Below are 72,089 nucleotides of genomic sequence, written 5' to 3'. Positions count from 1 at the left end.
AGTCGGTCACCTCTTTCATGAGAACACGCAGCATCTGGTCGGTAGTCATTCGCTTTCCCACCTTCTTAGGCATTCTCACGATAGAGTATCTGAAAAACAAACAAGAAAGATTACAACGCTCAAAATTGGCTCTTCGTTCCGTCTCGAGCTCACGTGCAGCGAGGTGGTGCAGCTTCAGAGCACAGGAACAAGAGGATGCTTCCTTGGTGTGTTGCTCCTTTTATCATTCTTCAGGGCGGGCGTAAACCCGCCCTGGCCTGCCCGAGGGCGTGGCCCGGCTGCGTCAGTGTCTAGGCCCGCCCACTCCAGGGCGGGAAAAAGGCGCGCCCCGGCTACGCCGCTTCGGGCATACCAGCCGAGACTCGCCCCCCGCCCAAGATGGCTTCCCGGGGGGATCGTGGTACTCGGCCATACGTTCGGGGGGACCGAATGGTCGCCCCTTTCCAGGAGTTATGGAGGTTAATTTTAAAGGTTTTTTTCATATGCAACTATTAAAGTCCGACAATATAAATTCCCAGAAACAATAAGGAAAGAAAAAGGCCCATGCAGGTGAGGTCTAACCTCATTGACAGTGTGTCTAAAGATCCAAGTACCCAAGAAGCTAGGACCCCCAGGCGGGATGGCGACGTAATCACCCCGAATAGGTAGCAGAACCAGGAAAGTACACAGAATTCACCGCCACCTGGAGTTCTGGACTTTTTGGTTCCGTCCAGAGGTGTCAGGGAACAACACCCAAAGACCCCGGAGTTCCACCTGTCTTGGTGCACAAATGAACAGAAACACGGGCTTCTCGATGGTGGCGTCAAAGACCAAAGGTTTATTACTGCAGGGACACAGAAGTCACAGATACTACACACGGGCAGTAACCAGGAGCCTGTTCGATTTGTACAAAGAGGGCTGCTCCTTATATACTGTTTTTTATGCTAGGGGCAAATTCTTTACATGTAATACATTCCCAAAACCTTTGTGTCTAAAACAATAAATATTTGGCGTTACACAGGAACCGTCGATGATATCTGAGGCCAAACATTGCGAAATGAGGGGTTCCCACTAGTTTGTCACAATCCCTGTCAATATTGCATTCAGGACTCGGACCGCCTCATCGTAAAGTTCGTTACCTCCCCCTAATAAAGATTCAGAAAGAAAGAAACAGAGCCAGGTGTGGAAGATAGAAAAGTGGGATAAGGGATGTTTGTGGGTTGTAAATGGGCAAGGCTACCGGCTTCGGCCGCCTAATCATGATCAGGTACAATGGACACGAAAACCAGTTTGGCAGGGCTGGCCTCGGGCAGAGGAGGCAGCCTTTGTCGAGTCATGCAGCTACAGCGTGATCTGGTTTAAGGTGTACGTGTCATGTAAGAGGTGAATCTCCGGCTAAGGCTACGTGTCCTTAATCAAAGTGGAGTGATCAGAGGTTATTGCGTATGTGAGGGCAAGAATCACAAAATGGCGGCCATGATCTAAGATGGATGTCGTGGGTAGATCAGAAATATGTCAATAGAAGGAGTGCTCTTGCTTGTGGCGTAGCGAAAACACCAGGATATACTAAATGGATCATTTGCGGTTCGCTGATACCAATATTATGTATTTCCGACAAATTTGAAAACACGGGTTCAAATTGTCACGGAACCGTCACGGAACCTCAGACCCTCCTTTTGCCCTTACATAGGCAATTACTCAGTCTATGTCTGAATCTAGTTCTATGCTCATCAGGTCAGTGACATGCTGTTGTATCATCATCCTTTCTCGTACCTTTTCTCCAAACACAGGTGGTTTTCTGAGGCAAGTTGCAGCACAAAGACTACACAGAGCAGGACCACACTGGATAATCAGGCAGCATGAGAATAGGAATACTAAGATGACACCAATGACCATTAGAATTTTCCATCCCCACGCTGATATCAGAGTCCAAAACCACTCCATGAAGGACCAGTTTCCCTTGTCTACATGTATGGAGTCTGAAATCTTGTGCAACTTAGAGATCGCCTCATAGACTGTTGGAGCATTATTAGGAATAAAGACACAGCAGCTCGATTGGATCATTCTGCATACCCCACCTCGATCTGCAAGTATAACGTCTAGAACCATACGATTCTGCAACGTCATGAGCCTATCCGCCTGAAGCTCAGCTGTCAGATTGCTAAGGGCACCAGCAGTTTCGGTAATAGTAGATTCAACTACCCGTGTTAGCTGACGTATGTTTCTACTATTGGCCATAGGCCCCCAGAACGGAAGGAAGCCTTTGAAGAAGTCTCCAGCTTCCTGACCAGCGGTATCTTCCTTGCTGAAGACACCTCTCGCTACTCTGGTTCTGTGGTAATCAGGTGAAGCAGTGTATGTCGGAGGCAGTAATCGAGCAATATAACATGATCCTGAAAAGTCGGCAGGCAACCATGTATAAGCTCTGTCTCGACAAATGAAGTAGGTACCCCTAGCAGTGAGAAAGGCAGGGGAAGAGTTAGCCGGAAACACGTAAGTCTCTACGCACTCACTCCTTCCTAGCTGAGCTCTCGGATTTCTCCCGTTACCTTGCAAACAGACCTGACCTCGGTGAGGTACGACCCAGATTGGAGTTGAGCTTTTACGCTTGCTTTCTCCTAAACTAAGGCGATACTCTGAAGTATTCCAACTTAAATATACTCGCAATTCGTCTCTAGGGTAAGATGGAGTATTATTGACGTCCTTGACCATGTCAATAATTCCCTGGACTAAAGCTTTGTTGGCAGAGTTATATTTAGCGGAACGCGGTGGACGTGGAGGATAAGTTTCAAGGGCATAAGCAAAGATGGTTTGGAAGGCCTGAAATGATCCATTATAGCTGTAAGGCAAAACCAGATAGGGAATACCTTTATCCATAGTGTGAGGTATCAAGCCACACACCCAGCCGTTTGTAGTGTTAACTACCAGTTGGTGTTGGTGCAAGAGCTGTACAAAAGTGTTGTTGGTGAATTCTGAGCGTCGGGCTTGCTCATGTTCTGGAAACGAGTGAAAAGAGTGTATAGAAGAAACAGTAGAAATAGCAGGATCAAGGGGAGGTACTGTAGTAACTGGCACAAAAATCAAATTTATACTAAAGACGATTCCACCCACCAATGTTGCTAAAACAATCAAAAATGTAATGGCACATTGCATCAGAAAGCATTTGCTATGAAGAATTCTATTAAGTCTGTTTCTGCGAACATAAATCACATTTTCTCGTTGCAGCGCAGGAAGCTCCATCTTCTACAATCCGCTCGCGACCACTGATGATGTGTACGTAGATGAAAATGCCTCTATCAGCCCTGGGAGTTCCCAGAACCAACAGAAAGATCGACCTTGTGTCAGACCCCTGCAAATTCAAACTAGGCACACAGCCACGACCCTACGGCTACCCAGACGGCAAGGCAATTTTAAAAACAATAAACAATAGCAAACTTCCTGGCTGAAGGCAAAAGTTCAATATATATATCAAAATCACAATATGCAGTTGCCTGCTTTATTTGTCCATTTTACGGCTTCTTAGGTTGTATCTCTGCTTCGCTGGTACTGTCTGATCGGAAAATAGCGTATCACTAGCAGCTGTTGCAGAGTTCAAGTTCGCAGATAGCAAAGTTTCTTCTGATGCTGGAGACAAATGTTCAGTGTTCAAAGGAGTCTTTTCAGGAGGAGAGTCAGGTTTTGAAGTGTCAGTAATCAATTCGGCATCGCTGAAAGAGATGAACTTAGGTGTGCTTTCAGATTCGGAGGCACCAATTCCCTTTTTCACCCAGTCGTCGTAAGGGAGCGGCAAAGGAACACGCTTAACATGAGAGGCGTGTATCCAGTGCTTACGGCCAGCTACACGAACTGCTGTCCTCGTTGCCAGTAAGATCTGAAAAGGCCCCACAAATCTCGGCTGAAGGTTCTTCGTCCTCGCGAAGTTCTTGATGACAACCAGATCTCCTGGTTTCAGCTGATGCCCTGGACTCTCCGGAGGTTTTGGCAAAGCATCGAAAACCTGTTGATGAATAAGACTCAATTTAGCAGTCAAGTCGTAAAGGTAGTCTATCAACATAGGGTATTCTATGGAGCAAAATTCTTTAGGCCTTGGTACACCCCAGACATTTGCCGGGCGACCAAAGACTATCTCGTAAGGACTAAGCCCTATTCTAGAATGTACTGTTGCTCTCGTTGATAACAAGGCCAAAGGAAGTGCGTCTGGCCAGGCTAAACCTGTGGATGCTTGTATTTTGGCTATTTTCAGCTTGAGGGTGCCATTGTAACCCTCGACTAAACCAGCAGACTGGGGATGGTTTGCACTGTGAAATTTCTGTTTCAATCCTAGGCCGGCACACACACTCTGCATAACTTTCCCTATAAACTCACTTCCGTTATCTGACCATACAATCCGTGGCATTCCATATCTAGGGAAAAATTCTTTGAGAAGAATTTTGGCAGTAGATAGGGCAGTGTTGTCCTTTAGTGGGTATGCTTCTATCCACCTGGAAAAAGCACAAACTACCACCAGGACATACTTCAAATTATTGCAGCGTTCCATGTGAATGAAGTCTAACTGAATTACTTCAAAGGGGCAGGAAGGAGGAGCGAAATGACCAGCTGGAGTTGGAGTTCCCTTGCCAGGATTATGCATCAAGCACACCATACAATTTTTCACCACTCTCTCTGCACACTTACTGATTCCCTCATTCTTCCAGACCGGAGCCAACATCTTACATATCCCTTTAGAACTTATATGCGCTACTCCATGCGCCATCGTCACTACTGCAAGCACATACGCATCGGGCAACATCCAACGCTGCTGTTCTGTCAAATCAATCCAACATCCATTCGAGTCCAACTTGCCCGTACTTTCTCTCCATACACGTTTCTCTTCCTCAGTTGCTTCTTTCTGAATCTCTTTCACACTTTCCATAGTGTCTTCACACATTCCGGACTCAGCAATCCATCTTGCAGACGTAGCAACATACATTCTGCTCATCGTGTCTCTAGCTGTCTGTTTAGCAATTTCATCAGCAAAAGCATTCCCACGACCAACATCATCCGTGATTGCTTTATGAGCACTGCACTTCACAATCGCAACTTCAGTCGGCAAGGTTAGAGATTCCAACAAGTCGTTAACTAGCTGACCATGTTGGATCTTAGTCCCATGGGACGTAATGAAACCTCTTTCTCTCCACAACCGGCCAAAACTATGGGCCACGCCAAATGCGTACTGACTATCTGTAAACACATTCACTCTCTTTCCCTTGGCTAAAACACACGCTCTCGTTAGAGCTATCAATTCTGCAGCTTGGGCAGAATTCTGACTCACTCTTGCAGTCTCCACAATCGTCTTCAAAGTCGTTACCGCGTAAGCAGCAGTCACATCACCATTCTCCAATTTAAAACATGACCCGTCCACATACAGCGTGCCATCCGGATCTGATAGCGGAGTATCTTTTAAATCAATGCGTCCTTTTGTCTCTTCCTCCGTTTTGAAATAGCAATCATGTGGCTCGGAATCACTCGACTCTTGATCAGTCGGCAACAATGTTGCTGGATTCAATACATTGCATCTTTTGATCTGAATGTGACTCGCTAGTAATGTCAACTCGTAACCAGATAATCTCGCACTAGTAAGGTGTTGAGTCTTTGTTCGGTTCATGAGTGTATCCACTGCATGAGGAACCATGACCACTAGCATATTGTTCATCACCAAACCAGCAGATTGTCGAATGGAAGCTGCAGCTGCCGCTGTAGCTCTCAAACAACTAGGCAACGCTCTGGCTACCGGATCTAATGTTGATGAGAAATACGCACAAGGGCGTTATTGGGGAATTCTTGGAAATTTTACATTCGCTTTCAAAGTTACCACATACGGTGGAATTTCTAGGAGACCTACATCATTAGGACCAGTCGCCCAAAGAGAATCAGGGAGTGAACGTAGCTCCGGCGGGAGTGCGTCCATTGACAAGTACATCGGAGAGGTGATATTTTTACCCAATGTAAGCTGTACTCCTTCCGGAGAACAGTACAATGTCGCATATAGTCGTTTTAACAAATCTAAACCAAGCAGGTTTTCATTACAACCTGTCGTCAAAATCAGGGGTGCTTTCAATTGGCACGGTCCAACAGAAATAGACAAAGGACCAGATATCGGGTTGTAAACAGGGGCGCCTGAAAAACCTACGGAAACATTTGTTGAGCCGGACAAAGGTGCGCCAGGGAGTTTCGCATGAATGATAGAACTTTTTGCGGCACCAGTATCCAACAGAAACGGTTCGACTACACCTGATGTTGCTACTGCGACATAAGGCCCACTCTGATCCACTGGAACTGATACTACTCCCTCTCTCTGTCCATGGCTGTCCTAGTACCCATTTTGTTGATAACCCTCATCTACTTCATTATAGTCCTCGACAAGATATTGTTGAGATCTATTTTGCTGAGTAGATTGTCCATTTCGTTGATCAAAGTGATTGGAGGGACGATCATTCGTTTGTGGAGGCATAGCACCTCGTCCTCGACCTCTAGAATTCTGCACAAAACCACCACGACCTCTCTGAGCTGCTGCTGCATTATTTTGCGCTAAGATCGGACATTCATTTTTATAGTGACCCTCTTTCTTACAGTACGCACACTGATTCCACTGATATTGAGGTCTTGATGAACCATAATCTGTCCTTTGGTACGAACCTTGCTGCGTATTAGTCTGATTCGTGCGGGCGGATACGCCTGTTGCAAAAGAACTTTAGTTTTTAAATCTTTTGTTTTCTTTTCTGATTTTTCCTTTTCCTCTTTATCCCTATTTTCGTAGTACTGTGCAGTCGCAAGTATTTGTGCTGTCGTAGATACAGCCCACGCACTTTCTGAGTCTTTTAATTTATTGCATAATTCTGGTAACAAATTATGCACAAATTTGTCTACAAACAGTCTTTGCCCTCCTTCTGTGCTCATGTCCTGACCACTATGATCTACAAAAGTCTCTTCAAACCTCGTGAAGAAGTCGGAGACACTTTCGTCTTTCTTCTGCCTGCATGCTGACAGCTTGTCCCAATTTACACGCAATGCTGGCATCAGAGTCTTCATTAGATCAATTATTCTACCTGGCAGATTAGCAATTAGAGGTTCGGGTTTTGCACCACCTATTTGCTGACCATCTGCTGCAGTGATAGCTGCCCAATCACCACCTAAAGCAGCTTGATGATCCTCTCTACGAATTTTAGCCCACACTGGTTGCGGAACTACGTTACCAAACAACATATCGATGTCGGCTAAGTTCATTATACAAGCCTCAACTGTCTGTGTTAATTCCTTGTAATATCCAGCTGGATTTTTACGTGGGTCTGGCAAGGCCTGTTTCACCGCTAGCACTTCTGCTCGCTTCCATGGAATGTGTATCCACACTCGTTGGAACTGTGCTGGAGCAGCTGCAATACCTGCATTATCATCACGTTGTATTGCTTCGCGCCAAATTGGAGGAACCTCCCTCATAGGATATTGGCGACTTAGCTTCACTTTACCTTTTTCTAAATCTCTCGGTGAACGAAGAGATGGATCATTCCTAAAACTTAAAATAAGTTCCATCGCTTCCTTTATATTCTCACCCACTATCATTCCAGCAGCAAACTCGTTTTGAACTCTAATTAAATCTTCCAAATCTGATTCGACATCGTCTTCTTCTATTTCTTCACGTAACAACGAGCACATCTCATCAAAGACGTACCGTTGCGTTGGTTCCCCCCACTGCATAAATGTGTCTAGTACATCTCTCGTACTATATCTTCTACTCTTCGAAATCCATCTGAGAGCCGTGGAATCTAAAATTCCCCGTTCCTCAGAACTTGGAAGCTGACTACGTCTCTGAACAGAGTCAGGAGTAGGAGTCTTAATCAAAGTTTTATATATAGGAGACAGCATATTAGTAACAGAATCAGTGATTCTTCGACGAACAGAAAGTGGAGTTAGCACACTCGCAGACGTAGAGAACGCAGTAGAGGTAGGAATAGATAACGGAACAGTAGGAGTATCGAGGAAAATAGTTTGAGGAACAGTAGGTATGGATGTAGGTATAGAGGCTGGCAGTGTAGGAAGAGGAGGAGCTGTAGGAACATTCACATTCATCACAGGAGGTACGGGAACTTGATTCTGAGGGACAGGAGCAGGAACACCAGGTTGTCCAGCAACCGGTAATTGAACATTCGGGACGAGTGGAGCCGCAGCACCTTGTGCATACGGTGGAGGTGACCGTAACAGATAAGATAACAGAGGATCGTTTTCGGAATCCTCCAGTATCTTAGCCATTTTCGATGGCAAGGCAGGATAGCACTTGTCGATCGCTAAGTTATGCTCTCTAATTGCTACATCTATGGCCTTCTCACACTTGTTAGCCTGCAACTGTTTAGCCGCTTGCTCTAGAGTTAACTCTTCTTGTTCTTTCTGTTCTTTCTTCAACCTTTTCATTTCTCTCTGTTTGGATTCTTTTCGCCAATAACGGAAAGAATCAAACATTGCCGGCCGGGCTTTCTTCTTGAACAATTTCGCTTCTAAGTTGTCGAGAATCTCTGGTTCAAAACTACCATGCAGTGGCCAACTAAGGACACCATCCTTCTTACAATAACGGACCCATACCTCATTGTAAGATATAGGACCCACGCCATGCTTACAATATAAATCATATAGGGGAGTCCCAATCGGAGGAACCAGACAAGAGTCCTCCAATCGTGAGTCACTGTTGCAACTAAAACAAGACAACATTTTCCGACTTACCATTTTCAGTCCGGAACACAAAACAAACAAACACGAAACAAATAAGTGCACTCGAACCAAGAACTTAGGCCTACCAAAAACGAACTGATGTATCGATACCCAAACTAAACCAAAAAGATTATCGTAACTAGAACAACCAGTGATAATCTTATAAGACTAAACCAAACCAAGAACCGATCAAGGATTTTAACAATCCTCACAAAAGTAACCAGCTAGCTATCACTAAATACTTAACTGAGTCACTGAAGACGTCACCAAGGAGAAACCCGTCACGTTTCGCCGTACTAAGGACTGCACCACGGGTCCAAGACAGGGCGACGGTCAAGGCAACGGCCCACTGCAGCCGTCCTGAACGGGAAACCCTCGTGGAAGAGAACTTCGGGCCACTTTTGCGATATGCCGGGATCGATGAAGTGGGGCGCCTCCCTCAGGAATCTTCACACGAAGCTTCTCGAACTCTTCAGGCTTTTGGACCGGTACCGAATGACGTCGCCCCACGTTGGGCGCCAATTGGAGTTCTGGACTTTTTGGTTCCGTCCAGAGGTGTCAGGGAACAACACCCAAAGACCCCGGAGTTCCACCTGTCTTGGTGCACAAATGAACAGAAACACGGGCTTCTCGATGGTGGCGTCAAAGACCAAAGGTTTATTACTGCAGGGACACAGAAGTCACAGATACTACACACGGGCAGTAACCAGGAGCCTGTTCGATTTGTACAAAGAGGGCTGCTCCTTATATACTGTTTTTTATGCTAGGGGCAAATTCTTTACATGTAATACATTCCTAAAACCTTTGTGTCTAAAACAATAAATATTTGGCGTTACACAGGAACCGTCGATGATATCTGAGGCCAAACATTGCGAAATGAGGGGTTCCCACTAGTTTGTCACAATCCCTGTCAATATTGCATTCAGGACTCGGACCGCCTCATCGTAAAGTTCGTTACCTCCCCCTAATAAAGATTCAGAAAGAAAGAAACAGAGCCAGGTGTGGAAGATAGAAAAGTGGGATAAGGGATGTTTGTGGGTTGTAAATGGGCAAGGCTACCGGCTTCGGCCGCCTAATCATGATCAGGTACAATGGACACGAAGACCAGTTTGGAAGGGCTGGCCTCGGGCAGAGGAGGCAGCCTTTGTCGAGTCATGCAGCTACAGCGTGATCTGGTTTAAGGTGTACGTGTCATGTAAGAGGTGAATCTCCGGCTAAGGCTACGTGTCCTTAATCAAAGTGGAGTGATCAGAGGTTATTGCGTATGTGAGGGCAAGAATCACAAAATGGCGGCCATGATCTAAGATGGATGCCGTGGGTAGATCAGAAATATGTCAATAGAAGGAGTGCTCTTGCTTGTGGCGTAGCGAAAACACCAGGATATACTAAATGGATCATTTGCGGTTCGCTGATACCAATATTATGTATTTCCGACAAATTTGAAAACACGGGTTCAAATTGTCACGGAACCGTCACGGAACCTCACACCCCCCCATCCTAACCTGACATGGACCCAAGAAACATAGAGAAAGAGGACGAACATCGAATAAATAAGGCACCATAGAAACCAAAACAGAAAATAAAAATCCCCCATACCCCCACCCTACACGCATGCAGAGGCTACGGCCTACCCCCCCCCAGCAGTGTGTCTGTCGCCCAATAAACCCGAAATTTAGAAGAGAAGCAGAAGAAAAGAAAAGTGTTACCCTTGAGATATAGGGAGTAAGAAGAGTATGTAGACTAATCTATAACTCCCAAAAAATGAAGAAGGTGGGGAGGAGCCCACAATTATCAAGCTTCCCGCACTCACAAGCACTTCAATGGTTTCTACGCCAGACATAGCACCGAAATTGGGAGACATCGCATCAAATAAGAACAAAGTGGTCTACCCCCGCACCCCCCATTCCGCCCAGAACCGACATCTTGGCTACGGTGACAGACAATAGGATTTTATAACTGCGACCTTGAAATAAGAAGAGCTTCTCCCCCAGCGCACTAAACATAGCAAAAAACGTTCCAGGCCAGGTCATCACCAGTCAATCCGGCAAGTCAACGTGTGTAACATCCTCAGCCCTGGCCAGAGCGCTGAAATACCTCCAGACATGTCCACCGCTGTACACTCCCCTCCGGCCGGACAAAGAAGCAAAATGGCCTCCTCCAACAAGGAAGGCGAAGAGGAGGTGGAAATGAGCGCCCCCAGTCGACAACACTATCAGTGCCCAGGTGGCGGGGCGCCCTCCACATCGCAAAATGACACACACTCCGCAAACACAGAGAAAGAGTCATGGTGGCAAAGGCAGGGAGGGGGACCAGCGCCCGGAAAGTCTCTGGGGAATGCCATAGTGTCGAGTCAGTAGCAACAGTATCAGGCAGCAAAACGGAGGGTGACTTCGCAACAGTATCCTCGTCAAAAGTGAAACAGTCAGCTTTACATCCAAGGTCTGTCCGTAGCTCCACATTCTCGCGGTGTAACACTGCCTCCTGGACAGGGGTAGTCATCGGCAGCAGGGGGCCAATCGAACGCAGTTGTGTCAGACACAAGGCAGCTCCCACTATCTTTTGTTCCAGTATACAGGCTTGTCGCCGCCATGTCGCCCGCAAATCGAACAGGGCAGCCAGGATGTCGCGGCAGGTCGGTTCTCTCTGTATTGCCGGCCGACTCATACTCCACGGGCGCTCCCCCAAGTTAATCACCAGTTCACATGTAGGCAGGACCCTGCTCGTTGAGGACAAAGAGACCGCCATCTTCCTTCTACATGGGAGGGGGCGTCATGGCTACCCCAGCAGCAAGCTAGCAGTGAAGAGAGGGGGGCGACTACGCAGGCGAGAGAAAGAAGAGAGGGAGCCACCAACAAACTGGCGGCACGCAGGTCCAGAGCGGGGCAGAACAAGAGCTTTCTCTCCAACCAGCGGTGCGGACGAGCAGCGGTAGAGCAGGCACCCCAAGATGGACCCCGTTCAGTCCTCAGGCAGCTCATCGGGGGGAAATCGCTGTGGGTCAGGTTCCCGTTTCTCTCGTAGGCAGGACAACCCAGCAAAGAGCCTTACCGCTTCGGAAGGGGCGATGCAACCCGTCTCCGCGATCAGCAGCGCTCCTGCCCCAGCCAGTGTCTTGCCAGCGTGTCCGGCTGACGGCGCCCAGCCGTGTCCAATGGCGGCGATCGGCTCCAGGTCCCGGGTCGGTGTCGAGGGTCGGCAAACAGTGCGAGTTCACCGTATAAACAGTCGGCAGAGGTCCAAAAAGAACACCGGTGACCTCATCGCTCGCGTGTCTCCATTTAGACGAGGTACGGTCAGGATTAGTGACAGGATTTCGGTGCAGGATCGATCATACCCAGTTTTAAGAACTTCTTGCATTCTCAAATGCACAAAGGCAAGCATGACATTGGGAACCATGCTTACTTCGTCAATGATAAGAAGTTTCATTTTCCTCAAGACTCTTGAAACTTCACAACAAGCATCCCCAGATAACTTGTGGTATTGTAATTTGTTGTCATGCTCCACTGGCAGCATCAGTAGACGATGCAAAGTAATACCTTTAATGTTATGTGCTGCCAGTCCAGTAGGAGCGGTAACAACACAAGACAACGATGTCTCAGTCCTTTCCTGCAAATAACAAGAAATTGCTTTAATAAGGAAACTTTTTCCAGTTCCCGCTTCTCCACTCACGTACAGTCGGGCAGGCTTCAACGATGTACATGAGCACTCTTTCTTCTCATGACTTAATCCATGCTCAATTTGCTTGGTAACTTCATCATATATTTTCCTCTGCTCAACGTTGAGTTGTTTTTCCAAGTCTTCTAAGTTAACTGCATCCTCCTGAGCATGTGCCATGGCTCTTTCCACTTCATTCATAGCAGTGGCAGCTTCATTTTCGATAATAGGTCCTCCTAGTGGATCCGGACTCAATGAAACAGAACTCTCACTGTCCTGAGAACTGTCTCTGGCAATCTCGGCTGCAATCGTTGCTTCCTGCTCAATTTCCAAAGTCAACATTTCTTGATATTTGGGAAAAGCAGGACATTCTATGGTCTCCTTAGCAGCAGTGAATGAGTCTTCGTAACAGAGGAAATCTCCAAGCAGTTCCTCTTCTGCACGCCAAGGCTTGAAAAGTTGCAAAAGTACTAAATAGAAAAACTCCTTTTTTTCTGGAGATTCGCCACTCAATTTTCGATGGTTTACTAATTGGCATTTTCTTTGCTTGACCAGACATCCCTCACTTCCAATTACAGCATACACTCCTTTCTCAATATCTTCTTTGATGTTCCTCTTGAATATATAATTTTGTAGAACCTCATATAGACAAACATTCTGAAGGTGACTGCTTCGATTTGGATAATATGTATCCAACATGTTGGTCTTCAAAATGTCGTTACTGTTTGGTTCCTTTTCTGCCAAATACTCAATTTCCTGGACAGGTTTTAGAACTCGATTTTGCGTTGCAGCAAGACCAAGACTCGCCCAAACGATACTCCTGGATTTGGCATAGAGACTTGCTGAAGACAACCGGTCAGAACATTCGTAAGCTCCGATTTCTCGATGCGACAACATCTTCAGACTGAAACTGTACAACTTCTTGCTGAGGCTCTTTTCATGGGAAATGTCCTCCCACATATCCTTCAATTCTGTCTTTTCTTTTTTGGTGATGTAAGATGTCACATACCGAGCCACAGCCATACAGTTGTCAGCCACAAACTGTATATCCATGTTAGCATTCCACATGGACAAAATCACTGGGTTGTAGTCGTTGATGTACTTGGACTCTTCGTTCCTTTTCAAATTGTATGTATTTTTGGATGATTTCCTCGTCACATTATGTCGCAGCGAAGACATCAAACTGTTCACTCTTCCTTTAGAAATCACCGGTCGTGGAAAGTTGAAACGACATTTGGTGTAGAACTTGTCCTTGTTTCTGAATTTACGACGACAGTACTTTCCACAACGATGGCTTTGGAAACGTAGAACTTGTTCTCTTAGGCTTTTCTTCTCCGTTGCGTTTGAAACAGCACACGTAGAATACTGTTCTATGAAATTCATCACTAAGTCATCCGGATCTGTTCCAAATTTAGGTGCATCCTTGATCCACAACAACATATGTATATGAGGAGCACCTCTTGCTTGGTACTCCTTTCTCCAGAAGAAATCCAACACCTCTCCAAGAGGTGGATTCTTCTTATTTGTGATGAAAGACATCATAGCTTCAAATCTATGATTGAAGTACCTGCATACATTCACTGGATCCAAAGAACACAGTTCTCCAGGTGTCTTGAATTCAATGTTTTCAATATTTCCATTTGCCTCTCGTAGAAATTCAAGTAAGTCTTCCCAGCCATACTCGGCACAGCTCAGAGTAAGGAACCATGTTGGAGTTCCTAAGTTCCTCAGCATACATTTTAAATCACCATGACGACGGTACCAGTACTCATTAGTACCACGCTGACACGCCATGAGATTAATTAGGTGAGAATCCAAAATACTGTCTTGGACATTGACTTTATGCATAAAGTCACTTGCCGAGATGTTTCGCATCTGTATACCACTTTTTAAGATGTGGTTCACTGCATATGACAGTCCAGACAGATCGCTTTCAAACAGGAGATGAAACAAATAGGGAATGCATTGACGAAACCTAGGATCTTCTGCATACAATCGTAAAGTCCGGTATTCAGACGCAGGAATTTGATGAGGTCGCTCATCATATCTTCCTCCTTGACCTGTTGGAAATAGCTGTGGGAAACACCGAGCTTCCAAACTTTCCTCCCAAACACTAATGGGACTCCCTTTGGCTTGTTTCATTTGAAACAACTCAATTGCATTCCCCATGACTTCCTTGGAATGCAAAGGATGAACACTATAATGTTCATATATTTCTTCACTTTTAGAGGCCTCTACTTTCTCAATTTGGCCAGCACACAAATCGCTATCCTCTTCATCACTTACTTCCTCTTCTGCAACATATACATTTATATAGTACTTATTATTTTTCTTCAAATACAATGTTGCCTTTTTGACTTTCCTAACATCCACTAAATCTTGCCATATTTTCTTATTCTTTGTCGGAACCCCATTAACCAAGATAACCAGAGGTTCCTCTTCCACTTTTTCTACTCCAATTGTGTTAATGTTTTTGTTCAAATCTAGAGGCAAATAAAAAACTCTTCCCTTTAATCCTCTCTGTAAATCTGATGGAGGCCACTTCCCTGTCTTTGGCTCCATTCTTACAATAGCCTGAAAGGGATGGATACTTTGAATCAAAATAGATTCATAAGTATTTAAATCCTTCAATTCAGAAGGAACCTCAACCAATTCCAGATTATTATGAACCGCCCTAGCAGGCATCTGGTTTTGGTTTAATTTGTTACAACAATAAGTACATACACGTTGATCCGATCCCAAATCAAAATAATTTTCTACCATCAAGTATGTGGCAAAATCCTTCCATTCACTATGATTTTCCCTTTCACTTTTTGCATATAAATCCACTAACTTAGTCTGATTCTTATAATAAGTGCGTCGACAACACACACAAGTGAAATTAGGCCTCTCACTTGATTTCATCTGAAACGTGGCAATTTCCTTCTGAAATTTATCTATACTAGAAACCTGTACATTATCTTCAACATTACCCTCTACTTCTGGGTCAATTTGAACATTCTCATTTTTACTACCAAAGTAACAAAACTCAATTTCTTCACAAATATTCTTGACATCTAATTCAGAACCATGCAAAAGAGCAGCACATAATTGTTTAAGCATAATTGCTGGACTCTTAGCATAATACAACATTCTCACTAATTTTTTCACTTTATTATGATGCACTGCTAGCATCCTGAAATGATGAAAAACACTCTGGCATACTCTCCTGGAAAGACAAGCCAGTGAATGACCACGCAAACCTGTCATTTGTCTCACTCTGCAAGGATCTAAATCTTGCAACAACTTCATTTTCTGCTTCAAACTTTTCTTATTAAATGTCCGTATAAAATCACAAAGCAAATTGATAGAATCCTGTCGCACACTGCAAATAGAACTACACTTCCAAATGTACACAGGACCCTTAGGACGTCTTCCTAAAACCTCATTACCTAACACCTCGTCTGTCACTGTTGTCACAAGTTTCTCTTTTTCAACTGGACAACCATCCTTCACTTCATAAGCTCGACCACTGGTGTCAACTGCAAACACCAAATCATTATCCTGAAAATAACTCTCCTCATTAAAAAATGCCTCAAAACTTGAACTATGCATCCATTCTCCGGAAAAAACTTCACAAAAGTTACTACGATTTACTACTCTCTTCCATCTACTATTTGATTTGAAATCAGAAATTACCTTGTTTAGTTTCCTAATTCTATTGATTACCAAAATAAACAACTTTCGCTTAATTTCAAAAGCATGATCAATAATTTTCTCTACATTTTTCTTCTTCTTATAAAATGCCACTTTCTGTTGGCCTTTCTTAATATTTTTTAATAAATTAACTATTATCCTGTTGCTGAACATTCGTTTTCTAATGTCCCTAAACTGTTGTTTCCTTCTACTATCATGCACAGAGTTATCTCTTGCTCTACCAGTAACATTTTTGATTGGTCTTTCCTTTCCATTTAAATTGCTTTTATTTTTCTGGACTGAAACATTTTTTGGAGAAATACTTTTTTTAGTACAAATATTTCTTAAGAATGATTTCGTGCTCTTACCCGGAGCTTTCTTGTTGATTTCACAAGTATTTTGGGGAGAGGACTGCTGCAATAATAGATGATCTCGCTGTCTTTGACATTTTCTAGCCTTTCTAATTCGATTCTTAAGTGGCATTTTTCAAATTTTGTAATGATCTGCAGTTGAATCTGTGGAAAAATATAATAAAAAATGTTATTAACCACTATTGCCAAACAGTAAATGAATAACAGTCATCAAAAACTTAACACCCTACTTATTATTTAACATAGCAAATCTTTTGCACCAGCACTGCGTCACAAAAATGACACACAGTGGTACAAAACAGGCATACACCTATCATAAATCTCTCCCTAACATTTTAAATGATTGATTCAGGTTGACGATAAGGTGTGGCCTATCTAGAGGTTTGTTTGGGCCCAGATCTTTGGACTGGGGTGAATGTGTGTCATTGATCCACATTCGGTCCATCACCTGTTTTGTTTGTTTGAGGTGAGGCCAACACATGGTTGCAGATGAGATTTTCACTTGTTGAAGAAAACAAAGGAGATAATACATATGAAGGCCTAGCAATGAAGTAAGTCATGTCCACTTCACTCTTGAACAAAGGGCAGACCTCTTTTGAATCTGTGGTCACACCTAAACTTCATCTGCACAATGTCATTCAGAAACTTAGAAAACACTAGTGATGTAATTGAAAAATGTGAAGTTTCTTTTCCTCATTTCAGAATTACATCACCTGTGTTTCCTCATTGACTTAAAATGTCCTTAATGCACATGAAAGCGTTTTTTAGATTGCCCTTGCACCATTTTTGGGTCATTTTGAACATGGCTATGTTACTCCCATAATCAAAATCTAAATTTGCCAAGCACAGGTGGGAGCGTATTTACAAGAAACTTGCCCCATGAAGAACGCTTTCCATTTAAAAAGGGAAAAATAACATCATAGACACTCAAATGCCTTATAAATATGGCCCAAACAACCTATGAAGCTCTAGCAGTACATATCCAGAAATCTAATTGATTTCAAAAATCGTTTTTAAACACAACATATACATCAATTGTATACCTACATTCAGTTGAAAATGACTGTAAATGTCCTTGAGACATATGAAAGCGTTTTTTTGAATGCCCTTGCACCATTTTTGGGACATTTTTAACATGACTATGTAACTCCCATAATCAAAATCTAAATTTGCCAAGCACAGGTGGGAGCGTATTTACAAGAAACTTGCCCCATGAAGAACGCTTTCCATTTAAAAAGGGAAAAATAACATCATAGACACTCAAATGCCTTATAAATATGACCCAAAACAACCTATGAAGCTCTAGCAGTACATATCCAGAAATATAATTGATTTCAAAAAATCGTTTTTAAACACAGCTTATAAATCAATTGTATACCTACATTCAATAGGAAATGACTAAAAATAACCTTGAAACACATGAAAGCGTTTTTTTGAATGCCCATGCACCATTTTTGGGACATTATTAACATGGCTATTTAACTCCCATAATCAAAATCTAAATTTGCCAACCACAGGTGGGAGCGTATTTACAAGAAACTTGCCCCATGAGGAACGCTTTCCATTTAAAAAGGGAAAAATAACATCATAGACACTCAAATGCCTTATAAATATGACCCAAAACAACCTATGAAGCTCTAGCAGTACATATCAACAAATGTAATTGATTTCAAAAAATCGTTTTTAAACACAGCATATAAATCAATTGTATACCTACATTCAAGAGGAAATGACTGAAAATGTCCTTGAGACACATGAAAGCGTTTTTTTGAATGCCCTTGCACCATTTTTGGGACATTATTAACATGGCTATGTAACTCCCATAATCAAAATCTAAATTTGCCAAGCACAGGTGGGAGCGTATGTACAAGAAACTTGCCCCATGAAGAACGCTTTCCATTTAAAAAGGGAAAAATAACATCATAGACACTCAAATGCCTTATAAATATGACCCAAACAACCAATGAAGCTCTAGCAGTACATATCCAGAAATGTAATTGTTTTCAAAAATCGTTTTTAAAAACAACATATCTGTTTCAGCTTACATGAGAGACCATGGAATGGGCTCCATGTACAACAATAACTTGTGTTACTGCATGCCAGAATGCTACACCGAATATGCAATTACAATTTCTCCAAAAAAACAAAATCTATTTGTATATCACTTGAGACAAAGCCACATTTTAAAAACACAGCTTTCTTCATAATTTTCTCCTTAAATCATACTATTCTCTATCTAAATTAAATAAATCTTTTCTCACCTTAGCAAATACTTTTTGAGTTTCAAAACAGTCTCAGAAATACTCCAAATTGTCTTCATCAGAACAAAGAGGATGCACTCCAGAGGCTGCAGCTATAGAAAGCACAGAAATGCTGATATTCATTACACATATCTCTCATATTAGCCAATCATAACTCTTCCCTCACTTTTTTCAAATCAAAACCCTTCCCCCCTCTGCCCTCTCTGCCTTTTTTGCTTAGCAACCACCTCCTGAGAGACCTCTCATGTTTGCAAATTCACACAACAATGTTTCAATTGAACTCTGAACTCTCAGTGCACCTGCGTATCCAGTGCAATCTTTCATTAAATGTTTCTTCCTTGACCATTCAAATTACATCTTTCAAAGAACACATCCATGCACCCTAACTTTCTGTTTTCAGAAATGAAAATACACCAATCACTGCTAATGAATTATTAGGACTGGAAATCCACAGTTTTTTTTCTTTACAAACTCCTACTGTTTCAACTGCCCTTTCTTTTTTTTTTCTTCTTTTTTTTTATTTATTGCAAGAAAGAAGATGAATACAGCAAATAAAATCATCTCGATCGTATACATATACATAATTCTCGATAGATGTTATTGTCATTGGAAAGAGAACTAAAGGGAGAGAAAAAAAGAATAAAGAAAAGAAAAGAAAAACACAGATGTTAACAAGGCAATTTTACGGAAAAGTCGTGTCAAAAGGATGTGGCATGTCGGTCTCACGATATATTTATCCATTTAGCTAGTGAATGTGCCCCATATTTTCTCCCTTCTTTTTAGCGCTTTAGGGCCTCTTAATTTAGCCAAAGAGAGTTCCATAGTGTGTATTTCATGGATGTGGTACCACCATTCATTGACGCTAGGTGGTTCTTTCGAAATCCATGTACGCGCGATAACCAGTCTGGCACATGCAAAGACGATTGTTAACAGATCTTTATAGTTACTATTCGTATCTTGTATGTCCAGCAAGACCAAATGGGAAGAGAGTACAGGCATAGTTATACGCTTCCTGTTGAGGACGTCCATTATTCCCAACCAAAAAGTTGTAAGTTTAGGACACTCATAGAGCATATGCTCTATGCCAGCTGCTTCTAGATTGCATTTTGGGCATTGGGTGCGTTCAGTAGAGATATTGCCTGATGTCCAGCCGGAGATTCTTTGAGGCGTGTAATAAATTTGGGTTACTGTCCTATAATATTGTAGCCTCAAATTTGATGACTGGACAACTCGGTTTATTTGTTTTAGTGAACTCTCAATCTGGTTAGGGTAGATGTTGATTCCTAGCCTAGTAGTCCATTTATCTGCCAGTTTCTCGCAATCTCCAACTTGACCTTTATTAAGAATAATATAGCTCTTACTAATGATCGCTTTGGTCTGGTTAGAAAAAAATAAATTGTAAGATATCTGAGTGTTCAACATTCTCAATTTTCTTGTGATTAATTAAGAAATCTTGTATCTGAATGTATTTAAAATATGTTGTCTCATTGATGTTATATAGTGTTTTTAGAGCATTAAAGCTTAGGAGGCCATCAGGGCCATAAAGATCCCCTAGCTTGTTAATGTTCTGATCTATCCATAAGGTGCAAGCACCATCTGCGAAGATGGTTGGCAGCCCAGGGTTCCCCCATATTGGGAGTTCAGCATTGTAAAAGGAAATTTTTTCAATGTCCATAATTTGGTCCCAAACTCTTTTAATGGCTCTCGCGGTCTTGAATTTGACTCTCTTATAGTAATTTGGATCGTGTACCCTGAATAGAAACTTATTGCTATGTGAGCCTAACATAAATTGGTGATAGAATGTGGAGACCTCACTAGCCAAAAGGCTACGTATACGTTGTATAAAAGTGGCAAGAAAGTACATTTTTAAATCCGGGAAGTTTAGTCCCCCTTTTTCCCTTTTTCGACAGGTAATTTCAATATCGTCATTGACCGACGGGCTTTTTTGTATCCCCAGATGTACCTACTGCAAATACTTTCTATTTTCTTAATGTATGATTTATTAAGTTGCAGTGGGATAGATCTAAATAAATATAGTATTTTCGGAACTTTTATGCATTTGCCAAAACCTGACCTGTTAATAGTGCACTGTAGAGGTAATGATTTGGGCACTTTGACTGGGGTAGGTCTGGAAATGTTTTTAAAGGACACCTTTGAGCAATTTATTTATTTTATTTATTTATTTAGAAAGTTTTATATAGCGCGGACAAGATCCTTGCGGATATCAGAGCGCTTTACAAGAGAAGTACCTGGGGGAGCATAGACAGACAGGTGGAAAAATAGGTCACATAGTATGAGACAGCATTCGATGTCCAGTGCCCTCCTCCGCCGTGTAGCGGGGGACCTCTTCCAGCCCTCCGAAGTCGTCGAGCTGTCGGGACTAGGCTCCTGGAATTTCAGCTGCCCCTGTGATGTGCAATTAATAACAGTACTGAAAGGTTGAGTGAGAGAGTTCGGGCGGGGAGGTGTAGTGGAACAATAGGTCACATAGTATGAGACAGCATTCGATGTCCAGTGCCCCCCTCCGCCGTGTAGCGGGGGACCTCTTCCAGCCCTCCGAAGTCGTCGAGCTGTCGGGACTCGGCTCCTGGAATTTCAGCTGCCCTGAGCCAAGTGCTCAGCAGTTGTGATTATTCTAGAAAGTAAAATTCTTATCGAGTGTTCAGGTAAGGCAGAGAGTGACTAATCCAGGAAGTCCGCCCCTGAGAGAGACTAGTCAAACATGTCCGCTAAGTAGGTAGGATAGAGACATCAGTCCTTTGTTTGTTGCAGTTTCCCTTTTCCTTCATGCCTGTAGGGGAGGTGGAAATATTAGTCCTCTGTCTGTTGTTATTGCTTTCAGCATCGGGGGAGGAATTTCACTTTCCCTCAGAGCCCGCAATGCTCCTGCTATCTGGGAGGAATGCTGTGTGGGGGAGTTAACGTGAGGAGCCTCGTGGACAGAGGTACGGGGGGAGGGTGGGGGGATTTACTGCTACATGTTTATGGCTCCAGCCATTTTGAACAAAGGAAGGTAGATTAGAAGTGAGCAGGCGGGAGGGAAACAAACAAGTACCTCAAGTCTCTGTGTGTCCCCTGAATCCGTCCGTAGAGTCTTTCAGCAGCCCTGCATTAGTCCACAATGTGCCTCAGTCCCTTACGATCTGTTAAAATTTGTGAGATGCGTGTGGTTGAACTCCTTAGCTTCATCTCCAAACCCGTGACACCGTGAGACACAGCGTAGGTAAATGGTGGGAAGACTTATTTATTTGCTCATTGTAGATCTCAGGCAGTTGGCATATGATGGCAAGACTCTGGAGCAGGGAGATAGAGAGATGAGATTCCTCGGCGCGTTGGGGTGCTCGGAGTCAGGGGTAGGCATCCTTGGATCAGGGCTACAGTGTCGAGATAAGGCGACATGGGTCATCCTTCCGAGATCAGCCCCGGGGGGCGGCCATCATAAGGTCAGGCATCTGTGATTCCTGAGCGAGTATTGTAAATTGTGCACAATTCAAAGCCAGTGGTAAATGGCCAAGACTTGGGTTCTGAGAAATCCAGGGTCGTGCCCCCCCAGATCCGGGCTGCATGCTAAAAAGGGGCGCTATAGATATTCTGGGCTGGGAGCGGCCATCTTGAAGACAGGCACTACGAAGCTCTTCCTTGGCTCTCACCTCCCTCCCTGCAGTCGTCTGTGCCCGTTTCAGTCTCCGTTCCTGGCTTGCATGTTGGAGGGGCCCTCGCAGGACAAATGGAGCACGTCACGAGGTCGCCATCAGAATCGCTGGTCTCCGTTCCCTCCGAGGCATCTTAATGGCACTTTTTCCTCAAACTGCCTTGGTATATTCCAATATATGCCAAAGACAGAAATGGAGGTGGTCCAACCAATTTTGTCCACAAATTGAGAAAGCGAGGAAGCATGTAAACAAATCTGTTTCAGCTTACATGAGAGACCATGGAATGGGCTCCTTGTACAACAATAACTTGCGTTACTACATGCAAGATATCTACAGAGGAGATGGAGTTCACTTCTCAGATGAGGGCAACAGAATTTTCATTTTGAATTTAAGACTGTGCATTGGTACCTACTTATAAGTACCAAAATATACCATAAACCCAAAAGCTCTTCTCAGAGCTACCCTACATCTGATCACTCACAATTATTATTTTTCTCTAACTCTTTTCTGTAATTTTCAACAAACTACGCTCAAAGAGCGCTACCCGGTACGCAAACTGGAAGCTAACCGCGCAAATTTAAAAAAAAAAATGTTTTTTCCCCGCACATATGGTCCTCCTCAGCCACCCTCAGAAAACCTAGGGGGTCAAAATACTTGTACCGTGCCCCCTTCTACCCATTCTGAACATTATTTGCCCTCCATTTTATATCTTAATTCGACCGAAACACAAAATGGTGGACTCCCGTTACGCCAGTAGGTATATATAGTTAGGATTTTTTCCCTATGGGATTTTTGAAAATTCTATGTTTTAATAACTTTGGCGTTTGTGGACGGAATCGGCTGAAATTTTCAGGAAAATGGCACATTTTGTTTCTGAGCAACCCCTGAAAATTTGGGGGGGGTTCGTCAAGAGGGGGCCGAGAAAAAAGGGGGTCCCAAAACGCGTTTTTCCCATGTTAATTTCCATAGGGCGGTTGGCCTCACTTTTAGCCTGAACGGCTGAATGGATTTGCACGAAACTTGGCAAAATTGTAGGGACTGTTAGCCCGATGTGCCTTTGCTAGGTCTCAATATATGTGCTTCAGTGGATTTTGAGAAATTAACGTTCAAAAAAAGATATATATCTGTAACAGCGCTCCGGGCTGCGCTCCGGTTCGCGTACTTTTCGCGTAACGGAACTTTGCGATGCGAATCTGATTGGCTCTCCTGTGTCTGTCAACATTTTAAACAGTCTGGAGCGGCCGCCATCTTGTCTCTCGGTAGGATCGAGAGACAAGAGGAGGCCAAAACAAAGGGGGAAATTACCATAAGGAGGCATAGTAGATCCTCGTTGACCCCCTAGGTTTTATGTGGAGGTTTTAAAAGGGCCCAGCAGGGCAAAAAAAATTTTTTTTATTTTTTTTTTGCATGGTGAGCGCCTAGCCTGCGAACCGTAAAGCGTTCTGGGCAGCGTACTATAAGGAAAAAAGAATGATAGACTTTTCAAATACTGTATGTTAATTGTTTGTTGTTTTTGTTGATTATTATTTTTTTTTTTTTAAGCATTTTTTTTTTATTTTGATTGTGTTTCATAATTTATTAAACTTTCAAATATTTCATTGTCAGAAATTTCATATTTGTCATTGAATATATTTTGTAGTCTATGAGGGTGTAAAATGTCCTCATTTTTAAGCAGGTTATCCACTGCTTCCACACATTGAAGTAGTTCCTGGTCCCTACTTTCATCCATAAATTCATTTTGATTTTCATCAATGTTTCCTTGGCTGCTCTCTTCCAGTACAATTTTAAATTGAACTTGCTGCTCGTCTTCCATTTTGCCTGAAATATATATATATTACCTACTGGCGGTCGCCAGTAGGTATATATAGTTAGGATTTTTTCCCTATGGGATTTTTGAAAATTCTATGTCTAATAACTTTGGCGTTTGTGGACGGAATCGGCTGAAAGTTTCAGGAAAATGGCACATTTTGTTTCTGAGCAACCCCTGAAAATTTGGGGGGGGTTCGTCAAGGGGGGCCGAGAAAAAAGGGGGTCCCAAAACGCGTTTTTCCCATGTTAATTTCCATAGGGCGGTTGGCCTCACTTTTAGCCTGAACGGCTGAATGGATTTGCACGAAACTTGGCAAAATTGTAGGGACTGTTAGCCCGATGTGCCTTTGCTAGGTCTCAATATATGTGCTTCAGTGGATTTTGAGAAATTAACGTTCAAAAAAAGATATATATCTGTAACAGCGCTCCGGGCTGCGCTCCGGTTTGCGTACTTTTCGCGTAACGGAACTTTGCGATGCGAATCTGATTGGCTCTCCTGTGTCTGTCAACATTCTAAACAGTCCGGAGCGGCCGCCATCTTGTCTCTCGGTAGGATCGAGAGACAAGAGGAGGCCAAAACAAAGGGGGAAATTACCATAAGGGGGCATAGTAGATCCTCGTTGACCCCCTAGGTTTTATGTGGAGGTTTTAAAAGGGCCCAGCAGGGCAAAAAAAAAAATTTTTTTTTTTTTGCGTGGTGAGCGCCTAGTCCGCGAACTGGAAAGCGTTCTGGGCAGCGTACTATAAGGAAAAAAGAATGATAGACTATTCAAATACTGTATGTTAATTGTTTGTTGTTTTTGTTGATTATTTATTTTGTATTTTTTTTAAAGCATTTTTTTTTACTTTGATTGTGTTTCATAATTTATTAAACTTTCAAATATTTCATTGTCAGAAATTTCATATTCGTCATTGAATATATTTTGTAGTCTATGAGGGTATAAAATGTCCTCATTTTTAAGCAGGTTATCCACTGCTTCCACACATTGAAGTAGTTCCTGGTCCCTACTTTCATCCATAAATTCATTTTGATTTTCATCAATGTTTCCTTGGCTGCTCTCTTCCAGTACAATTTTAAATTGAACTTGCTGCTCGTCTTCCATTTTGCCTGAAATATACATATATTACCTACTGGCGGTCGCCAGTAGGTATATATAGTTAGGATTTTTTCCCTATGGGATTTTTGAAAATTCTATGTCTAATAACTTTGGCGTTTGTGGACGGAATCGGCTGAAAGTTTCAGGAAAATGGCACATTTTGTTTCTGAGCAACCCCTGAAAATTTGGGGGGGGTTCGTCAAGGGGGGCCGAGAAAAAAGGGGGTCCCAAAACGCGTTTTTCCCATGTTAATTTCCATAGGGCGGTTGGCCTCACTTTTAGCCTGAACGGCTGAATGGATTTGCACAAAACTTGGCAAAATTGTAGGGACTGTTAGCCCGATGTGCCTTTGCTAGGTCTCAATATATGTGCTTCAATGGATTTTGAGAAATTAACGTTCAAAAAAAGATATATATCTGTAACAGCGCTCCGGGCTGCGCTCCGGTTCGCGTACTTTTCGCGTAACGGAACTTTGCGATGTGAATCTGATTGGCTCTCCTGTGTCTGTCAACATTCTAAACAGTCCGGAGCGGCCGCCATCTTGTCTCTTGGTAGGATCGAGAGACAAGAGGAGGCCAAAACAAAGGGGGAAATTACCATAAGGGGGCATAGTAGATCCTCGTTGACCCCCTAGGTTTTATGTGGAGGTTTTAAAAGGGCCCAGCAGGGCAAAAAAAAAATTTTTTACTTTTTTTTTGCGTGGTGAGCGCCTAGTCCACGAACCGGAAAGCGTTCTGGGCAGCGTACTATAAGGAAAAAAGAATGATAGACTTTTCAAATACTGTATGTTAATTGTTTGTTGTTTTTGTTGATTATTTTATTTTTTTTTTTTAAGCATTTTTTTTTATTTTGATTGTGTTTCATGATTTATTAAACTTTCAAATATTTCATTGTCAGAAATTTCATATTTGTCATTGAATATATTTTGTAGTCTATGAGGGTGTAAAATGTCCTCATTTTTAAGCAGGTTATCCACTGCTTCCACACATTGAAGTAGTTCCTGGTCCCTACTTTCATCCATAAATTCATTTTGATTTTCATCAATGTTTCCTTGGCTGCTCTTTTCCAGTACAATTTTAAATTGAACTTGCTGCTCGTCTTCCATTTTGCCTGAAATTTGGATTAAAAAAATATATATTACTAGAGATAGGGCACTGTTGAGATTAATTTTAGATAGGCAGTTTTTATCAGTGAATTTATCTTTTGGCAGTGTATAGTATCAGAGTGGAAGTAGGACTATAAAAAAGTGTATGTGATTTAACCAAGAGAAGCCTAACTCCATCCATAACTATAACAGAGAAGTCTATCTAAATCTATAACTACTACAGAGAGATAGTATATAACTATCAGAAAAAGTTTAGCATATTAAGTTATAGTGCACAATATACTTCAGTTTTAAAAATAACAACTTACCTTCACAAACAAATTGAAGTGTTTACTAACAATTCAAATGTAATGTACAACAAGAAGTAGCAGTCAAAATGGCTGTGTTTTCTTCTCTTCCTTTATATATATTCAGGTATTTAACCAATCAAATGTCAGGTAATAAAAGTAGAAAATGAAAGTAACATTTTCATTGGTTGTCAATTCCAACACTTCAGATGTGTTTTGTGAAGTAATGTACCTCACGGTATTTAGAGAGGTCTACAGGCTTAATGGCTAAATGGAATTTCAATCAAATTTGTGAAAATGAAAGGGATTGTTATGTAGTATGAGCTAATGTATATTTGGTGAGAGTGTCTCCAGTCGTTTTTCTGTGAATTACTTTCCCACCTTTTTTATTGGACCGCTTCCCGGTATGCGTCCCGGTCCGCGAACCAGCAGCGTAACTGGAGTCCACCATTTTGTGTTTCGTTTGAATTAAGATACAAGATGGAGGGCAAATAATATTCAGAATGGGTAGAAGGGGGCACGGTAGATGTATCTTGACCCCCTAGGTTTTCTGAGGGTGGCTGAGGAGGACCATATGTGCGGGGAAAAAACATTTTTTTTTTAAATTTTGCGCGGTTAGCTTGCAGTTCGCGTACCGGGTAGCGCTCTTGGAGCGTAGTTTGATGAAAATTAGAGAAAAAAGCTAGAGAAAAATAATAATTGTGAGTGATCAGATGTAGGGTAGCTCTGAGAAGAGCTTTTGGGTTTATGGTACATTTTGGTACTTATAAGTAGGTACCAATGCACAGTCTTAAATTCAAAATGAAAATTCTGTTGCCCTCATCTGAGAAGTGAACTCCATCTCCTCTGTAGATATCTTGCATGTAGTAACGCAAGTTATTGTTGTACATGGAGCCCATTCCATGGTCTCTCATGTAAGCTGAAACAGATTTGTTTACATGCTTCCTCGACTTCTCAATTTGTGGACAAAATTGGTTGGACCACCTCCATTTCTGTCTTTGGCATATATTGGAATATACCAAGGCAGTTTGAGGAAAAAGTGCCATTAATTGCTCAAAGGTGTCCTTTAAAAGCATTTCCAGACCTACCCCAGTCAAAGTGCCCAAATCATTACCTCCACAGTGCACAATTAACAGGTCAGGTTTTGGCAAATGCATAAAGGTTTTCACCAATGGTATCAATTGGTGACATTTTAATCCTCTTTGGCCCAACCACTTAATTTCCACATCTTGTAAATTGAGGTTAGGTAAATTTCTGTTCTCAGCATACCTTTGAGCCCAGTAGATGTAACTATGTTCAACAATCCAGACATTAAACATGGTGAGAGAAGGTTGGGCTGCAGTCAGATGAAGTGTGGTAATGAAAGGGCAGTTGAAACAGTAGGAGTTTGTAAAGAAAAAAAACTGTGGATTTCCAGTGCTAATGATTCATTAGCAGTGATTGGTGCATTTCCATTTCTGAAAACAGAAAGTTAGGGTGCATGGATGTGTTCTTTGAAAGATGTAATTTGAATGGTCAAGGAAAAAACATTTAATGAAAGATTGCACTGGATACGCAGGTGCACTGAGAGTTCAGAGTTCAATTGAAACATTGTTGTGTGAACTTGCAAACATGAGAGGTCTTTCAGGAGGTGGTTGCTAAGCAAAAAAGGCAGAGAGGGCAGAGGGGGGAAGGGTTTTGATTTAAAAAAAGTGAGGGAAGAGTTATGATTGGCTAATATGAGAGATATGTGTAATAAATATCAGCATTTCTGTGCTTTCTATAGCTGCAGCCTCTGGAGTGCATCCTCTTTGTTCTGCTGAAGACAATTTGGAGTATTTCTGAGACTGTTTTGAAACTCAAAAAGTATTTGCTAAGGTGAGAAAACATTTATTTAATTTAGATAGAGAATAGTATGATTTAAGGAGAAAATGATGAAGAAAGCTGTGTTTTTAAAATGTGCCTTTGTCTCAAGTGATATACAAATAGATTTTGTTTCTCTGTGAAAAGTGAGCGAAAACTTGAAAAGTGAAAAACTTTTTCACCATGGATTTTCTCCAAAACACTATTATCCGGTATTAGACCTTCCCAGCAATGCCCCCAGACCCATCAACCCAGGCGAAAACAAGTCTAACACCCCCAAACAGCCAAAAAGCAAAACCGGAAAAAGTGAGACAATAATTAAGGCCTCATTCCCAAATCACTCAGTGCCCGCTCTGCAGCTGGGCCCTAACTCCCCTTTGCCACCTTGGATTTTCTTCAAACCACTTGCAATCAAAACTATCCATACCCAGCATTGCTCCAAGACCCCCCAACCCCCTCAAACACCAGGAACCCCCCCAAGCAGGCCTCTGAAAACATGAAAGTGAGCGAAAACTCTGAAAAGTGAAAAACATTTTCAGAATGGATTTTCTCCAAAACACTTTTATCCGGTATTAGACCTACCCAGCAATGCCCCCAGACCCGTCAACCCAGGCGAAAACAAGTTTAACACCCCCAAACAGCAAAAAAGCAAAACCGGAAAAAGTGAGACAGAATAATTTAGGCCTCATTCCCAAATCACTCAGTGCGTGCTCTGCAGCTAGGCCCTAACTCCCCTTTGCCACCATGAATTTTCTTCAAACCATTTGCAATCAAAACTATCCATACCCAGTGTTGCTCCTCCTAGAACCCCCAACCCCCCCAAACACCAGGAACCCCCCCAAACAGGCCCCCCAAAACACAAAAGTGAGCGAAAACTCTGAAAAGTGAAAAACTTTTTCACCATGGGTTTTCTCCAAAAAACTTTTATCCAGTATTAGACCTTCCCAGCAATGCCCCCAGACCTGTCAACCCAGTCAAAAACAATTTTAACACCCCCAAACAGCCAAAAAGCAAAACCGGAAAAAGTGAGACAATAATTAAGGCCTCATTCCCAAATCACTCAGTGCGCGCTCTGCAGCTGGGCCCTAACTCCCCTTTCCCACCTTGGATTTTCTTCAAACCACTTGCAATCAAAACTATCCATACCCAGCTTTGCTCCAAGCCCCCTCAGCCCCCCCAAACACCAGGAACCCCCCAAGCAGGCCCCCGAAAACACGAAAGTGAGCGAAAACTCTGAAACGTGAAAAACTTTTTCACCATGGATTTTCTCCAAAACACTTTTATCCGATATTAGACCTTCCCAGCCATGCCCCCAGACCCGTCAACAAAGGCGAAAACAAGTTTAACACCTCCAAACAGCCAAAAAGCAAAACCGGAAACAGTGAGACAGAATAATTTAGGCCTCATTCCCAAATCACTCCGTGCACGCTCTGCAGCTAGGCCCAAGCTCCCCTTTGCCACCATGGATTTTCTTGAAACCACTTGCAATCAAAACTATCCATACCCAGTGTTGCTCCAAGACTCCCCAACCCCCCCAAACACCAGGAACCCCGGAAGCAGGCCCCCGAAAACACAAAAGTGAGTGAAAACTCTGAAAAGTGAAACACTTTTTCACCATGGATTTTCTCCAAAGCACTTTTATCCGATATTAGACCTTCCCAGCAATGCCCCCAGACCCATCAACAAAGGTGAGAACAAGTTTAACACCCCCAAACAGCCAAAAAGCAAAACCGGAAAAAGTGAGACAATAATTAAGGCCTCATTCCCAAATCACTCAGTGCCCGCTCTGCAGCTAGGCCCTAACTCCCCTTTGCCACCATGGATTTTCTTCAAACCACTTGCAATCAAAACTATCCATACCCAGCGTTGCTCCTAGACCCCCCAACCCCCCCAAACACCAGGAACCCCCCCAAGCAGGCCCCCAAAAACACGAAAGTGAGCGAAAACTCTGAAAAGTGAAAAACTTTTTCACCATGGATTTTCTCCAAAACACTTTTATCCGGTATTAGACCTTCCCAGAAATGCCCCCAGACCTGTCAACCCAGGCGAAAATAAGTTTAACACCTCCAAACAGCCAAAAAGCAAAACTGGAAAAAGTGAGACAATAATTTAGGCCTCATTCCCAAATCACTCAGTGCGCACTCTGCAGCTAGGCCCTAACTCCCCTTTGCCACCATGAATTTTCTTCAAACCACTTGCAATCATAACTATCCATAGCCAGCGTTGCTCCAAGAACACCCAACCCCCCAAACACATGGAACACCCCGAGCAGGCCCCCAAAAACACGAAAGTGAGTGAAAACTCTGAAACGTGAAAAACTTTTTCACCATGGATTTTCTCCAAAACACTTTTATCCGATATAAGACCTTCCCAGCCATGCCTCAGACCCGCCAACAAAGGTGAAAACAAGTTTAACACCCCCAAACAGCCAAAAAGCAAAATCGGAAAAAGTGAGACAATAATTTAGGCCTCATTCCCAAATCATTCAGTGTGCGCTGTGCAGCTAGGCCCTAACTCCCCTTTGCCGCCATGGATTTTCTTCAAACCACTTGCAATCAAAACTATCCATACCCAGCGTTGCTCCAAGACCCCCCTCCCACCCCCCCCAATCGCCAGGAACCCCCCAAGCAGGCCCGCAAAAACACGAAAGTGAGCGAAAACTCTGAAACGTGAAAACTGTTTCACCATGGATTTTCTCCAAAACCCTTTTATCCGATATTAGACCTTCCCAGCAATGCCCCGAGACCTGTCAACAAAGGCGAAAACAAGTTTAACACCTCCAAACAGCCAAAAAGCAAAACTGGAAAAAGTGAGACAATAATTTAGGCCTCATTCCCAAATCACTCAGTGCGCGCTCTGCAGCTAGGCCCTAACTCCCCATTGCCACCATGAATTTTCTTCAAACCACTTGCAATCAAAACTATCCATACCCAGCGTTGCTCTAGGACCCCCCAACCCCCCAAAACACCAGGAACCCCCCCAAGCAGGCCCCAGAAAACACGAAATTGAGCAAAAACTCTGAAAAGTGCAAAACATTTCCACTGTGGATTTTCTCAAAAAAACTTTTATCCGGTATTAGACCTTCCCAGCAATGCCCCCAGACCCGTCAACCCAGGTGAAAACAAGTTTAACACCCCCAAACAGCCAAAAAGCAAAACCGGAAAAAGTGGGACTAGAATAATTTAGGCCTCATTCCCAAATCACTCCATGCTCTCTCTGCAGCTAGGCCCTAACTCCCCTTTGCCACCATTGATTTTCTTCAAACCAGATGTAATCAAAACTATCCATACCCAGCGTTGGTCCAAGAACCCCCAACCCCCCAAACACCAGTAACCCCCAAGCAGGCCCCCGAAAACACAAAAGTGAGCGAAAACTCTGAAATGTGAAAAACTTTTTCACCATGGATTTTCTCCAAAACACTTTTATCCAATATTAGACCTTCCCAGCAATGCCCCCAGACCCGTCAACAAAGGCGAAAACAAGTTTAACACCTCCAAACAGCCAAAAAGCAAAACCGGAAAAAGTGAGACAATAATTTAGGCCTCATTCCCAAATCACTCAGTGCGCGCTCTGCAGCTAGGCCCTAACTCCCCTTTGCCACCATGAATTTTCTTCAAACCACTTGCAATCAAAACTATCCATTCCCAGTGTTGCTTCTGGAACCCCCAACCCCCCAAACACCAGGAACCCCCCCAAGCAGGCCCCCCAAAACACGAAAGTGAGCAAAAACTCTGAAAAGTGCAAAACATTTCCACCGTGGATTTTTTCCCAAAAACTTTTATCCGGTATTAGACTTTCCCAGTGTTGCCCACAGACCCGTCAACCCAGGTGAAAACAAGTTTAACACCGCCAAACAGCCAAAAAGCAAAACCAGAAAAAGTGGGACTGGAAAAATTAAGGCCTCATTCCCAAATCACTCCGATCTCTCTCTGCAGCTAGGCCCTAACTCCCCTTTGCCACCATGGATTTTCTTCAAACCACTTGCAATCAAAACTATCCATACCCAGCGTTGCTCCAAGACCCCCCCAAACAACAGGAACCCCGCAAGCAGGTCCCCGAAAACACAAAAGTGAGTGAAAACTCTGAAACGTGAAAAACTTTTTCACCATGGATTTTCACCAAAACACTTTTATCCGATATCAGACCTTCCCAGCCATGCCCCCAGACCCATCAACAAAGGCTAAAACAAGTTTAACACCCCCAAACAGCCAAAAAGCAAAACCGGAAAAAGTGGGACAATAATTTAGGCCTCATTCCCAAATCACTCAGTGCGCTCTCTGCAGCTAGGGCCTAAATCCCCTTTGCCACCATGGATTTTCTTCAAACCACTTGCAATCAAAACTATCCATACCCAGCGTTGCTCCAAGACCCCCCAACCCCCCAAACACCAGGAACCCCCCCAAGCAGGCCTCCGAAAACACGAAAGTGAGCGAAAACTCTGAAAAGTGAAAAACATTTTCACCATGGATTTTCTCCAAAACACTTTTATCCGGTATTAGACCTTCCCAGCAATGCCCCCAGACCCGTCAACCCAGGGGAAAACAAGTTTAACACCCCCAAACAGCAAAAAAGCAAAACCGGAAAAAGTGAGACAGAATAATTTAGGCCTCATTCCCAAATCACTCAGTGCGCGCTCTGCAGCTAGGCCCTAACTCCCCATTGCCACCATGAATTTTCTTCAAACCACTTGCAATCAAAACTATCCATACCCAGCTTGGCTCCAAGCCCCCTCAGCCCCCCAAACACCAGGAACCCCCAAGGAGGCCCCCGAAAACATGAAAGTGAGCGAAAACTCTGAAACGTGAAAAACTTTTTTACCATGGATTTTCTCCAAAACACTTTTATCCGATATTAGACCTTCCCAGCCATGCCCCCAGACCCGTCAACAAAGGCGAAAACAAGTTTAACACCCCCAAACAGCCAAAAAGCAAAATTGGAAAAAGTGAGACAATAATTTAGGACTCATTCCCAAATCACTCAGTGTGCGCTCTGCAGCTAGGCCCTAACTCCCCATTGCTACCATTAATTTTCTTCAAACCACTTGCAATCAAAACTATCCATACCCAGCGTTGCTCCAAGACCCGCCAACCCCCCCAAACACCAGGAACCCCCCAAGCAGGCCCCCCAAAACACGAAAGTGAGCGAAAACAATGAAAAGGGAAAAACTTTTTCACCATGGATTTTCTCCAAAACACTTTTATCCAGTATTAGACCTTCCCAGCAATGCCCCCAGACCCGCCAACCCAGGCGAAAAGAAGTTTAACCCCCCCAAACAACCAAAAAGCAAAACCGGAAAAAGTGAGACAATAATTTAGGCCTCATTCCCAAATCACTCATTGCGCGCTCTGCAGCTAGGCCCTAACTCCCCTTTGCCACCATGAATTTTCCTCAAACCAGTTGCAATCAAAACTATCCATATCCAGCGTTGCTCCAAGAACCCCCAACACCCTCAAACACCAGGAACCCCCCAAGCAGGCCCCCAAAACATGAAAGTGAGCGAAAACAATAAAAAGGGAAAAACTTTTTCACCATGGATTTTCTCCAAAACACTTTTATCCAGTATTAGACCTTCCCAGCAATGCCCCCAGACCTGCCAACCCAGGCGAAAAGAAGTTTAACACCCCCAAACAACCAAAAAGCAAAACCGGAAAAAGTGAGACAATAATTTAGGACTCATTCCCAAATCACTCAGTGCTCGCTCTGCAGCTAGGCCCTAACTCCCCATTGCCACTATGGATTTTCTTCAAACCACTTCCAATCAAAATTAATCATACCCAGCGTTGCTCCAAGACCCCCCAACCCCCCAAACACCAGGAAGCCCCCGAGCAGGCCCCTGAAAACATGAAAGTGAGAGAAAACTCTGAAAAGTGAAAAACTTTTTCACAATGGATTTTCTCCAAAACACTTTTATCCAGTATTAGACCTTCCCAGCAATGCCCCCAGACTCGCCAACCCAGGCGAAAACAAGTCTAACACCTCCAAACAGCCAAAAAGCAAAACTAGAAAAAGTGAGACAATAATTTAAGCCTCATTCCCAAATCACTCAGTGCGCGCTCTGCAGCTAGGCCCTAACTCCCCTTTGCCACCATGAATTTTCCTCAAACCAGTTGCAATCAAAACTATTCATATCCAGCGTTGCTCCAAGAACCCCCAACCCCCCAAAACACCAGGAACCCCCCCAAGCAGGCCCCCGAAAACACAAAAGTGAGCGAAAACTATGAAACGTGAAAAACTTTTTCTCCATGGATTTTCTCCAAAACACTTTTATCCGATATTAGACCTTCCCAGCCATGCCCCCAGACCCGTCAACAAAGGCGAAAACAAGTTAAACACCTCCAAACAGCCAAAAAGCAAAACTGGAAAAAGTGAGACAATAATTTAGGCCTCATTCCCAAATCACTCAGTGCGCGCTCTGCAGCTAGGCCCTAACTCCCTTTTGCCACCATGAATTTTCCTCAAACCAGTTGCAATCAAAACTATTCATATCCAGCGTTGCTCCAAGACCCCCCAACCCCGCCAAACACTAGGAACCCCCCCCCAAGCAGGCCCCCAAAAACACAAAAGTGAGTGAAAACTCTGAAAAGTGAAAAACTTTTTCACCATGGATTTTCTCCAAAGCACTTTTATCCGATATTAGACCTTCCCAGCAATGCCCCCAGACCCATCAACAAAGGTGAAAACAAGTTTTACACCCCCAAACAGCCAAAAAGCAAAACCGGAAAAAGAGAGACAATAATTAAGGCCTCATTCCCAAATCTCTCAGTGCCCGCTCTGCAGCTAGGCCCTACCTCCCCTTTGCCACCATTAATTTTCTTCAAACCACTTGCAATCATAACTATCCATACCCAGCGTTGCTCCAAGAACCCCCAACCCCCCAAACACCAGGAACACCCCGAGCAGGCCCCCGAAAATACGAAAGTGAGTGAAAACTCTGAAACGTGAAAAACTTTTTCACCATGAATTTTCTCCAAAACACTTTTATCCGATATTAGACCATCCAGCCATGACCCTAGACCCGTCAACAAAGGCGAAAACACGTTTAACACCCCAAAACAGCCAAAAAGCAAAATCGGAAAAAGTGAGAAAATAATTTAGGCCTCATTCCCAAATCACTCAGTGAGCGCTCAGCAGCTAGGCCCTAACTCCCCTTTGCCACCATGGATTTTCTTCAAACCACTTGCAATCAAAACTATCCATACCCAGCGTTGCTCCAAGACCCGCCAACCCCCCCAAACACCAGGAACCCCCCAAGCAGGCCCCCCAAAACACGAAAGTGAGCGAAAACAATGAAAAGGGAAAAACTTTTTCACCATGGATTTTCTCCAAAACACTTTTATCCAGTATTAGACCTTCCCAGCAATGCCCCCAGACCCGCCAACCCAGGCGAAAAGAAGTTTAACCCCCCCAAACAACCAAAAAGCAAAAACGGAAAAAGTGAGACAATAATTTAGGCCTCATTCCCAAATCACTCATTGCGCGCTCTGCGGCTAGGCCCTAACTCCCCTTTGCCACCATGAATTTTCCTCAAACCAGTTGCAATCAAAACTATCCATATCCAGCGTTGCTCCAAGAACCCCCAACACCCTCAAACACCAGGAACCCCCCAAGCAGGCCCACCAAAACATGAAAGTGAGCGAAAACAATGAAAAGCGATAAACTTTTTCACCATGGATTTTCTCCAAAACACTTTTATCCAGTATTAGACCTTCCCAGCAATGCCCCCAGACCCGCAAACCCAGGCGAAAAGAAGTTTAACACCCCCAAACAACCAAAAAGCAAAACCGGAAAAAGTGAGACAATAATTTAGGACTCATTCCCAAATCACTCAGTGCTCGCTCTGCTCTAGGCCCTAACTCCCCATTGCCACTATGGATTTTCTTCAAACCACTTGCAATCAAAATTAATCATACCCAGCGTTGCTCCAAGACCCCCCAACCCCCCAAACACCAGGAACCCCCCGAGCAGGCCCCTGAAAACACGAAAGTGAGAGAAAACTCTGAAAAGTGAAAAACTTTTTCACAATGGATTTTCTCCAAAACACTTTTATCCAGTATTAGACCTTCCCAGCAATGCCCCCAGACCCGCCAACCCAGGCGAAAACAAGTCTAACACCTCCAAACAGCCAAAAAGCAAAACTAGAAAAAGTGAGACAATAATTTAGGCCTCATTCCCAAATCACTCAGTGCGCGCTCTGCAGCTAGGCCCTAACTCCCCTTTGCCACCATGAATTTTCCTCAAACCAGTTGCAATCAAAACTATTCATATCCAGCGTTGCTCCAAGAACCCCCAACCCCCCAAAACACCAGGAACCCCCCCAAGCAGGCCCCCGAAAACACAAAAGTGAGCGAAAACTATGAAACGTGAAAAACTTTTTCACCATGGATTTTCTCCAAAACACTTTTATCCGATATTAGACCTTCCCAGCCATGCCCCCAGACCCGTCAACAAAGGCGAAAACAAGTTAAACACCTCCAAACAGCCAAAATGCAAAACTGGAAAAAGTGAGACAATAATTTAGGCCTCATTCCCAAATCACTCAGTGCGCGCTCTGCAGCTAGGCCCTAACTCCCCTTTGCCACCATGAATTTTCCTCAAACCAGTTGCAATCAAAACTATTCATATCCAGCGTTGCTCCAAGACCCCCCAACCCCGCCAAACACTAGGAACCCCCCCAAGCAGGCCCCCCAAAACACAAAAGTGAGTGAAAACTCTGAAAAGTGAAAAACTTTTTCACCATGGATTTTCTCCAAAGAACTTTTATCCGATATTAGACCTTCCCAGCAATGCCCCCAGACCCATCAACAAAGGTGAAAACAAGTTTTACACCCCCAAACAGCCAAAAAGCAAAACCGGAAAAAGTGAGACAATAATTAAGGCCTCATTCCCAAATCTCTCAGTGCCCGCTCTGCAGCTAGGCCCTAACTCCCCTTTGCCACCATTAATTTTCTTCAAACCACTTGCAATCATAACTATCCATACCCAGCGTTGCTCCAAGAACCCCCAACCCCCCAAACACCAGGAACACCCCGAGCAGGCCCCCGAAAACACGAAAGTGAGTGAAAACTCTGAAACGTGAAAAACTTTTTCACCATGGATTTTATCCAAAACACTTTTATCCGATATTAGACCATCCAGCCATGACCCTAGACCCGTCAACAAAGGCGAAAACAAGTTTAACACCCCAAAACAGCCAAAAAGCAAAATCGGAAAAAGTGAGAAAATAATTTAGGCCTCATTCCCAAATCACTCAGTGAGCGCTCAGCAGCTAGGCCCTAACTCCCCTTTGCCGCCATGGATTTTCTTCAAACCACTTGCAATCAAAACTATCCATACCCAGCGTTGCTCCAAGACCCCCCCACCCCCCCAAACTCCAGGAACCCCCCCAAGCAGGCCCGCGAAAACACAAAAGTGAGCGAAAACTCTGAAACGTGAAAACTGTTTCACCATGGATTTTCTCCAAAACACTTTTATCCGATATTAGACCTTCCCAGCAATGCCCCGAGACCTGTCAACAAAGGAAAAACAAGTTTAACACCTCCAAACAGCCAAAAAGCAAAACTGGAAAAAGTGAGACAATAATTTAGGCCTCATTCGCAAATCACTCAGTGCGCGCTCTGCAGCTAGGCCCTAACTCCCCATTGGCACCATGAATTTTCTTCAAACCACTTGCAATCAAAACTATCCATACCCAGAATTGCTCCAAGACCCGCCAACCCCCCAAACACCAGGAACCCCCCAAGCAGGCCCCCCAAAACACGAAAGTGAGCGAAAACAATGAAAAGGGAAAAACTTTTTCACCATGGATTTTCTCCAAAACACTTTTATCCAGTATTAGACCTTCCCAGCAATGCCCCCAGACCCGCCAACCCAGGCGAAAAGAAGTTTAACACCCCCAAACAACCAAAAAGCAAAACTGGAAAAAGTGAGACAATAATTTAGGCCTCATTCCCAAATCACTCATTGCGCGCTCTGCAGCTAGGCCCTAACTCCCCTTTGCCACCATGAATTTTTCTCAAACCAGTTGCAATCAAAACTATCCATATCCAGCGTTGCTCCAAGAACCCCCAACACCCTCAAACACCAGGTACCCCCTCAAGCAGGCCCCGGAAAACACAAAAGTGAGCGAACACTCTGAAACGTGAAAAACTTTTTTACCATGGATTTACTCCAAAACACTTTTATCCGATATTAGACCTTCCCAGCCATGCCCCCAGACCCGTCAACAAAGGCGAAAACAAGTTTAACACCCCCAAACAGCCAAAAAGCTAAATTGGAAAAAGTGAGACAATAATTTAGGACTCATTCCCAAATCACTCAGTGCGCGCTCTGCAGCTAGGCCCTAACTCCCCATTGCTACCATGAATTTTCTTCAAACCACTTGCAATCAAAACTATCCATACCCAGCGTTGCTCCAAGACCCGCCAACCCCCCCAAACACCAGGAACCCCCCAAGCAGGCCCCCCAAAACACGAAAGTGAGCGAAAACAATGAAAAGGGAAAAACGTTTTCACCATTGATTTTCTCCAAAACACTTTTATCCAGTATTAGACCTTCCCAGCAATGCCCCCAGACCCGCCAACCCAGGCGAAAAGAAGTTTAACCCCCCCAAACAACCAAAAAGCAAAACCGGAAAAAGTGAGACAATAATTTAGGCCTCATTCCCAAATCACTCATTGCGCGCTCTGCAGCTAGGCCCTAACTCCCCTTTGCCACCATGAATTTTCCTCAAACCAGTTGCAATCAAAACTATCCATATCCAGCGTTGCTCCAAGAACCCCCAACACCCTCAAACACCAGGAACCCCCCAAGCAGGCCCCCCAAAACACGAAAGTGAGCGAAAACAATGAAAAGGGAAAAACTTTTTCACAATGGATTTTCTCCAAAACACTTTTATCCAGTATTAGACCTTCCCAGCAATGCCCCCAGACCCACCAACCCAGGCGAAAACAAGTCTAACACCTCCAAACAGCCAAAAAGCAAAACTAGAAAAAGTGAGACAATAATTTAGGCCTCATTCCCAAATCACTCAGTGCGCGCTCTGCAGCTAGGCCCTAACTCCCCTTTGCCACCATGAATTTTCCTCAAACCAGTTGCAATCAAAACTATTCATATCCAGCGTTGCTCCAAGAACCCCCAACCCCCCAAAACACCAGGAACCCCCCCAAGCAGGCCCCCGAAAACACAAAAGTGAGCGAAAACTATGAAACGTGAAAAACTTTTTCACCATGGATTTTCTCCAAAACACTTTTATCCGATATTAGACCTTCCCAGCCATGCCCCCAGACCCGTCAACAAAGGCGAAAACAAGTTAAACACCTCCAAACAGCCAAAAAGCAAAACTGGAAAAAGTGAGACAATAATTTAGGCCTCATTCCCAAATCACTCAGTGCGCGCTCTGCAGCTAGGCCCTAACTCCCTTTTGCCACCATGAATTTTCCTCAAACCAGTTGCAATCAAAACTATTCATATCCAGCGTTGCTCCAAGAACCTCCAACCCCCCAAAACACCAGGACACCCCCCAAGCAGGCCCCCAAAAACATGAAAGTGAGCGAAAACTCTGAAAAGTGAAAAACTTTTTCACCATGGATTTTCTCCAAAACACTTTTATCCAGTATTAGACCTTCCCAGCAATGCCCCCAGACCTGTCAACCCAGTCTAAAACAATTTTAACACCCCCAAACAGCCAAAAAGCAAAACCGGAAAAAGTGAGACTTGGAATAATTTAGCCTCATTCCCAAAACCATCCGTGCACGATCTGCAGCTAGGCCCTAACTCCCCTTTGCCGCCATGGATTTTCTTCAAACAACTTGGAATCAAAACTATCCATACCCAGCTTGGCTCCAAGCCCCCTCAGCCCCCCAAACACCAGGAACCCCCCAAGGAGGCCCCCGAAAACATGAAAGTGAGCGAAAACTCTGAAACGTGAAAAACTTTTTCAAGATGGATTTTCTCCGAAACACTTTTATCCGATATTAGACCTTCCCAGCCATGCCCCCAGACCCGCCAACAAAGGCGAAAACAAGTTTAACACCTCCAAAGAGCCAAAAAGCAAAACCGGAAAAAGTGAGACAATAATTTAGGCCTCATACCCAAATCACTCAGTGCGCGCTCTGCAGCTAGGCCCTAACTCCCCTTTGCCACCATGAATTTTCTTCAAACCACTTGCAATCAAAACTATCCATACCCAGTCTTGCTTCTAGAACCCCCAACCCCCCAAACACCAGGAACCCCCCCAAGCAGGCCCCCAAAAACACGAAAGTGAGCAAAAACTCTGAAAAGTGCAAAACATTTCCACCGTGGATTTTCTCCCAAAAACTTTTATCCGGTATTAGACCTTCCCAGTATTGCCCACAGACCAGTCAACCCAGGTGAAAACAAGTTTAACACCCCCAAACAGCCAAAAAATCAAAACCAGAAAAAGTGGGACTAGAAAAATGTAGGCCTCATTCCCAAATCACTCCGATCTCTCTCTGCAGCTAGGCCCTAACTCCCCTTTGCCACCATGGAGTTTCTTCAAACCACTTGCAATCAAAACTATCCATACCCAGCGTTGCTCCAAGACCCCCCAACCCCCCCAAACACCAGGAACCCCGCAAGCAGGTCCCCGAAAACACGAAAGTGAGTGAAAACTCTGAAACGTGAAAAACTTTTTCACCATGTATTTTCTCCAAAACACTTTTATCCGATATCAGACCTTCCCAGCCATGCCCCCAGACCCGTCAACAAAGGCGAAAACAAGTTTAACACCCCCAAACAGCCAAAGAGCAAAACCGGAAAAAGTGAGACAATAATTTAGGCCTCATTCCCAAATCACTCAGTGAGCTCTCTGCAGCTAGGGCCTAAATCCCCTTTGCCTCCATGAATTTTCTTCAAACCACTTGCAATGAAAACTATCCATACCCAGCGTTGCTCCAAGAACCCCCACCCCCCAAGCACCAGGAACCCCCCCAAGCAGGCCCGCGAAAACACAAAAGTGAGCGAAATCTCTGAAAAGTGAAAAAAAATTTCACCATAGATTTTCTCCAAAACACTTTTATCCGGTATTAGACCTTCCCAGCAATGCCCCCAGACCTGTCAACCCAGGCGAAAATAAGTTTAACACCTCCAAACAGCCAAAAAGCAAAACCGGAAAAAGTGAGACAGAATAATTTAGGCCTCATTCATAAATCACTCCGTGCACACACTGCAGCTCGGCCCTAACTCCCCTTTGCCTGCATGAATTTTCTTCAAACCACTTGCAATCAAAACTATCCATACCCAGCGTTGCTCCAAGAACCCCCCCCCCCCAAGCACCAGGAACCCCCCCCAATCAGGCCCCCCAAAACACAAAAGTGAGCGAAAACTTGAAAAGTGAAAAGCTTTTTCACCATGGATTCCCTCCAAAACACTATTATCCGGTATTAGACCTTCCCAGCAATGCCCCCAGACCCCTCAACCCAGGCGAAAACAAGTCTAACACCCCCAAACAGCCAAAAAGCAAAACCGGAAAAAGTGAGACAATAATTAAGGCCTCATTCCCAAATCACTCAGTGCCCGCTCTGCAGCTGGGCCCTAACTCCCCTTTGCCACCTTGGATTTTCTTCAAACCACTTGCAATCAAAACTATCCATACCCAGCATTGCTCCAAGACCCCCCAACCCTCTAAAACACCAGGAACCCCCCCAAGCAGGCCTCTGAAAACCTGAAAGTGAGCGAAAACTCTGAAAAGTGAAAAACATTTTCACAATGGATTTTCTCCAAAACACTTTTATCCGGTATTAGACCTACCCAGCAATGCCCCCAGACCTGTCAACCCAGGCGAAAACAAGTTTAACACCCCCAAACAGCAAAAAAGCAAAACCGGAAAAAGTGAGACAGAATAATTTAGGCCTCATTCCCAAATCACTCAGTGCGTGCTCTGCAGCTAGGCCCTAACTCCCCTTTGCCACCATGAATTTTCTTCAAACCATTTGCAATCAAAACTATCCATACCCAGTGTTGCTCCTCCTAGAACCCCCAACCCCCCCAAACACCAGGAACCCCCCCAAACAGGCCCCCCAAAACACAAAAGTGAGCGAAAACTCTGAAAAGTGAAAAACTTTTTCATCATGGGTTTTCTCCAAAAAACTTTTATCCAGTATTAGACCTTCCCAGCAATGCCCCCAGACCTGTCAACCCAGTCTAAAACAATTTTAACACCCCCAAACAGCCAAAAAGCAAAACCGGAAAAAGTGAGACAATAATTAAGGCCTCATTCCCAAATCACTCAGTGCGCGCTCTGCAGCTGTGCCCTAACTCCCCTTTCCCACCTTGGATTTTCTTCAAACCACTTGCAATCAAAACTATCCATACCCAGCTTTGCTCCAAGCCCCCTCAGCCCCCCCAAACACCAGGAACCCCCCAAGCAGGCCCCCGAAAACACGAAAGTGAGCGAAAACAATGAAAAGGGAAAAACTTTTTCACCATGGATTTTCTCCAAAACTCTTTATCCAGTATTAGACCTTCCCAGCAATGCCCCCAGACCCGCCAACCCAGGCGAAAAGAAGTTTAACACCCCCAAACAACCAAAAAGCAAACCTGGAAAAAGTGAGACAATAATTTAGGCCTCATTCCCAAATCACTCATTGCGCGCTCTGCAGCTAGGCCCTAACTCCCCTTTGCCACCATGAATTTTCCTCAAACCAGTTGCAATCAAAACTATCCATATCCAGCGTTGCTCCAAGAACCCCCAACACCCTCAAACACCAGGTACCCCCCCAAGCAGGCCCCGGAAAACACAAAAGTGAGCGAACACTCTGAAACGTGAAAAACTTTTTTACCATGGATTTTCTCCAAAACACTTTTATCCGATATTAGACCTTCCCAGCCATGCCCCCAGACCCGTCAACAAAGGCGAAAACAAGTTTAACACCCCCAAACAGCCAAAAAGCAAAATTGGAAAAAGTGAGACAATAATTTAGGACTCATTCCCAAATCACTCAGTGCGCGCTCTGCAGCTAGGCCCTAACTCCCCATTGCTACCATGAATTTTCTTCAAACCACTTGCAATCAAAACTATCCATACCCAGCGTTGCTCCAAGACCCGCCAACCCCCCCAAACACCAGGAACCCCCCAAGCAGGCCCCCCAAAACACGAAAGTGAGCGAAAACAATGAAAAGGGAAAAACTTTTTCACCATGGATTTTCTCCAAAACACTTTTATCCAGTATTAGACCTTCCCAGCAATGCCCCCAGACCCGCCAACCCAGGCGAAAAGAAGTTTAACACCCCCAAACAACCAAAAAGCAAAACCGGAAAAAGTGAGACAATAATTTAGGCCTCATTCCCAAATCACTCAGTGCGCGCTCTGCAGCTGTGCCCTAACTCCCCTTTCCCACCTTGGATTTTCTTCAAACCACTTGCAATCAAAACTATCCATACCCAGCTTTGCTCCAAGCCCCCTCAGCCCCCCCAAACACCAGGAACCCCCCAAGCAGGCCCCCGAAAACACGAAAGTGAGCGAAAACAATGAAAAGGGAAAAACTTTTTCACCATGGATTTTCTCCAAAACACTTTTATCCAGTATTAGACCTTCCCAGCAATGCCCCCAGACCCGCCAACCCAGGCGAAAAGAAGTTTAACACCCCCAAACAACCAAAAGCAAAACCGGAAAAAGTGAGACAATAATTTAGGCCTCATTCCCAAATCACTCATTGCGCGCTCTGCAGCTAGGCCCTAACTCCCCTTTGCCACCATGAAGTTTCCTCAAACCAGTTGCAATCAAAACTATCCATATCCAGCGTTGCTCCAAGAACCCCCAACACCCTCAAACACCAGGTACCCCCCCAAGCAGGCCCCAGAAAACACAAAAGTGAGCGAACACTCTGAAACGTGAAAAACTTTTTTACCATGGATTTTCTCCAAAACACTTTTATCCGATATTAGACCTTCCCAGCCATGCCCCCAGACCCGTCAACAAAGGCGAAAACAAGTTTAACACCCCCAAACAGCCAAAAAGCAAAATTGGAAAAAGTGAGACAATAATTTAGGACTCATTCCCAAATCACTCAGTGCGCGCTCTGCAGCTAGGCCGTAACTCCCCATTGCTACCATGAATTTTCTTCAAACCACTTGCAATCAAAACTATCCATACCCAGCGTTGCTCCAAGACCCGCCAACCCCCCCAAACACCAGGAACCCCCCAAGCAGGCCCCCCAAAACACGAAAGTGAGCGAAAACAATGAAAAGGGAAAAACTTTTTCACCATGGATTTTCTCCAAAACACTTTTATCCAGTATTAGACCTTCCCAGCAATGCCCCCAGACCCGCCAACCCAGGCGAAAAGAAGTTTAACCCCCCCAAACAACCAAAAAGCAAAACCGGAAAAAGTGAGACAATAATTTAGGCCTCATTCCCAAATCACTCATTGCGCGCTCTTCAGCTAGGCCCTAACTCCCCTTTGCCACCATGAATTTTCCTCAAACCAGTTGCAATCAAAACTATCCATATCCAGCGTTGCTCCAAGAACCCCCAACACCCTCAAACACCAGGAACCCCCCAAGCAGGCCCCCCAAAACACGAAAGTGAGCGAAAACAATGAAAAGGGAAAGACTTTTTCACCATGGATTTTCTCCAAAACACTTTTATCCAGTATTAGACCTTCCCAGCAATGCCCCCAGACCCGCCAACCCAGGCGAAAAGAAGTTTAACACCCCCAAACAACCAAAAAGCAAAACCGGAAAAAGTGAGACAATAATTTAGGACTCATTCCCAAATCACTCAGTGCTTGCTCTGCAGCTAGGCCCTAACTCCCCATTGCCACTATGGATTTTCTTCAAACCACTTGCAATCAAAATTAATCATACCCAGCGTTGCTCCAAGACCCCCCAACCCCCCAAACACCAGGAACCCCCCGAGCAGGCCCCTGAAAACACGAAAGTGAGAGAAAACTCTGAAAAGTGAAAAACTTTTTCACAATGGATTTTCTCCAAAACACTTTTATCCAGTATTAGACCTTCCCAGCAATGCCCCCAGACCCACCAACCCAGGCGAAAACAAGTCTAACACCTCCAAACAGCCAAAAAGCAAAACTAGAAAAAGTGAGACAATAATTTAGGCCTCATTCCCAAATCACTCAGTGCGCGCTCTGCAGCTAGGCCCTAACTCCCCTTTGCCACCATGAATTTTCCTCAAACCAGTTGCAATCAAAACTATTCATATCCAGCGTTGCTCCAAGAACCCCCAACCCCCCAAAACACCAGGAACCCCCCCAAGCAGGCCCCCGAAATCACAAAAGTGAGCGAAAACTATGAAACGTGAAAAACTTTTTCACCATGGATTTTCTCCAAAACACTTTTATCCGATATTAGACCTTCCCAGCCATGCCCCCAGACCCGTCAACAAAGGCGAAAACAAGTTAAACACCTCCAAACAGCCAAAAAGCAAAACTGGAAAAAGTGAGACAATAATTTAGGCCTCATTCCCAAATCACTCAGTGCGCGCTCTGCAGCTAGGCCCTAACTCCCCTTTGCTACCATGAATTTTCTTCAAACCACTTGCAATCAAAACTATCTATACCCAGCGTTGCTCCAAGACCCGCCAACCCCCCCAAACACCAGGAACCCCCCAAGCAGGCCCCCCAAAACACGAAAGTGAGCGAAAACAATGAAAAGGGAAAAACTTTTTCACCATGGATTTTCTCCAAAACACTTTTATCCAGTATTAGACCTTCCCAGCAATGCCCCCAGACCCGCCAACCCAGGCGAAAAGAAGTTTAACCCCCCCAACAACCAAAAAGCAAAACCGGAAAAAGTGAGACAATAATTTAGGCCTCATTCCCAAATCACTCATTGCGCGCTCTGCAGCTAGGCCCTAACTCCCCTTTGCCACCATGAATTTTCCTCAAACCAGTTGCAATCAAAACTATCCATATCCAGCGTTGCTCCAAGAACCCCCAACACCCTCAAACACCAGGAACCCCCCAAGCAGGCCCCCCAAAACACGAAAGTGAGCGAAAACAATGAAAAGGGAAAAACTTTTTCACCATGGATTTTCTCCAAAACACTTTTATCCAGTATTAGACCTTCCCAGCAATGCCCCCAGACCCGCCAACCCAGGCGAAAAGAAGTTTAACACCCCCAAACAACCAAAAAGCAAAACCGGAAAAAGTGAGACAATAATTTAGGACTCATTCCCAAATCACTCAGTGCTCGCTCTGCAGCTAGGCCCTAACTCCCCATTGCCACTATGGATTTTCTTCAAACCACTTGCAATCAAAATTAATCATACCCAGCGTTGCTCCAAGACCCCCCAACCCCCCAAACACCAGGAACCCCCCGAGCAGGCCCCTGAAAACACGAAAGTGAGAGAAAACTCTGAAAAGTGAAAAACTTTTTCACAATGGATTTTCTCCAAAACACTTTTATCCAGTATTAGACCTTCCCAGCAATGCCCCCAGACCCACCAACCCAGGCGAAAACAAGTCTAACACCTCCAAACAGCCAAAAAGCAAAACTAGAAAAAGTGAGACAATAATTTAGGCCTCATTCCCAAATCACTCAGTGCGCGCTCTGCAGCTAGGCCCTAACTCCCCTTTGCCACCATGAATTTTCCTCAAACCAGTTGCAATCAAAACTATTCATATCCAGCGTTGCTCCAAGAACCCCCAACCCCCCAAAACACCAGGAACCCCCCCAAGCAGGCCCCCGAAATCACAAAAGTGAGCGAAAACTATGAAACGTGAAAAACTTTTTCACCATGGATTTCATCCAAAACACTTTTATCCGATATTAGACCTTCCCAGCCATGCCCCCAGACCCGTCAACAAAGGCGAAAACAAGTTAAACACCTCCAAACAGCCAAAAAGCAAAACTGGAAAAAGTGAGACAATAATTTAGGCCTCATTCCCAAATCACTCAGTGCGCGCTCTGCAGCTAGGCCCTAACTCCCCTTTGCCAGCATGAATTTTCCTCAAACCAGTTGCAATCAAAACTATTCATATCCAGCGTTGCTCCAAGAACCCCCAACCCCCCAAAACACCAGGAACCCCCCCCAAGCAGGCCCCCAAAAACATGAAAGTGAGCGAAAACTCTGAAAAGTGAAAAACTTTTTCACCTTGGATTTTCTCCAAAACACTTTTATCCAATATTAGACCTTCCCAGCAATGCCCCCAGACCTGTCAACCCAGTCTAAAACAATTTTAACACCCCCAAACAGCCAAAAAGCAAAACCGGAAAAAGTGACACTTGGAATAATTTAGCCTCATTCCCAAAACCATCCGTGCACGATCTGCAGCTAGGCCCTAACTCCCCTTTGCCGCAATGGATTTTCTTCAAACAACTTGGAATCAGAACTATCCATACCCAGCTTGGCTCCAAGCCCCCTCAGCCCCCCAAACACCAGGAACCCCCCAGGGAGGCCCCCAAAAACATGAAAGTGAGCGAAAACTCTGAAACGTGAAAAACTTTTTCAAGATGGATTTTCTCCGAAACACTTTTATCCGATATTAGACCTTCCCAGCCATGCCCCCAGACCCGCCAACAAAGGCGAAAACAAGTTTAACACCTCCAAAGAGCCAAAAAGCAAAACCGGAAAAAGTGAGACAATAATTTAGGCCTCATTCCCAAATCTCTAAGTGCTCGCTCTGCAGCTAGGCCCTACCTCCTCTTTGCCACCATTAATTTTCTTCAAACCACTTGCAATCATAACTATCCATACCCAGCGTTGCTCCAAGAACCCCCAACCCCCCAAACACCAGGAACACCCCGAGCAGGCCCCCGAAAACACGAAAGTGAGTGAAAACTCTGAAACGTGAAAAACTTTTTCACCATGAATTTTCTCCAAAACACTTTTATCCGATATTAGACCATCCAGCCATGACCCTAGCCCCGTCAACAAAGGCGAAAACAAGTTTAACACCCCAAAACAGCCAAAAAGCAAAATCGGAAAAAGTGAGAAAATAATTTAGGCCTCATTCCCAAATCACTCAGTGAGCGCTCAGCAGCTAGGCCCTAACTCCCCTTTGCCACCATGGATTTTCTTCAAACCACTTGCAATCAAAACTATCCATACCCAGCGTTGCTCCAAGACCCGCCAACCCCCCCAAACACCAGGAACCCCCCAAGCAGGCCCCCCAAAACACGAAAGTGAGCGAAAACAATGAAAAGGGAAAAACTTTTTCACCATGGATTTTCTCCAAAACACTTTTATCCAGTATTAGACCTTCCCAGCAATGCCCCCAGACCCGCCAACCCAGGCGAAAAGAAGTTTAACCCCCCCAAACAACCAAAAAGCAAAACCGGAAAAAGTGAGACAATAATTTAGGCCTCATTCCCAAATCACTCATTGCGCGCTCTGCAGCTAGGCCCTAACTCCCCTTTGCCACCATGAATTTTCCTCAAACCAGTTGCAATCAAAACTATCCATATCCAGCGTTGCTCCAAGAACCCCCAACACCCTCCAACACCAGGAACCCCCCAAGCAGGCCCACCAAAACATGAAAGTGAGCGAAAACAATGAAAAGCGAAAAACTTTTTCACCATGGATTTTCTCCAAAACACTTTTATCCAGTATTAGACCTTCCCAGCAATGCCCCCAGACCCGCCAACCCAGGCGAAAAGAAGTTTAACACCCCCAAACAACCAAAAAGCAAAACCGGAAAAAGTGAGACAATAATTTAGGACTCATTCCCAAATCACTCAGTGCTCGCTCTGCAGCTAGGCCCTAACTCCCCATTGCCACTATGGATTTTCTTCAAACCACTTGCAATCAAAATTAATCATACCCAGCGTTGCTCCAAGACCCCCCAACCCCCCAAACACCAGGAACCCCCCGAGCAGGCCCCTGAAAACACGAAAGTGAGAGAAAACTCTGAAAAGTGAAAAACTTTTTCACAATGGATTTTCTCCAAAACACTTTTATCCAGTATTAGACCTTCCCAGCAATGCCCCCAGACCCGCCAACCCAGGCGAAAACAAGTCTAACACCTCCAAACAGCCAAAAAGCAAAACTAGAAAAAGTGAGACAATAATTTAGGCCTCATTCCCAAATCACTCAGTGCGCGCTCTGCAGCTAGGCCCTAACTCCCCTTTGCCACCATGAATTTTCCTCAAACCAGTTGCAATCAAAACTATTCATATCCAGCGTTGCTCCAAGAACCCCCAACCCCCCAAAACACCAGGAACCCCCCCAAGCAGGCCCCCGAAAACACAAAAGTGAGCGAAAACTATGAAACGTGAAAAACTTTTTCACCATGGATTTTCTCCAAAGCACTTTTATCCGATATTAGACCTTCCCAGCAATGCCCCCAGACCCATCAACAAAGGTGAAAACAAGTTTTACACCCCCAAACAGCCAAAAAGCAAAACCGGAAAAAGTGAGACAATAATTAAGGCCTCATTCCCAAATCTCTCAGTGCCCGCTCTGCAGCTAGGCCCTAACTCCCCTTTGCCACCATTAATTTTCTTCAAACCACTTGCAATCATAATTATCCATACCCAGCGTTGCTCCAAGAACCCCCAACCCCCCAAACACCAGGAACACCCCGAGCAGGCCCCCGAAAACACGAAAGTGAGTGAAAACTCTGAAACGTGAAAAACTTTTTCACCATGGATTTTATCCAAAACACTTTTATCCGATATTAGACCATCCAGCCATGACCCTAGACCCGTCAACAAAGGCGAAAACAAGTTTAACACCCCAAAACAGCCAAAAAGCAAAATCGGAAAAAGTGAGAAAATAATTTAGGCCTCATTCCCAAATCACTCAGTGAGCGCTCAGCAGCTAGGCCCTAACTCCCCTTTGCCGCCATGGATTTTCTTCAAACCACTTGCAATCAAAACTATCCATACCCAGCGTTGCTCCAAGACCCCCCCACCCCCCCAAACTCCAGGAACCCCCACAAGCAGGCCCGCGAAAACACAAAAGTGAGCGAAAACTCTGAAACGTGAAAACTGTTTCACCATGGATTTTCTCCAAAACACTTTCATCCGATATTAGACCTTCCCAGCAATGCCCCGAGACCTGTCAACAAAGGAAAAACAAGTTTAACACCTCCAAACAGCCAAAAAGCAAAACTGGAAAAAGTGAGACAATAATTTAGGCCTCATTCCCAAATCACTCAGTGCGCGCTCTGCAGCTAGGACCTAACTCCCCATTGGCACCATGAATTTTCTTCAAACCACTTGCAATCAAAACTATCCATACCCAGCGTTGCTCCAAGACCCGCCAACCCCCCCAAACACCAGGAACCCCCCAAGCAGGCCCCCCAAAACACGAAAGTGAGCGAAAACAATGAAAAGGGAAAAACTTTTTCACCATGGATTTTCTCCAAAACACTTTTATCCAGTATTAGACCTTCCCAGCAATGCCCCCAGACCCGCCAACCCAGGCGAAAAGAAGTTTAACCCCCCCAAACAACCAAAAAGCAAAACCGGAAAAAGTGAGACAATAATTTAGGCCTCATTCCCAAATCACTCATTGCGCGCTCTGCAGCTAGGCCCTAACTCCCCTTTGCCACCATGAATTTTCCTCAAACCAGTTGCAATCAAAACTATCCATATCCAGCGTTGCTCCAAGAACCCCCAACACCCTCAAACACCAGGAACCCCCCAAGCAGGCCCCCCAAAACACGAAAGTGAGCGAAAACAATGAAAAGGGAAAAACTTTTTCACCATGGATTTTCTCCAAAACACTTTTATCCAGTATTAGACCTTCCCAGCAATGCCCCCAGACCCGCCAACCCAGGCGAAAAGAAGTTTAACACCCCCAAACAACCAAAAAGCAAAACCGGAAAAAGTGAGACAATAATTTAGGACTCATTCCCAAATCACTCAGTGCTCGCTCTGCAGCTAGGCCCTAACTCCCCATTGCCACTATGGATTTTCTTCAAACCACTTGCAATCAAAATTAATCATACCCAGCATTGCTCCAAGACCCCCCAACCCCCCAAACACCAGGAACCCCCCGAGCAGGCCCCTGAAAACACGAAAGTGAGAGAAAACTCTGAAAAGTGAAAAACTTTTTCACAATGGATTTTCTCCAAAACACTTTTATCCAGTATTAGACCTTCCCAGCAATGCCCCCAGACCCACCAACCCAGGCGAAAACAAGTCTAACACCTCCAAACAGCCAAAAAGCAAAACTAGAAAAAGTGAGACAATAATTTAGGCCTCATTCCCAAATCACTCAGTGCGCGCTCTGCAGCTAGGCCCTAACTCCCCTTTGCCACCATGAATTTTCCTCAAACCAGTTGCAATCAAAACTATTCATATCCAGCGTTGCTCCAAGAACCCCCAATCCCCCAAAACACCAGGAACCCCCCCAAGCAGGCCCCCGAAATCACAAAAGTGAGCGAAAACTATGAAACGTGAAAAACTTTTTCACCATGGATTTTCTCCAAAACACTTTTATCCGATATTAGACCTTCCCAGCCATGCCCCCAGACCCGTCAACAAAGGCGAAAACAAGTTAAACACCTCCAAACAGCCAAAAAGCAAAACTGGAAAAAGTGAGACAATAATATAGGCCTCATTCCCAAATCACTCAGTGCGCGCTCTGTAGCTAGGCCCTAACTCCCCTTTGCCAGCATGAATTTTCCTCAAACCAGTTGCAATCAAAACTATCCATATCCAGCGTTGCTCCAAGAACCCCCAACACCCTCAAACACCAGGAACCCCCCAAGCAGGCCCCCCAAAACACGAAAGTGAGCAAAAACAATGAAAAGGGAAAAACTTTTTCACCATGGATTTTCTCCAAAACACTTTTATCCAGTATTAGACCTTCCCAGCAATGCCCCCAGACCTGTCAACCCAGTCTAAAACAATTTTTACACCCCCAAACAGGCAAAAAGCAAAACCAAAAAAAGTGAGACTTGGAATAATTTAGCCTCATTCCCAAAACCATCCGTGCACGATCTGCAGCTAGGCCCTAACTCCCCTTTGCCGCAATGGATTTTCTTCAAACAACTTGGAATCAAAACTATCCATACCCAGCTTGGCTCCAAGCCCCCTCAGCCCCCCAAACACCAGGAACCCCCCAGGGAGGCCCCCGAAAACATGAAAGTGAGCGAAAACTCTGAAACGTGAAAAACTTTTTCAAGATGGATTTTCTCCGAAACACTTTTATCCGATATTAGACCTTCCCAGCCATGCCCCCAGACCCGCCAACAAAGGCGAAAACAAGTTTAACACCTCCAAAGAGCCAAAAAGCAAAACCGGAAAAAGTGAGACAATAATTTAGGCCTCATTCCCAAATCTCTCAGTGCTCGCTCTGCAGCTAGGCCCTACCTCCCCTTTGCCACCATTAATTTTCTTCAAACCACTTGCAATCATAACTATCCATACCCAGCGTTGCTCCAAGAACCCCCAACCCCCCAAACACCAGGAACACCCCGAGCAGGCCCCCGAAAACACGAAAGTGAGTGAAAACTCTGAAACGTGAAAAACTTTTTCACCATGAATTTTCTCCAAAACACTTTTATCCGATATTAGACCATCCAGCCATGACCCTAGACCCGTCAACAAAGGCGAAAACAAGTTTAACACCCCAAAACAGCCAAAAAGCAAAATCGGAAAAAGTGAGAAAATAATTTAGGCCTCATTCCCAAATCACTCAGTGAGCGCTCAGCAGCTAGGCCCTAACTCCCCTTTGCCACCATGGATTTTCTTCAAACCACTTGCAATCAAAACTATCCATACCCAGCGTTGCTCCAAGACCCGCCAACCCCCCAAACACCGGGAACCCCCCAAGCAGGCCCCCCAAAACACGAAAGTGAGCGAAAACAATGAAAAGGGAAAAACTTTTTCACCATGGATTTTCTCCAAAACACTTTTATCCAGTATTAGACCTTCCCAGCAATGCCCCCAGACCCGCCAACCCAGGCGAAAAGAACTTTAACCCCCCCAAACAACCAAAAAGCAAAACCGGAAAAAGTGAGACAATAATTTAGGCCTCATTCCCAAATCACTCATTGCGCGCTCTGCAGCTAGGCCCTAACTCCCCTTTGCCACCATGAATTTTCCTCAAACCAGTTGCAATCAAAACTATCCATATCCAGCGTTGCTCCAAGAACCCCCAACACCCTCAAACACCAGGAACCCCCCAAGCAGGCCCACCAAAACATGAAAGTGAGCGAAAACAATGAAAAGCGAAAAACTTTTTCACCATGGATTTTCTCCAAAACACTTTTATCCAGTATTAGACCTTCCCAGCAATGCCCGCAGACCCGCCAACCCAGGCGAAAACAAGTTTAACACCTCCAAAGAGCCAAAAAGCAAAACCGGAAAAAGTGAGACAATAATTTAGGCCTCATACCCAAATCACTCAGTGCGCGCTCTGCAGCTAGGCCCTAACTCCCCTTTGCCACCATGAATTTTCTTCAAACCACTTGCAATCAAAACTATCCATACCCAGTCTTGCTTCTAGAACCCCCAACCCGCCAAACACCAGGAACTCCCCCAAGCAGGCCCCCAAAAACACGAAAGTGAGCAAAAACTCTGAAAAGTGCAAAACATTTCCACCGTGGATTTTCTCCCAAAAACTTTTATCCGGTATTAGACCTTCCCAGTATTGCCCACAGACCCGTCAACCCAGGTGAAAACAAGTTTAACACCCCCAAACAGCCAAAAAATCAAAACCAGAAAAAGTGGGACTAGAAAAATGTAGGCCTCATTCCCAAATCACTCCGATCTCTCTCTGCAGCTAGGCCCTAACTCCCCTTTGCCACCATGGAGTTTCTTCAAACCACTTGCAATGAAAACTATCCATACCCAGCGTTGCTCCAAGAACCCCCACCCCCCAAGCACCAGGAACCCCCCCCAAGCAGGCCCGCGAAAACACAAAAGTGAGCGAAATCTCTGAAAAGTGAAAAACTTTTTCACCATAGATTTTCTCCAAAACACTTTTATCCGGTATTAGACCTTCCCAGCAATGCCCCCAGTCCTGTCAACCCAGGCGAAAATAAGTTTAACACCTCCAAACAGCCAAAAAGCAAAACCGGAAAAAGTGAGACAGAATAATTTAGGCCTCATTCCCAAATCACTCAGTGAGCTCTCTGCAGCTAGGGCCTAAATCCCCTTTGCCTCCATGAATTTTCTTCAAACCACTTGCAATGAAAACTATCCATACCCAGCGTTGCTCCAAGAACCCCCACCCCCCAAGCACCAGGAACCCCCCCCAAGCAGGCCCGCGAAAACACAAAAGTGAGCGAAATCTCTGAAAAGTGAAAAACTTTTTCACCATAGATTTTCTCCAAAACACTTTTATCCGGTATTAGACCTTCCCAGCAATGCCCCCAGTCCTGTCAACCCAGGCGAAAATAAGTTTAACACCTCCAAACAGCCAAAAAGCAAAACCGGAAAAAGTGAGACAGAATAATTTAGGCCTCATTCATAAATCACTCCGTGCACACACTGCAGCTCGGCCCTAACTCCCCTTTGCCTGCATGAATTTTCTTCAAACCACTTGCAATCAAAACTATCCATACCCAGCGTTGCTCCAAGAACCCCCACCCCCCCAAGCACCAGGAACCCCCCCCCAATCAGGCCCCCCAAAACACAAAAGTGAGCGAAAACTTGAAAAGTGAAAAGCTTTTTCACCATGGATTCTCTCCAAAACACTATTATCCGGTATTAGACCTTCCCAGCAATGCCCCCAGACCCCTCAACCCAGGCGAAAACAAGTCTAACACCCCCAAACAGCCAAAAAGCAAAACCGGAAAAAGTGAGACAATAATTAAGGCCTCATTCCCAAATCACTCAGTGCCCGCTCTGCAGCTGGGCCCTAACTCCCCTTTGCCACCTTGGATTTTCTTCAAACCACTTGCAATCAAAACTATCCATACCCAGCATTGCTCCAAGACCCCCCAACCCTCTCAAACACCAGGAACCCCCCCAAGCAGGCCTCTGAAAACATGAAAGTGAGCGAAAACTCTGAAAAGTGAAAAACATTTTCACAATGGATTTTCTCCAAAACACTTTTATCCGGTATAAGACCTACCCAGCAATGCCCCCAGACCCGTCAACCCAGGCGAAAACAAGTTTAACACCCCCAAACAGCAAAAAAGCAAAACCGGAAAAAGTGAGACAGAATAATTTAGGCCTCATTCCCAAATCACTCAGTGCGTGCTCTGCAGCTAGGCCCTAACTCCCCTTTGCCACCATGAATTTTCTTCAAACCATTTGCAATCAAAACTATCCATACCCAGTGTTGCTCCTCCTAGAACCCCCAACCCCCCCAAACACCAGGAACCCCCCCAAACAGGCCCCCCAAAACACAAAAGTGAGCGAAAACTCTGAAAAGTGGAAAACTTTTTCACCATGGGTTTTCTCCAAAAAACTTTTATCCAGTATTAGACCTTCCCAGCAATGCCCCCAGACCTGTCAACCCAGTCTAAAACAATTTTAACACCCCCAAACAGCCAAAAAGCAAAACCGGAAAAAGTGAGACAATAATTAAGGCCTCATTCCCAAATCACTCAGTGCGCGCTCTGCAGCTGTGCCCTAACTCCCCTTTCCCACCTTGGATTTTCTTCAAACCACTTGCAATCAAAACTATCCATACCCAGCTTTGCTCCAAGCCCCCTCAGCCCCCCCAAACACCAGGAACCCCCCAAGCAGTCCCCCGAAAACACGAAAGTGAGCGAAAACAATGAAAAGGGAAAAACTTTTTCACAATGGATTTTCTCCAAAACACTTTTATCCAGTATTAGACCTTCCCAGCAATGCCCCCAGACCCGCCAACCCAGGCGAAAAGAAGTTTAACACCCCCAAACAACCAAAAAGCAAAACCGGAAAAAGTGAGACAATAATTTAGGCCTCATTCCCAAATCACTCATTGCGCGCTCTGCAGCTAGGCCCTAACTCCCCTTTGCCACCATGAATTTTCCTCAAACCAGTTGCAATCAAAACTATCCATATCCAGCGTTGCTCCAAGAACCCCCAACACCCTCAAACACCAGGTACCCCCCCAAGCAGGGCCCGGAAAACACAAAAGTGAGCGAACACTCTGAAACGTGAAAAACTTTTTTACCATGGATTTTCTCCAAAACACTTTTATCCGATATTAGACCTTCCCAGCCATGCCCCCAGACCCGTCAACAAAGGCGAAAACAAGTTTAACACCCCCAAACAGCCAAAAAGCAAAATTGGAAAAAGTGAGACAATAATTTAGGACTCATTCCCAAATCACTCAGTGCGCGTTCTGCAGCTAGGCCCTAACTCCCCATTGCTACCATGAATTTTCTTCAAACCACTTGCAATCAAAACTATCCATACCCAGCGTTGCTCCAAGACCCGCCAACCCCCCCAAACACCAGGAACCCCCCAAGCAGGCCCCCCAAAACACGAAAGTGAGCGAAAACAATGAAAAGGGAAAAACTTTTTCACCATGGATTTTCTCCAAAACACTTTTATCCAGTATTAGACCTTCCCAGCAATGCCCCCAGACCCGCCAACCCAGGCGAAAAGAAGTTTAACCCCCCCAAACAACCAAAAAGCAAAACCGGAAAAAGTGAGACAATAATTTAGGCCTCATTCCGAAATCACTCATTGCGCGCTCTGCAGCTAGGCCCTAACTCCCCTTTGCCACCATGAATTTTCCTCAAACCAGTTGCAATCAAAACTATCCATATCCAGCGTTGCTCCAAGAACCCCCAACACCCTCAAACACCAGGAACCCCCCAAGCAGGCCCCCCAAAACACGAAAGTGAGCGAAAACAATGAAAAGGGAAAAACTTTTTCACCATGGATTTTCTCCAAAACACTTTTATCCAGTATTAGACCTTCCCAGCAATGCCCCCAGACCCGCCAACCCAGGCAAAAAGAAGTTTAACACCCCCAAACAACCAAAAAGCAAAACCGGAAAAAGTGAGACAATAATTTAGGACTCATTCCCAAATCACTCAGTGCTTGCTCTGCAGCTAGGCCCTAACTCCCCATTGCCACTATGGATTTTCTTCAAACCACTTGCAATCAAAATTAATCATACCCAGCGTTGCTCCAAGACCCCCCAACCCCCCAAACACCAGGAACCCCCCGAGCAGGCCCCTGAAAACACGAAAGTGAGAGAAAACTCTGAAAAGTGAAAAACTTTTTCACAATGGATTTTCTCCAAAACACTTTTATCCAGTATTAGACCTTCCCAGCAATGCCCCCAGACCCACCAACCCAGGCGAAAACAAGTCTAACACCTCCAAACAGCCAAAAAGCAAAACTAGAAAAAGTGAGACAATAATTTAGGCCTCATTCCCAAATCACTCAGTGCGCGCTCTGCAGCTAGGCCCTAACTCCCCTTTGCCACCATGAATTTTCCTCAAACCAGTTGCAATCAAAACTATTCATATCCAGCGTTGCTCCAAGAACCCCCAACCCCCCAAAACACCAGGAACCCCCCCAAGCAGGCCCCCGAAAACACAAAAGTGAGCGAAAACTATGAAACGTGAAAAACTTTTTCACCATGGATTTTCTCCAAAACACTTTTATCCGATATTAGACCTTCCCAGCCATGCCCCCAGACCCGTCAACAAAGGCGAAAACAAGTTAAACACCTCCAAACAGCCAAAAAGCAAAACTGGAAAAAGTGAGACAATAATTTAGGCCTCATTCCCAAATCACTCAGTGCGCGCTCTGCAGCTAGGCCCTAACTCCCCTTTGCCAGCATGAATTTTCCTCAAACCAGTTGCAATCAAAACTATCCATATCCAGCGTTGCTCCAAGAACCCCCAACACCCTCAAACACCAGGAACCCCCCAAGCAGGCCCCCCAAAACACGAAAGTGAGCAAAAACAATGAAAAGGGAAAAACTTTTTCACCATGGATTTTCTCCAAAACACTTTTATCCAGTATTAGACCTTCCCAGCAATGCCCCCAGACCCGCCAACCCAGGCGAAAAGAAGTTTAACACCCCCAAACAACCAAAAAGCAAAACCAAAAAAAGTGAGACTTGGAATAATTTAGCCTCATTCCCAAAACCATCCGTGCACGATCTGCAGCTAGGCCCTAACTCCCCTTTGCCGCAATGGATTTTCTTCAAACAACTTGGAATCAAAACTATCCATACCCAGCTTGGCTCCAAGCCCCCTCAGCCCCCCAAACACCAGGAACCCCCCAGGGAGGCCCCCGAAAACATGAAAGTGAGCGAAAACTCTGAAACGTGAAAAACTTTTTCAAGATGGATTTTCTCCGAAACACTTTTATCCGATATTAGACCTTCCCAGCCATGCCCCCAGACCCGCCAACAAAGGCGAAAACAAGTTTAACACCTCCAAAGAGCCAAAAAGCAAAACCGGAAAAAGTGAGACAATAATTTAGGCCTCATTCCCAAATCTCTCAGTGCTCGCTCTGCAGCTAGGCCCTACCTCCCCTTTGCCACCATTAATTTTCTTCAAACCACTTGCAATCATAACTATCCATACCCAGCGTTGCTCCAAGAACCCCCAACCCCCCAAACACCAGGAACACCCCGAGCAGGCCCCCGAAAACACGAAAGTGAGTGAAAACTCTGAAACGTGAAAAACTTTTTCACCATGAATTTTCTCCAAAACACTTTTATCCGATATTAGACCATCCAGCCATGACCCTAGACCCGTCAACAAAGGCGAAAACAAGTTTAACACCCCAAAACAGCCAAAAAGCAAAATCGGAAAAAGTGAGAAAATAATTTAGGCCTCATTCCCAAATCACTCAGTGAGCGCTCAGCAGCTAGGCCCTAACTCCCCTTTGCCACCATGGATTTTCTTCAAACCACTTGCAATCAAAACTATCCATACCCAGCGTTGCTCCAAGACCCGCCAACCCCCCCAAACACCGGGAACCCCCCAAGCAGGCCCCCCAAAACACGAAAGTGAGCGAAAACAATGAAAAGGGAAAAACTTTTTCACCATGGATTTTCTCCAAAACACTTTTATCCAGTATTAGACCTTCCCAGCAATGCCCCCAGACCCGCCAACCCAGGCGAAAAGAACTTTAACCCCCCCAAACAACCAAAAAGCAAAACCGGAAAAAGTGAGACAATAATTTAGGCCTCATTCCCAAATCACTCATTGCGTGCTCTGCAGCTAGGCCCTAACTCCCCTTTGCCACCATGAATTTTCCTCAAACCAGTTGCAATCAAAACTATCCATATCCAGCGTTGCTCCAAGAACCCCCAACACCCTCAAACACCAGGAACCCCCCAAGCAGGCCCACCAAAACATGAAAGTGAGCGAAAACAATGAAAAGCGAAAAACTTTTTCACCATGGATTTTCTCCAAAACACTTTTATCCAGTATTAGACCTTCCCAGCAATGCCCCCAGACCCGCCAACCCAGGCGAAAACAAGTTTAACACCTCCAAAGAGCCAAAAAGCAAAACCGGAAAAAGTGAGACAATAATTTAGGCCTCATACCCAAATCACTCAGTGCGCGCTCTGCAGCTAGGCCCTTTGCCACCATGAATTTTCCTCAAACCACTTGCAATCAAAACTATCCATACCCAGTCTTGCTTCTAGAACCCCCAACCCGCCAAACACCAGGAACCCCCCCAAGCAGGCCCCCAAAAACACGAAAGTGAGCAAAAACTCTGAAAAGTGCAAAACATTTCCACCGTGGATTTTCTCCCAAAAACTTTTATCCGGTATTAGACCTTCCCAGTATTGCCCACAGACCCGTCAACCCAGGTGAAAACAAGTTTAACACCCCCAAACAGCCAAAAAATCAAAACCAGAAAAAGTGGGACTAGAAAAATGTAGGCCTCATTCCCAAATCACTCCGATCTCTCTCTGCAGCTAGGCCCTAACTCCCCTTTGCCACCATGGAGTTTCTTCAAACCACTTGCAATGAAAACTATCCATACCCAGCGTTGCTCCAAGAACCCCCACCCCCCAAGCACCAGGAACCCCCCCCAAGCAGGCCCGCGAAAACACAAAAGTGAGCGAAATCTCTGAAAAGTGAAAAACTTTTTCACCATAGATTTTCTCCAAAACACTTTTATCCGGTATTAGACCTTCCCAGCAATGCCCCCAGTCCTGTCAACCCAGGCGAAAATAAGTTTAACACCTCCAAACAGCCAAAAAGCAAAACCGGAAAAAGTGAGACAGAATAATTTAGGCCTCATTCCCAAATCACTCAGTGAGCTCTCTGCAGCTAGGGCCTAAATCCCCTTTGCCTCCATGAATTTTCTTCAAACCACTTGCAATGAAAACTATCCATACCCAGCGTTGCTCCAAGAACCCCCACCCCCCAAGCACCAGGAACCCCCCCCCAAGCAGGCCCGCGAAAACACAAAAGTGAGCGAAATCTCTGAAAAGTGAAAAACTTTTTCACCATAGATTTTCTCCAAAACACTTTTATCCGGTATTAGACCTTCCCAGCAATGCCCCCAGTCCTGTCAACCCAGGCGAAAATAAGTTTAACACCTCCAAACAGCCAAAAAGCAAAACCGGAAAAAGTGAGACAGAATAATTTAGGCCTCATTCATAAATCACTCCGTGCACACACTGCAGCTCGGCCCTAACTCCCCTTTGCCTGCATGAATTTTCTTCAAACCACTTGCAATCAAAACTATCCATACCCAGCGTTGCTCCAAGAACCCCCACCCCCCCAAGCACCAGGAACCCCCCCCAATCAGGCCCCCCAAAACACAAAAGTGAGCGAAAACTTGAAAAGTGAAAAGCTTTTTCACCATGGATTCTCTCCAAAACACTATTATCCGGTATTAGACCTTCCCAGCAATGCCCCCAGACCCCTCAACCCAGGCGAAAACAAGTCTAACACCCCCAAACAGCCAAAAAGCAAAACCGGAAAAAGTGAGACAATAATTAAGGCCTCATTCCCAAATCACTCAGTGCCCGCTCTGCAGCTGGGCCCTAACTCCCCTTTGCCACCTTGGATTTTCTTCAAACCACTTGCAATCAAAACTATCCATACCCAGCATTGCTCCAAGACCCCCCAACCCTCTCAAACACCAGGAACCCCCCCAAGCAGGCCTCTGAAAACATGAAAGTGAGCGAAAACTCTGAAAAGTGAAAAACATTTTCACAATGGATTTTCTCCAAAACACTTTTATCCGGTATTAGACCTACCCAGCAATGCCCCCAGACCCGTCAACCCAGGCGAAAACAAGTTTAACACCCCCAAACAGCAAAAAAGCAAAACCGGAAAAAGTGAGACAGAATAATTTAGGCCTCATTCCCAAATCACTCAGTGCGTGCTCTGCAGCTAGGCCCTAACTCCCCTTTGCCAACATGAATTTTCTTCAAACCATTTGCAATCAAAACTATCCATACCCAGTGTTGCTCCTCCTAGAACCCCAACCCCCCCAAACACCAGGAACCCCCCCAAACAGGCCCCCCAAAACACAAAAGTGAGTGAAAACTCTGAAAAGTGGAAAACTTTTTCACCATGGGTTTTCTCCAAAAAACTTTTATCCAGTATTAGACCTTCCCAGCAATGCCCCCAGACCTGTCAACCCAGTCTAAAACAATTTTAACACCCCCAAACAGCCAAAAAGCAAAACCGGAAAAAGTGAGACAATAATTAAGGCCTCATTCCCAAATCACTCAGTGCGCGCTCTGCAGCTGTGCCCTAACTCCCCTTTCCCACCTTGGATTTTCTTCAAACCACTTGCAATCAAAACTATCCATACCCAGCTTTGCTCCAAGCCCCCTCAGCCCCCCCAAACACCAGGAACCCCCCAAGCAGTCCCCCGAAAACACGAAAGTGAGTGAAAACAATGAAAAGGGAAAAACTTTTTCACAATGGATTTTCTCCAAAACACTTTTATCCAGTATTAGACCTTCCCAGCAATGCCCCCAGACCCGCCAACCCAGGCGAAAAGAAGTTTAACACCCCCAAACAACCAAAAAGCAAAACCGGAAAAAGTGAGACAATAATTTAGGCCTCATTCCCAAATCACTCATTGCGCGCTCTGCAGCTAGGCCCTAACTCCCCTTTGCCACCATGAATTTTCCTCAAACCAGTTGCAATCAAAACTATCCATATCCAGCGTTGCTCCAAGAACCCCCAACACCCTCAAACACCAGGTACCCCCCCAAGCAGGGCCCGGAAAACACAAAAGTGAGCGAACACTCTGAAACGTGAAAAACTTTTTTACCATGGATTTTCTCCAAAACACTTTTATCCGATATTAGACCTTCCCAGCCATGCCCCCAGACCCGTCAACAAAGGCGAAAACAAGTTTAACACCCCCAAACAGCCAAAAAGCAAAATTGGAAAAAGTGAGACAATAATTTAGGACTCATTCCCAAATCACTCAGTGCGCGTTCTGCAGCTAGGCCCTAACTCCCCATTGCTACCATGAATTTTCTTCAAACCACTTGCAATCAAAACTATCCATACCCAGCGTTGCTCCAAGACCCGCCAACCCCCCCAAACACCAGGAACCCCCCAAGCAGGCCCCCCAAAACACGAAAGTGAGCGAAAACAATGAAAAGGGAAAAACTTTTTCACCATGGATTTTCTCCAAAACACTTTTATCCAGTATTAGACCTTCCCAGCAATGCCCCCAGACCCGCCAACCCAGGCGAAAAGAAGTTTAACCCCCCCAAACAACCAAAAAGCAAAACCGGAAAAAGTGAGACAATAATTTAGGCCTCATTCCGAAATCACTCATTGCGCGCTCTACAGCTAGGCCCTAACTCCCCTTTGCCACCATGAATTTTCCTCAAACCAGTTGCAATCAAAACTATCCATATCCAGCGTTGCTCCAAGAACCCCCAACACCCTCAAACACCAGGAACCCCCCAAGCAGGCCCCCCAAAACACGAAAGTGAGCGAAAACAATGAAAAGGGAAAAACTTTTTCACCATGGATTTTCTCCAAAACACTTTTATCCAGTATTAGACCTTCCCAGCAATGCCCCCAGACCCGCCAACCCAGGCAAAAAGAAGTTTAACACCCCCAAACAACCAAAAAGCAAAACCGGAAAAAGTGAGACAATAATTTAGGACTCATTCCCAAATCACTCAGTGCTTGCTCTGCAGCTAGGCCCTAACTCCCCATTGCCACTATGGATTTTCTTCAAACCACTTGCAATCAAAATTAATCATACCCAGCGTTGCTCCAAGACCCCCCAACCCCCCAAACACCAGGAACCCCCCGAGCAGGCCCCTGAAAACACGAAAGTGAGAGAAAACTCTGAAAAGTGAAAAACTTTTTCACAATGGATTTTCTCCAAAACACTTTTATCCAGTATTAGACCTTCCCAGCAATGCCCCCAGACCCACCAACCCAGGCGAAAACAAGTCTAACACCTCCAAACAGCCAAAAAGCAAAACTAGAAAAAGTGAGACAATAATTTAGGCCTCATTCCCAAATCACTCAGTGCGCGCTCTGCAGCTAGGCCCTAACTCCCCTTTGCCACCATGAATTTTCCTCAAACCAGTTGCAATCAAAACTATTCATATCCAGCGTTGCTCCAAGAACCCCCAACCCCCCAAAACACCAGGAACCCCCCCAAGCAGGCCCCCGAAAACACAAAAGTGAGCGAAAACTATGAAACGTGAAAAACTTTTTCACCATGGATTTTCTCCAAAACACTTTTATCCGATATTAGACCTTCCCAGCCATGCCCCCAGACCCGTCAACAAAGGCGAAAACAAGTTAAACACCTCCAAACAGCCAAAAAGCAAAACTGGAAAAAGTGAGACAATAATTTAGGCCTCATTCCCAAATCACTCAGTGCGCGCTCTGCAGCTAGGCCCTAACTCCCCTTTGCCAGCATGAATTTTCCTCAAACCAGTTGCAATCAAAACTATTCATATCCAGCGTTGCTCCAAGAACCTCCAACTCCCCAAAACACCAGGAACCCCCCCCCAAGCAGGCCCCCAAAAACATGAAAGTGAGCGAAAACTCTGAAAAGTGAAAAACTTTTTCACCATGGATTTTCTCCAAAACACTTTTATCCAGTATTAGACCTTCCCAGCAATGCCCCAAGACCTGTCAACCAAGTCTAAAACAATTTTAACACCCCCAAACAGCCAAAAAGCAAAACCGGAAAAAGTGAGACTTGGAATAATTTAGCCTCATTCCCAAAACCATCCGAGCACGATCTGCAGCTAGGCCCTAACTCCCCTTTGCCGCAATGGATTTTCTTCAAACAACTTGGAATCAAAACTATCCATACCCAGCTTGGCTCCAAGCCCCCTCAGCCCCCCAAACACCAGGAACCCCCCAGGGAGGCCCCCGAAAACATGAAAGTGAGCGAAAACTCTGAAACGTGAAAAACTTTTTCAAGATGGATTTTCTCCGAAACACTTTTATCCGATATTAGACCTTCCCAGCCATGCCCCCAGACCCGCCAACAAAGGCGAAAACAAGTTTAACACCTCCAAAGAGCCAAAAAGCAAAACCGGAAAAAGTGAGACAATAATTTAGGCCTCATACCCAAATCACTCAGTGCGCGCTCTGCAGCTAGGCCCTAACTCCCCTTTGCCACCATGAATTTTCTTCAAATCACTTGCAATCCAAACTATCCATACCCAGTCTTGCTTCTAGAACCCCCAACCCGCCAAACACCAGGAACCCCCCCAGGCAGGCCCCCAAAAACACGAAAGTGAGCAAAAACTCTGAAAAGTGCAAAACATTTCCACCGTGGATTTTCTCCCAAAAACTTTTATCCGGTATTAGACCTTCCCAGTATTGCCCACAGACCCGTCAACCCAGGTGAAAACAAGTTTAACACCCCCAAACAGCCAAAAAGCAAAACCAGAAAAAGTGGGACTAGAAAAATGTAGGCCTCATTCCCAAATCACTCCGATCTCTCTCTGCAGCTAGGCCCTAACTCCCCTTTGCCACATGGATTATCTTCAAACCACTTGCAATCAAAACTATCCATACCCAGCGTTGCTCCAAGACCCCCCAACCCCCCCAAACACCAGGAACCCCGCAAGCAGGTCCCCGAAAACACGAAAGTGAGTGAAAACTCTGAAACGTGAAAAACTTTTTCACCATGGATTTTCTCCAAAACACTTTTATCCGATATCAGACCTTCCCAGCCATGCCCCCTGACCCGTCAACAAAGGCAAAAACAAGTTTAACACCCCCAAACAGCCAAAAAGCAAAACCGGAAAAAGTGAGACAATAATTTAGGCCTCATTCCCAAATCACTCAGTGAGCTCTCTGCAGCTAGGGCCTAAATCCCCTTTGCCTCCATGAATTTTCTTCAAACCACTTGCAATCAAAACTATCCATACCCAGCGTTGCTCCAAGAACCCCCACCCCCCAAGCACCAGGAACCCCCCCCAAGCAGGCCCGCGAAAACACAAAAGTGAGCGAAATCTCTGAAAAGTGAAAAACTTTTTCACCATAGATTTTCTCCAAAACACTTTTATCCGGTATTAGACCTTCCCAGCAATGCCCCCAGACCTGTCAACCCAGGCGAAAATAAGTTTAACACCTCCAAACAGCCAAAAAGCAAAACCGGAAAAAGTGAGACAGAATAATTTAGGCCTCATTCATAAATCACTCCGTGCACACACTGCAGCTCGGCCCTAACTCCCCTTTGCCTGCATGAATTTTCTTCAAACCACTTGCAATCAAAACTATCCATACCCAGCGTTGCTCCAAGAACCCCCACACCCCCAAGCACCAGGAACCCCCCCAATCAGGCCCCCCAAAACACAAAAGTGAGCGAAAACTTGAAAAGTGAAAAGCTTTTTCACCATGGATTCTCTCCAAAACACTATTATCCGGTATTAGACCTTCCCAGCAATGCCCCCAGACCCATCAACCCAGGCGAAAACAAGTCTAACACCCCCAAACAGCCAAAAAGCAAAACCGGAAAAAGTGAGACAATAATTAAGGCCTCATTCCCAAATCACTCAGTGCCCGCTCTGCAGCTGGGCCCTAACTCCCCTTTGCCACCTTGGATTTTCTTCAAACAACTTGCAATCAAAACTATCCATACCCAGCATTGCTCCAAGACCCCCCAACCCTCTCAAACACCAGGAACCCCCCCAAGCAGGCCTCTGAAAACATGAAAGTGAGCGAAAACTCTGAAAAGTGAAAAACATTTTCACAATGGATTTTCTCCAAAACACTTGTATCCGGTATTAGACCTACCCAGCAATGCCCCCAGACCCGTCAACCCAGGCGAAAACAAGTTTAACACCCCCAAACAGCAAAAAAGCAAAACCGGAAAAAGTGAGACAGAATAATTTAGGCCTCATTCCCAAATCACTCAGTGCGTGCTCTGCAGCTAGGCCCTAACTCCCCTTTGCCACCATGAATTTTCTTCAAACCATTTGCAATCAAAACTATCCATACCCAGTGTTGCTCCTCCTAGAACCCCCAACCCCCCCAAACACCAGGAACCCCCCCAAACAGGCCCCCCAAAACACAAAAGTGAGCGAAAACTCTGAAAAGTGAAAAACTTTTTCACCATGGGTTTTCTCCAAAAAACTTTTATCCAGTATTAGACCTTCCCAGCAATGCCCCCAGACCTGTCAACCCAGTCTAAAACAATTTTAACACCCCCAAACAGCCAAAAAGCAAAACCGGAAAAAGTGAGACAATAATTAAGGCCTCATTCCCAAATCACTCAGTGCGCGCTCTGCAGCTGTGCCCTAACTCCCCTTTCCCACCTTGGATTTTCTTCAAACCACTTGCAATCAAAACTATCCATACCCAGCTTTGCTCCAAGCCCCCTCAGCCCCCCCAAACACCAGGAACCCCCCAAGCAGGCCCCCGAAAACACGAAAGTGAGCGAAAACTCTGAAACGTGAAAAACTTTTTCACCATGGATTTTCTCCAAAACACTTTTATCCGATATTAGACCTTCCCAGCCATGCCCCCAGACCCGTCAACAAAGGCGAAAACAAGTTTAACACCTCCAAACAGCCAAAAAGCAAAACCGGAAACAGTGAGACAGAATAATTTAGGCCTCATTCCCAAATCACTCCGTGCGCGCTCTGCAGCTAGGCCCGAACTCCCCTTTGCCACCATGGATTTTCTTCAAACCACTTGCAATCAAAACTATCCATACCCAGTGTTGCTCCAAGACTCCCCAACCCCCCCAAACACCAGGAACCCCGGAAGCAGCCCCCCCGAAAACAGAAAAGTGAGTGAAAACTCTGAAAAGTGAAACACTTTTTCACCATGGATTTTCTCCAAAGCACTTTTATCCGATATTAGACCTTCCCAGCAATGCCCCCAGACCCATCAACAAAGGTGAAAACAAGTTTAACACCCCCAAACAGCCAAAAAGCAAAACCGGAAAAAGTGAGACAATAATTAAGGCCTCATTCCCAAATCACTCAGTGCCCGCTCTGCAGCTAGGCCCTAACTCCCCTTTGCCACCATGGATTTTCTTCAAACCACTTGCAATCAAAACTATCCATACCCAGCGTTGCTCCTAGACCCCCCAACCCCCCCAAACACCAGGAACCCCCCCAAGCAGGCCTCCGAAAACACAAAAGTGAGCGAAAACTCTGAAAAGTGAAAAACATTTTCACCATGGATTTTCTCCAAAACACTTTTATCCGGTATTAGACCTTCCCAGCAATGCCCCCAGACCGGTAAACTCAGGCGAAAACAAGTTTAACACCCCCAAACAGCAAAACCGGAAAAAGTGAGACAGAATAATTTAGGCCTCATTCCCAAATCACTCAGTGCGCGCTATGCAGCTAGGCCCTAACTCCCCTTTGCCAGCATGAATTTTCTTCAAACCATTTGCAATCAAAACTATCCATACCCAGTGTTGCTCCTCCTAGAACCCCCCAATCCCCCCAAACACCAGGAACCCCTCCAAGCAGGCCCCCAAAAACACGAAAGTGAGCGAAAACTCTGAAAAGTGAAAAACTTTTTCACCATGGATTTTCTCCAAAACAGTTTTATCCAGTATTAGACCTTCCGAGCAATGCCCCCAGACCTGTCAACCCAGTCTGAAACAATTTTAACACCCCCAAACAGCCAAAAAGCAAAACCGGATAAAGTGAGGCTTGGAATAATTTAGCCTCATTCCCAAATCCCTCCGTGCACGCTCTGCAGCTAGGCCCTAACTCCCCTTTGCCACCATGAATTTTCTTCAAACCATTTGCAATCAAAACTATCCATACCCAGTGTTGCTCCTTCTAGAACCCCCCAATCCCCCCAAACACCAGGAACCCCCCCAAGCAGGCCCCCAAAAACACGAAAGTGAGCGAAAATTCTGAAAAGTGAAAAACTTTTTCACCATGGATTTTCTCCAAAACACTTTTATCCGGTATTAGACCTTCCCAGCAATGCCCCCAGACCTGTCAACCCAGGCGAAAATAAGTTTAACACCTCCAAACAGCCAAAAAGCAAAACTGGAAAAAGTGAGACAATAATTTAGGCCTCATTCCCAAATCACTCAGTGCGCACTCTGCAGCTAGGCCCTAACTCCCCTTTGCCACCATGAATTTTCTTCAAACCACTTGCAATCATAACTATCCATACCCAGCGTTGCTCCAAGAATCCCCAACCCCCCAAACACATGGAACACCCCGAGCAGGCCCCCAAAAACACGAAAGTGAGTGAAAACTCTGAAACGTGAAAAACTTTTTCACCATGGATTTTCTCCAAAACACTTTTATCCGATATAAGACCTTCCCAGCCATGCCTCAGACCCGTCAACAAAGGTGAAAACAAGTTTAACACCCCCAAACAGCCAAAAAGCAAAATCGGAAAAAGTGAGACAATAATTTAGGCCTCATTCCCAAATCATTCAGTGCGCGCTGTGCAGCTAGGCCCTAACTCCCCTTTGCTGCCATGGATTTTCTTCAAACCACTTGCAATCAAAACTATCCATACCCAGAGTTGCTCCAAGACCCCCCCTCCCACCTCCCCAATCGCCAGGAACCCCCCAAGCAGGCCCGCAAAAACACGAAAGTGAGCGAAAACTCTGAAACGTGAAAACTGTTTCACCATGGATTTTCTCCAAAACACTTTTCTCCGATATTAGACCTTCCCAGCAATGCCCCGAGACCTGTCAACAAAGGCGAAAACAAGTTTAACACCTCCAAACAGCCAAAAAGCAAAACTGGAAAAAGTGAGACAATAATTTAGGCCTCATTCCCAAATCACTCAGTGCGCGCTCTGCAGCTAGGCCCTAACTCCCCATTGCCACCATGAATTTTCTTCAAACCACTTGCAATCAAAACTATCCATACCCAGCGTTGCTCCAAGACCCCCCAACCCCCCAAAACACCAGGAACCCCCCCAAGCAGGCCCCAGAAAACACGAAATTGAGCGAAAACTCTGAAAAGTGCAAAACATTTCCACAGTGGATTTTCCCAAAAAAACTTTTATCCGGTATTAGACCTTCCCAGCAATGCCCCCAGACCCGTCAACCCAGGTGAAAACAAGTTTAACACCCCCAAACAGCCAAAAAGCAAAACCGGAAAAAGTGGGACTAGAATAATTTAGGCCTCATTCCCAAATCACTCCATGCTCTCTCTGCAGCTAGGCCCTAACTCCCCTTTGCCACCATGGATTTTCTTCAAACCAGATGTAATCAAAACTATCCATACCCAGCGTTGGTCCAAGAACCCCCAACCCCCCAAAACACCAGTAACCCCCAAGCAGGCCCCCGAAAACACAAAAGTGAGCGAAAACTCTGAAACGTGAAAAACTTTTTTACCATGGATTTTCTCCAAAACACTTTTATCCAATATTAGACCTTCCCAGCAATTCCCCCAGACCCGTTAACAAAGGCGAAAACAAGTTTAACACCTCCAAACAGCCAAAAAGCAAAACCGGAAAAAGTGAGACAATAATTTAGGCCTCATTCCCAAATCACTCAGTGCGCGCTCTGCAGCTAGGCCCTAACTCCCCTTTGCCACCATGAATTTTCTTCAAACCACTTGCAATCAAAACTATCCATTCCCAGTGTTGCTTCTGGAACCCCCAACCCCCCAAACACCAGGAACCCCCCCAAGCAGGCCCCCCAAAACACGAAAGTGAGCAAAAACTCTGAAAAGTGCAAAACATTTCCACCGTGGATTTTTTCCCCAAAACTTTTCTCCGGTATTAGACTTTCCCAGTGTTGCCCACAGACCCGTCAACCCAGGTGAAAACAAGTTTAACACCGCCAAACAGCCAAAAAGCAAAACCAGAAAAAGTGGGACTGGAAAAAATAAGGCCTCATTCCCAAATCACTCCGATTTCTCTCTGCAGCTAGGCCCTAACTCCCCTTTGCCACCATGGATTTTCTTCAAACCACTTGCAATCAAAACTATCCATACCCAGCGTTGCTCCAAGACCCCCCCAACCCCCCAAACACCAGGAACCCCGCAAGCAGGTCCCCGAAAACACGAAAGTGAGTGAAAACTCTGAAACGTGAAAAACTTTTTCACCATGGATTTTCTCCAAAACACTTTTATCCGATATCAGACCTTCCCAGCCATGCCCCCAGACCCGTCAACAAAGGCTAAAACAAGTTTAACACCCCCAAACAGCCAAAAAGCAAAACCGAAAAAAGTGAGACAATAATTTAGGCCTCATTCCCAAATCACTCAGTGCTCGCTCTGCAGCTAGGCCCTACCTCCCCTTTGCCACCATTAATTTTCTTCAAACCACTTGCAATCATAACTATCCATACCCAGCGTTGCTCCAAGAACCCCCAACCCCCCAAACACCAGGAACACCCCGAGCAGGCCCCCGAAAACACGAAAGTGAGTGAAAACTCTGAAACGTGAAAAACTTTTTCACCATGAATTTTCTCCAAAACACTTTTATCCGATATTAGACCATCCAGCCATGACCCTAGACCCGTCAACAAAGGCGAAAACAAGTTTAACACCCCAAAACAGCCAAAAAGCAAAATCGGAAAAAGTGAGAAAATAATTTAGGCCTCATTCCCAAATCACTCAGTGAGCGCTCAGCAGCTAGGCCCTAACTCCCCTTTGCCACCATGGATTTTCTTCAAACCACTTGCAATCAAAACTATCCATACCCAGCGTTGCTCCAAGACCCACCAACCCCCCCAAACACCGGGAACCCCCCAAGCAGGCCCCCCAAAACACGAAAGTGAGCGAAAACAATGAAAAGGGAAAAACTTTTTCACCATGGATTTTCTCCAAAACACTTTTATCCAGTATTAGACCTTCCCAGCAATGCCCCCAGACCCGCCAACCCAGGCGAAAAGAAGTTTAACCCCCCCAAACAACCAAAAAGCAAAACCGGAAAAAGTGAGACAATAATTTAGGCCTCATTCCCAAATCACTCATTGCGCGCTCTGCAGCTAGGCCCTAACTCCCCTTTGCCACCATGAATTTTCCTCAAACCAATTGCAATCAAAACTATCCATATCCAGCGTTGCTCCAAGAACCCCCAACACCCTCAAACACCAGGAACCCCCCAAGCAGGCCCACCAAAACATGAAAGTGAGCGAAAACAATGAAAAGCAAAAAACTTTTTCACCATGGATTTTCTCCAAAACACTTTTATCCAGTATTAGACCTTCCCAGCAATGCCCCCAGACCCACCAACCCAGGTGAAAAGAAGTTTAACACCCCCAAACAACCAAAAAGCAAAACCGGAAAAAGTGAGACAATAATTTAGGACTCATTCCCAAATCACTCAGTGCTCGCTCTGCAGCTAGGCCCTAACTCCCCATTGCCACTATGGATTTTCTTCAAACCACTTGCAATCAAAATTAATCATACCCAGCGTTGCTCCAAGACCCCCCAACCCCCCAAACACCAGGAACC

Source organism: Lissotriton vulgaris, chromosome 2_1, assembly GCF_964263255.1.
Source record: "Lissotriton vulgaris chromosome 2_1, aLisVul1.2, whole genome shotgun sequence".
In the NCBI taxonomy this organism is placed as follows: domain Eukaryota; kingdom Metazoa; phylum Chordata; class Amphibia; order Caudata; family Salamandridae; genus Lissotriton; species Lissotriton vulgaris.
Note: the sequence above shows the minus strand (reverse complement) of the source record.